Raw genomic sequence first — 72089 nt, 5'->3', positions numbered from 1 at the left:
CTGTTGCAAATCACCTTCTGGAGCGATAGAAGGATCTTTCTACTAGCATGTGGAGGAGCCCCGACCTAGTGTTGCTGTGGCCCTGGGGTCCTGTTTATGTCTTTCTGTAATGGTAACGCCCGCATTACCGATACCCGTTCACCATGTCCAAGCGAGGGGCTGTGGATTAAAAATAGAGACAAGAGACAGGGAGTCATTCGTCACAGCTGAATGCCAAATGTTGTTTATTGAAAGAGGGAGGAAACCTTAAATACAGGCTTGCAGCACAATGGAGGATCCCTGGACGGCAGAAGTTCGGTACATAATGTTCTACATTCTTGCATCTAAGCTGTTTACACCAAATGCAGGATACACAAACAAAGAACCTCTGGTGAGCTCTCCAGTGATCATTAGGTGAGAAGGAAACCACCTGGGAATCTGAATAGGGAGGACATTTGGTCAAGGTCGGCAAGCAAGGCGGCAGCCACTCACAGTCGGGGGCCGGGGCCTACAGGTTCCCCCCTTTTTACTAAAAAATGAGCTTCTGACTTAGGTTGCAGGGGCCGTCAGCAGGTCACCTTACCCATCATAGAGACACCTGCCCAGGCTACACAAGTGCTCTGTCTTAGGTTGATGACCGCCCTCCAAGAATTACCCGTCTCTGAATACTCATTACCATACAGACTCAACAACGGGACCTGGAGAGTAACTGCTGCCAAAGATCTCAAAGTGGCGCTGGGCTTGCAATCTGTGCAACACAGAAAAGACCAACAGAAGTCCTAACCAACCCCTAGCCAGGAGGCTAAAGACAATTGAACCATTCCCTTCTTAAACGAGCCTTACTGCAAATTGGAGTCCTTGTAAGGTGGTATCCCATAAGCAAATGGAACTTGAGTTTTAATAATTTTTACAACTTTCAAAGCCAATTTTAATGTATAATAGTGGAATTAAATTTATCATGCCCAATAAGATGAAAGATTAACTAAGTGTGGTAGCTACTTTTGCTGCCAGGGTCTCCATTGTGTAGTAACCAATTATGAAATAGCAATCCCAGAAGCAATAGCAGCAGTGGCCACCACCGCTATAACAGCAACAACAGCAACAGCGATGTCAGAGTCTCTTCTGGAGCATGTGAGCATCATCTGTGTCTAACTGCCATGGTCCACTGGCATGGACACAGCTCCAGGACCATGAACCACCAAGGCCCATTTTTCTTGATCCCAGCACTACTTAGGCTGGCAGATCTGCAAAAGAACAACTGAGAACCATAAAGAAAACAAAAAACAAAAACAGCAAACAAGGAGCAAAACTAATGGTCTCAATAATGGCTACATTCAGGCTCACAAATTTTAAGGTATCTTCAAAAAGGCTAGATAAATTTCAGGACGCCAATAAATATTGCACAGAGCCATTCCTGAAAAGTACTATACCAGCTTGAAGAGGGTTGCAAAATGTGAAAAGGCTTAGCTGGCATGCTATTGTTAGCAAATGAAGGTCATTGACCTTCAGAGTTATCCTTAATCTCCAAGGTGTGACACATTCTCAACATTTTTGAAAAAAGTTACCATACATTACCTTCTGAAGAATCCAACCACATGGCTACAGTTCCTAGGCTTACAATAATGTTTGCCAAGGCTGGCCGTATTGGACTCTCAATCCCCATTGGCATCAGAAGGGGAGAGTTTTTCATGAAGGTCCAATAGATCTATGCCATGTTGGGATTCAACAGCAGCCACAGGGCACACACAGTGTTCAGGAACCCAAAGAGGAACTTCATTGTCCTGTGGAAAGACACAAACAGATCCCCGAGCACACACCAACACCGGATCGGGTCCCCTCCAAGTGCCAGTAGAAAGATCCTTCCATCACACCAGAGGATGATTTGCAACAGGAGCCCTCCAGTGCTTATCTGTAGCAGATACTCCAGCAGAATCCACCGATAAAAAAATTTAAATATATAAAACAATGGAAAGAATACAATGTGGAGAAGAGAGATGAGCCCCTACCTCCCCCCTTTTTACTTTAGCAATATATGTTTTTAAGGTACGATGGCAGTGTTCTACTATAGCCTACCCTTGAGGATTATAAGGAATACTAGTCTTATTAACAATAGAAAAGTCTTGGCAGAATTTTGAAAATCTCATACTGCTGTAGGCGAGACCATTATCAGTCTTTATGCATTTTGGCACTCCCATGTAAGCAAAAGCATGAAGACAATGATTCTTTACATCCTTAACCTTTTCCTCTGAATGGGCAGAAACAAAAATTAGAGAAGAATATGTATCAATAGACACATGGATATATTGTAATTTTCCAAAGGAAGGCACGTGTGTGACGTCCATCTGCCACACATGATTAGGTAAAGGTCCTCGGGAATTAACTCCCAAATGAAGAACAGGTAAAAATTCCACACAAATAGGACATGATTTAACTATCTGGATGGCTTGTTCCCAGGTTATGCCTGTATGATGACAGAGAGATCCAGCATTAAGATGATAACGTTGATGCAACTGAGTAGCCTTATCAAAGGCAGAACAGACTAATGTGACAGCCATACGAGTAACAGCATCAGCCCTCTGATTACCTTCACTTAGAGGTCCAGGCAATTGAGTATGAGCTCTAATATGGCCCACATAAAGGTTATGTGATGATCATCTCATTAGATGCTGAAAAAGCCTTTGACAAAATCCAACACCCTTTCATGATAAAGGTCTTAGAAAGATCAGGAATACAAGGAACATTTCTAAACATAATAAAGGCAATGTATAGCAACCCAACAGCAAACATCAAATTAAATAGAGAGAAACTCAAAGCAATACCACTAAATTCAGGAACAAGACAAGGCTGTCCACTCTCCCCATATTTATTCAATATAGTACTAGAAGTTCTAGCAAGAGCAATAAGACAACAAAAGGAGATCAAAGGGATACAAATTTGCAAGGAAGAAGTCAAACTTTCACTATTTGCAGATGATATGATAATATACATAAGTGACCCCAAAAACTCTACCAGGGAACTCCTACAGCTGATAAACTCCTTCAGCAAAGTGGCAGGATACAAGATCAATTCAAAAAAATCAGTAGCCCTCCTATACACAAATGATAAAAGGGCTGAGAAAGAAGTCAGAGAAACATCACCCTTTACAATAGCCACAAATAATATAAAATACCTTGGGATAGCACTAACTAAACAAGTGAAGGACCTTTTTGATAAGAACTTTAAATCTCTAAAGAAAGAAATTGAAAAAGATGTCAGAAAATGGAAGGATCTCCCATGCTCATGGATAGGTGGGTAGGACTAACATAGTAAAAATGGCAATCTTACCAAAAGCAATCTACAGATTCAATGCAATCCCCATCAAAATCCCAACACAATTCTTCACAGACTTGGAAAAAAAATACTCAACTTCATATGGAAAAACAAAAGACCCAGGATAGCTAAAAGATTCCTATATGATAAAGCAACCTTTGGAGGCATCACCATCCCTGACCTCAAACTATACTATAGAGCTATAGTAATAAAAACAGCTTGGTACTGGTACAAAAACCGACACACGGACCAATGGGATCGAATTGAAGACCCTGACATTAATCCATGCACATATGAACACCTGGTTTTTGACAAAGGAGCCAAAACTATACAATGGAAAAAAGAAAGTATCTTCAACAAATGGTGCTGGCATAACTGGATGTCAATATGTATAAGATTACAAATAGATCCATATCTGTCACCATGCACAAAACTCAAGTCCAAGTGAATCAAAGACCTGAACATAAATCCAGTTACACTAAACTTAATAGAAAAGAAATTAGGAAGCACTCTTGAACGCATTGGCACCGGAGACCATTTCCTAAATAAAACACCAACAGCACAGACCTTGAGCACAACACTTAATAAATGGGACCTCTCGAAATTGAGAAGCTTTTGCAGAGCAAAAGACACAGTCAATAAGATAAAAAGACAGCCAACAGAATGGGAAAATATCTTCACCAATCCCACATCTGACAGAGGATTGATCTCCACAGTATATAAAGAACTCAAGAAACTAGACATCAAAATACAAAACAGTCCAATTAAAAAATGGGCTAAAGAGCTAAACAGAGAATTCACAAAACAAGAAACACAAATGGCTGAAAGACATTTAAAGAAATGCTCAACATCCTTAATCATCAGAGAAATGCAAATCAAAACGATTCTGAGAATGGCTACGACCAAAAACACCAATGACAGTCAATGTTGGAAAGGATGTGGAGCAAAGGGAACACTACTCCACTTATGGTGGGAATGTAAGCTTGTACAACCACTGTGGAAATCAGTATGGTGGTTTCTCAGAAAATTAGGAATCAAACTACCTCAAGACCCAGCCATCCCACTCTTGGGCATATACCCAAGGAATGCTGATTCATACCATAAAGATACATGCTCAGCTATGTTCATAGCAGCACTATTTGTAATAGCCAGAACCTGGAAACAACCTAGATGCCCATCAATGGAAGAATGGATGAAAAAAAATGTGGTACATATACACAATGGAGTACTACTCAGCAGAGAAAAACAATGAAAGCATGAAATTTGCAGGCAAATGGATGGAACTAGAAAAAATCATCCTGAGTGAGGTAACCCAAACCCAGAAAGACAGTCATGTTATGTACTCACTCATAAGTGGATTCTAGATATAAAATAAAGAACAATCAGACTACAACCCATAGAACCATGAAGGCTATATATATAACATGGAGGTCCCTAGGATGACTGTGGCTTATAATAAATTTTGGTTTTACTAAAAAAAAAATTATAAATTCACTCAAGAAAAAAGAAAATAAAAAGACTCCTGCTACAATAATGTTTATCTTGCCTCAAGACATGAAATTTTCCCTAGATTACATAGACAGAAAATGAGCAATTTACCAACTTGTGTAATTATTCTGAAAGTCTGGTAGTTAAACTTAAATTCATGCATTAAGTTTCAGAAGAGCATGAGTTACTCAAACATTGAATGTCAATGTCAAAGTCTATGCCCAATCGAATGTAGAGTACCCTAAGACTTTCATTCTCTCCACAGTTATAAATTAAAATTGTTTGCTTTGAAAAAAAAAAAAAAAAGGTTATGTGAGCGGGACCATATAAGTCCTTGCACTTGCAATAAATACTCATGAATGAGAGAAATGGATGGTATGTAGGCTGTTGTCTCCAAAGGCATAATGGCATGTGCCACATATTGACTATAAGTATAAATATTTACACTCTTACCAGAAAACATCCGTAAAGCAAGCAACAGTGCCTGTACCTCTGCCATCAGGGCAGAAGTGCCCTGGACTTTTATTCTCTTTACTATGTTACCAGAAACCACCACAGCAAAACCATGTGAAGTACCATCAGTAAATACCACATGGGCCTGAGGAATAGGAGTCATCTGTACTATCTTGGGAAATATAACAGGATGCAATTTAAAAAATTGACACACATCATTGGAGGGGTAGTGAGTATCAAACCAACCCTGCATGGAGCATGTCAATATGGTCCAATCATTATCATTAGCTTGCAACCATGCTATTTGAGACTGGGTGGATGGGGTCACCACAATATCTGGCTCCTTACCAAAAGTTTAAACACTGATCTTGATTCCCTTAAATATAATCTGAGCAACAGCCTGTGGATAAGGAGTGATGATTTTTGCTGGGGAAGCTGGGGGATGTACCCATAAAATAGGACCTGTTTGCCAAAACACTCCAGTAGTGAAACAAAATAAGATAAGTAAAACAAAATATCAAATACAATAAGAGAGAAGAAAGATCTATATACTGCACGTGAGCCTGTTCCAGGGCCTCTTGTACACGTTGTAGGGCTACACGTCCTTCAGCTGTTAATTTACGGGGAGATGAAGGGTCAGGGTCGCCCTTTAAGACATCATACAAAGGGCGAAGCTGACCTGTTGGAATTTTTAAAGTGGACCAAAGCCACTGAATATCCCCTAGAAAGGTTTGGAAATCATTAAGTGTGAGTAGCTGAGCCATATGCAGAGTAATCTTTTGTGGGGGTATGCCTGTGCATAACAATTCATGACCTAAATAATGACAGGGAAAAGATACCTGTACCTTTTCTGGGGCTATCTGTAAATTAGCCAGGCTAAGAACCTCTTGTAATTTAGAAAAGGCATCAAAAATAAGTTTTTTATCTTTAGCAGCCATTAATATATTATCTGTGTAGTGAATTATATAAACACCTGGAAAAGCTTTTCGAACTGGAGCTAGAGCCAAAGACACATAAATTTGACATATAGTAGGGCTATTGGCTATTCCTTGAGGCAATAACACCCACTGATATCTCTGATAAGGTTCCTTAAGATTTTCTGAAGGAACACTGAAAGGAAAACGAGGACTGTCTTCAGGATGCAAGGAATGGTGAAGAAACAATACCTCAAGTCAACCACAATTAAATGCCAATGCTTAGGAATTGCCACAGGGGCAGGCAAGCCAGGCTGTGTTGCTCCCAAGAGAAGCATGGTTTTATTTACAGCTCTAAGATCCTGTAATAGCCTCCATTTTCCTGACTTCATTTTAATAACAAATATAGGTGAGTTCCAAGGTGAAGTGGAAGGAATGATATGTCCAGCATTTAACTGCTCCTTAACCAATGCATACGCAGCCTCCAATTTTTCCTTAGTAAGGGCCCACTGCTCCACCCATACAGGGTCATCACTTTTCCAAGTGATTTTTATCGGTTGTATTATTGAAGGCTCCTGTGCAGTGACCCCTATGGAAAAGACCCTAATCCTCTAGTATCCCCAGGACCTCTAGTGACACAGTTTTTGTCTGCTACAGGGAGTGGGTCTCCTTGCAACATTTTCCCTAAGCCTCTGCCCAGGCAGTAGCCCTGACTCTTCAGCATCTGTTGTACAGGCTGTGTAGTAAGTACAGCTCCCATACCATCTAACACATCCCTTCCCCACAAGTTCACTGGAATGTCAGGTAGCACAAAGGGTTGAAAAGTTCCTGCATGACCTTCCTCATCCTTCCAATTTAAAAGTAGCCTGCTCTGCAATGGCGTCTGAGCTGTGCCAATATCTTGTAGGTTAGAGGTAGAATTTTTAAGGGGCCAAGCTTTGGGCCAATGAAGTATCAGCACCAGTATCTAAAAGACCCCGAAAATTGTGATCATTGACTTTTAAATTTAGCATGGGTCTTTGTTCTAAGGTGGAAACCCAGCATGCTAGAGGGCCCATAGAGCCAAATCCACCCTCACCTCTGTGTGGTTTAAGAAAAGGATTATTAGTATGAAAGCGGGCCATCAAAAGCAGTTGTGCTATGCGAGCACCCTGGAGAATAATTGTCACCCCTTTACCAGCCTTAATCATAATTCTAATTTCTCCTTCAGAGTCTTCATCTATCACTTCTGGAATTACTCTAATACTTTGCATAAGAGCACTACTCCTTCCCAGAATCAGTCCCAAAGACCCTGCAGGTAGTGGACCCATAACTCCAGTACCGAGAACCTGGGGACCCATCTGACATGTTAATACTGCTCTGGCCGAGGAGCAGAGGTCCAATCCTGCACTTCCAGGGGTGCCTCTGATAAGGTCTTGGACAGAAAGGGATTCCTTTGAGGAATGAACTGGATGGGATGGTGGGAAACCGGGGTTGGGACAGGTGTATCCAGGGCTCAGTACACCTGGCTTCAGGGGGTCCAGAGCAGACCTTGCTGCCCATTTCCCGACAGCGGTAACATATTTCCCTGAGCACCAACTTTAGATCGGCACTCATTACTCCAGTGATGGCCCTTTTTACATCGCAGGCAAAGTTCCGGTGTCTTTACCGTTGCTTGGGCTCCAGGACAATTTTTCTTAACATGACCTTGCTGGCCGCATCCAAAACAGGTTTTTGGGCAGTTTCCTCCAGAATTATTCCCCCTTATGGCTGAAGCCATTACCTGTCCCATGATGTGATGCCCATCTATATCTCTACATAGTTTAAGATAATCATTTAAGCTCTTATTTTTATGAGGTCTAATGGCCTCCTCGCAATATTTATTGGCATTTTCAAGGGCCAGTTGCTTTACTATGGGCATGGCTTGATTAACATCCCCAAATACTCTCTCTGTTAGTTGAAGCAGGTGATCTACAAATTCTGCAAATGGTTCTGACGGCCCTTGAATGACTTTAAATAGTTGTTCACCAGCAGCTTTATTAGGCATCCCTTTCCATGCTCTGGTAGCAGTTACACTAATTTGTGCATAAACTGCGGGATCATACAAAATTTGTGCTTGTAAAGTGGCATACTGCTCTGTACCCGTGAGCATCTCAAGATTATGTGCTGGGAAGCCTGCAGCAGCATTTCTACTAGCTGTAGTTTGACATTGTTCTTGAAACTCACTCCTCTAAATTAAATAATCCCCCCCCCCCAGAGAGAGCAGCGCAACACAACTGCATCCAATCGCTAGGGGCACAATTTAAGGCAGAAAAAGACTCAAGTATAGCAGTGGTAAAAGGAGCATGGGGCCCATATGACATTACAGGTTCCTTAAGCTGTTTAATGATTTTAAAATCTAGAGGATAGTGTTCCCTTTATCTCTGCCCTTGAGCATTTTGAGTCTCTATAACCGGGTAAGCAACTCCCCTGTCAACCCCTCTATGGATGCAGAAGGAAGAACCTCCATGTTGCAAAAGTCAAGGTTATGGGTTGGAGTTCTATCCTTGTGAGAAATCTGTGATTTCGCTCTTAGGCATCTAGCATCCTTTTCTGATCTGACTTCTACATCATCACCCTCTGAAGATGACTCTGCAGAATCAGAAGACGACTCTGCCGAATCAGAAACATCAGAAGTTTGAAGGGTTCTGAGAGCCTCCTCTATCTGAGACTCCTTCAACACAGCTTTAGCTTCAGTTAAATGTTCTTGGACTTCAATATCATCACTAAGCAATGCATCTTTAACCAAGTGCCACAAAGAAAAAGTAGCTAAGGATACGGAATCAGGCCCTTCTTTATGCAAATATTTTTGTAAGTCAACCTTGACCTGTTCCCGATCTGGTATATTAAATCTTCCGGAGACCAGAAACCAAGGACTAACATTCTGGAGGATTTGAACGAAATCTTGAGCCATCTTGCTCTTAATGATAGTGCCTTGCCACCTCAACAGTCCAATTAATTGTTCCACGATGAGTGACTGTGAGCTAGCTGCACCCATTTCAATTCACTCTTACCTTTTTCTTTTTATTCTTTAAAATGCCGGCCAGCCTTCCAAGAGTGTCCATCAGCTCGTTCCTTCTTTCTCAGATCTCGGTAGGAACCTCCATTTGTAACAGTAACGCCCGAGTTACAGATACCCATTCATTACGTCCGAGTGAGGGGCTGCAGATTAAAAATAGAGACAAGAGACAGTGAGTCATTCACCACAGCTGAATGCCAAATGCCGTTTATTGAAAGAGGGAGGAAACCTTAAATACAGGCTTGCAGCACAATGGAGGATCCCTGGAGGGCATGAATGTTCTACATTCTTGCATCTAAGTTGTTTACACCAAATGTAGGATACAGGAACAAAGAACCTCTGGTGAGCTCTACAGTGATCATTAGGTGAGAAGGAAACTGGCAGGGAATCTGAATAGGGAGGACTTCTGGTCAAGGTCAGCAAGCAAGGCGGCAGCCACTCACAGTCCGGGGCTGGGGCCCACATCTTTCCCCAGGACAATGAGGTTCCTCTTTGGATTCCTGAACACTGAACACGCCCTGTGGCTACTGCTGACCCCCAACATGACAGAGGCCTAATGGGTCTTCATGAAAAAAATATACCCTTCTGATGCCAATGGAGATTGAGAGCCCAATATGGCCAGCTTTGGCAAGCATTAATGTAAGCCTAGGAACTGTAGCCATAAGATTGGATTCTCCAAAAGAGCTGCCAGCTAAAGTCGTGCTGGGATCAAGAAAAACGGGCTTTGGAGGTTCGTGTTACTGGAGTTGTATCCATGCCAGTGGATGTCGACACAATCCAGAAGAGAATTTGACATTGCTGCTGCCACTGTTGCTGTTATAGCAATGGCACACATCACTGCTGCTGTTTCTGGGATTACTATTTCATAATTGCTTACTACAGCCAGCACAGGGGAGACCCTGGCAACAAAAGTAGCTACTACAGTTAGTTAATCTTTCATTCTATTGGGCATGATAAATTTAATTCAGTAGTTATATACATCTCGATTGGCTTTGAGAATTATAAATTTATAAACTCAAGTTCCAGTTGCTTTTAGGATACTATCTTACAAGGACTCCAATGTACAGTATGGCTCGTTAAGGAAGGGAATGGCTCAGTTGCCTTTAGCCTACCTCTGTTGGTCTTTTCTGGATGGAACACACAGATTGCAAGCCCAGTGCCACTTTGAGATCTTTGGCAGCAATTAACTATGCAGCTCACACACGATTGAGCCTGTATGATAATGAGTATTCAGAGATGGGTAATGCCTGGGGGGGCACTCACCAACCTAAGACAGAGCACCTGTGTGGCCTGGGCAGGTGTCTCCATGATGGGTAAGGTGACCTGCTGGTGTCCCACACAACCCAAGTCAGAAGCTCATTTTTTAATAAAAGGGGACCGGTAGGGCCCTGGTGTAGATGTAACCAACCATCTTACTAAAATAAGAAACACAGAACCAATGTAAAAGAGAAAGCGGAGAGGTCAGAGCTCAGAGCTAAAATCTTACCTCCTGCAGTGCTCCTAGCTTCCCTGAAAGAAAGCTACTTCCTGTGTGTTTGTCTTTAAATAGTCTTTCTGTTCTACCTTCCCATTGGTTGTAAACCCAAACACATGACTGCCTCATCACTGCCTGTAAGTACCGCCCTCCTGGTCTTAGAGGCGTATGTCTCCAATGCTGGCTATATCCCTGAACACACAGAAACCTACCTAGCTCTTCTACCAAGTGCTGGGATTAAAGGCATGTGCCGCCGCCGCCGCCGCCGCCGCCGCCGCCGCCGCCGCCGCCACCACCACCACCACCACCACCACCACCACCACCTCTTGCTGTGGCTCTAATAGCTCTGACCCCCGGGCAACTTTATTTATTAACATACAATTAAAATCACATTTCAGTACAAATAAAATACCACCATATTTCCCCTTTTCTATTTTAATAAAAAGAAAAAAGGCAAAAGGTTATAACTAACAAAAGAAAAACTATATACAAAAGTACAATAACTATATACAATATATACTAGTAACAAATACCTAAACAATGTCTAGTCCATTTGTATTTGACAAATCAGAGAAAATAATTCCATTATCTATCCTATTTTAGTAAGTCCAAAATGTATCTAATTCACTTTCTATCCTAATTAATCTTCCACTATAAGTAACTAATCTTCAACTCCCTCAGAGACCCAAGAAGGAAATAATATAAGCTAACAAAATTAAAAACAGGAAGTGCATGCAAGCAACTTCCAAAAAAAATTGTGAGTTAACAGAAACAGCCAGCTGCCTGGACAGTCACCTGAGGTTTCTCTGCAGTGTTGGGGCATCATCTTCAGCCTATAGGCTTAGCATATCTGGCAGACTCATTTGTGAAGTAGGATGTACATAAGGTCAACAGTTCAACCTCACATTGGGTGAGAGCAGTCCATGTACCAGAAACACCTGAATTCCACTAGCGTCATGTCATGATTCAGGATTTTTAATTCTGGAAATTGTTGACAGTTTTTGAATTCAGCTGTCCATTCTTCTTGGCTGTGCATATATGGCTTCATCTCACATCCCCTTCTTCTCCACATCCCTCTATTAAATGCCAGTTTACTATCGAGAGGTGTGAGCTTTCAGCTGCTGTTCCATTGCACAACAGAAGCCATCAGCCCACTGCCTGTTTGGTGGCCTTCGAAGAAAAGGGCACTGTACCTTTTCTGGATTGTGAAGGCCACTTCAGGGATGGTGCCATACCCTGGCCCCCTTTTTGGGTAACTGTTGCCTTGCTTATAGATCTTGACCTTGATATCCTCCCTATGCTAATTACCTGCCAGGTTTCACCCTCCTGAAGGCTTAAGGGAAGTTCCTTGTCTGTGTATCCTGAATAATGGGCGCTAACAGCTTAGATGCAAGATTGTAAAACATCAGTAGCAAACTTCTGCCCTCCAGGGTCCTCCCATTGTGCTGTAAGCCTGTATTTAAGACCTCCTCCCCCTTCAAGAAATGACATTAGGCATTTAAAATTAAAATAGGTATATAGATATATAGATATAATATATATAATTGAATGAATACTGCGAGTGTAATCTATGAATACCACAAATGTGATTAATATCATCAGTGTAATTAATGAATATCATGAGTGTAATTTAAAAATAAATAAATAAATAAGTCTTGGTGATATTTTAGTCTTTGTATATATATGTTAGCTGGCTCCTAAAATGATTTTCTTGTGTGCTTCTGTGAAGGCCTAGATTTAACTTCACAGGCTCAGGAATAACTTGATAACTTGAACGGATACAGAGCAGTATCCTCCTGCAGACATCCTGTCTGCTGTTTATACAGGAAAGGAAAGCGTAACAGGATCCTGTCTGTGATTTGTGGCCCTTGGAGATATCTAGATAATCCTGCTGAGCAGTCCAGATAATCCTGTTCAGTGGGTTGTGGTTGTGTGCCCAAAGTCTAGACCAATAGTTTCCAAAAATCACCTTGCCCCTTCTACCCAATCCCAAATTACCAATTCCTGGCTTGTGGTTTTTCCCTATAAAAGCCCTCTATACCTGGGCTCATGGTTGTTGCCACATTTCCTTCCATCTGCCATGTGGCAGCCCAGGTTGAGACTGAATAAAATGACCCTTCTGTGCTCGTATCGGAAACCGGCTCCTTGGTGGTCTCTGGGGGTTTCTCGAAACAGGTACAACACTTCCAAGAACTCCTAATAGTGTATTTATCTGAAATACCTATCGAGCATCCAAGGCCAAGTGATCTCCTGAACTAAGGTAACAGTGATCTCCTGAACTAAGGTAACACCCTTATGGAAACAACATCTGTCTCCTAGGTCAGGCAGATAGCTTTATTTCTTGTGCAATCTGAGGCTCTCCTTTTTTATTACTAACATTATAGACTCCTGATTTCTTATGTAACTACTTCTAGGAATGTAGACTGAGCACATAAATCCCCTTCCTGATATACAAACTGATAGCTCTCAGTTGACCTCCTCCTTTAACCACTCCATTTTCAAGTTGTAAAAGAAAGCCTGACGGTCACTGCCTGAGAAAAATCCTTACCTGTTTTTATGACCCTGTAGGAATTCAAGCCTGGCTGGAGGGGGAAGATTGCTATTGCTTAGGTTTATAACTGAATACCCTAGGGAACTTGAGAAGGAAGGACCGAGGGATATAAGGAGATTCAGAGGAGGAATTTGAGAGAGAGAACTTGAGGGCTAGACAGAGAAGTGAGAAGAGAATGGAAGAACTAGATGGGTAAGAACTGGAGAGGAATGAACTGAGATGGGGAAGAACTAGATTGGAAAGGCTAGAAGAGAATACTAGAGGAATGAGATGGAAGATGAGGAAGAGTCAGATGGGGAAGAACAAGATGAGAAAGAGGGAGATGAGAGAGGAGCTAAGATGGGAAAGAACTAGATGGATGAGAACATAGATGCGGCAGAACTAAGATGAGAGAATTAAGGTAGAACTTAGAGGACAGCAGATAAATGTAGAGAGAAATCAGGCAAGAAAGAAGCTAGGCATGAGACCAGAATAAAAGCAATGTAGAGAAACAACTGACTCAGAAGAATACAGTGTATGGACTAAAGAGTTTTGTGTATGTAGATTCATTTCATATCATCAAAAATTAAATTATCAGCTGGTTGTAGATGCTTCCCAGACCCTAGGAGGGGACTATCAAGGGGCTGAAACCCCATAGTTCCTGATACACAGTGACAGAAACATGAGGGATCAGTACTGGAAGAATCACTGGAATTTCAGGGTGAGGTAGAAACCTGGTGCAAGGGAAACCCCCAGGAGTCTACAAGGATGTCCCTAGCTAAGACTTCCAGCAATAATGGATGGTAGCATGAACTGGCCATCACTGCCCTGGCCTGCAGGGCTTTAATGGGTACTCAACCACCCTAAGGATGGAATGTAGGGACAGGAGATACAAAGAAAATACACCAAGTCAAGATTCTGATCAAGGTGCAATTTTATTTTTCTCCAGGAGGGTTTATATAGTTCCTACAGGGTGGGGGGAGCAAGAAGCTGTCATCTGCATAAGGTGGGGCAAGCTAATAGGATGTTTATGTAGGATGTTTACAGGGTGAAAGGGTCAAGGACTCTGACTCAATGTCCTGTTGCTAGGCAACCTGACTGTAAGATAATCTAGTTCCCTGTCTTATGGGGGTCTGTATTTTTCCTTGTCTCTGACACATCACCTCTGACCAACAAGACTTTCGGTGGAGGAATTGAGACACCAACCCAGCCACATAACCTTCAACCTACAGTCTGTCCTGCCTATGGGACTGGTGCAGAGATTGAGGGTGTGGCCAACCAATAACTGGTCTAGCCTCAGACCTATCCCATGAGGGAAAGACCATCCCTAATACCCTCAGGACCCGGACCCAGAGGCTAGATGGCCCAAAGACACAGAATAGAACCAAACACAACTGGAGAAAAAAATAAAATGTAATGATGCCTAATGATATTCTGTTATAGATTGGTGCCTATCCCAATTGTCATCAGAGAGGCTTCATCCAGCAACTGATGAAAATAGATGTAGAGACCCTAAGCCAAGCATTAGGCCAAGCTTGGATCTTCCTCAAGAGAGGGAAGAAGGATTGTGGAAGCCACCAGAGTCAGGGACATCACAAGAAAACTCACATAATCAACTAACCTGGGCTCATAGGAGCTCATAGAGTCTGAACTGACAACCAGAGAGCCTGCATGGGATTGACCTAGTCCCTCTTCCTATATGAGATAGTTGTGTGGCTTAATCTTCTTGTGGGACTCCTAGCAATGTGAGTAGGGGCTCTCCTGACTCTTTTTTCTGGTTTTTGGAAACCCATTGTTCATCCTTAGTACAATGGGAGGTGCTTAGTCTTAATGCAACTTGGTATGCCATGTTTGTAGCTTCCATGGAAGACCTGCCCTTTTATGACCAGAAACAGAGGAGTGGATTGGTGGGTGTGAGCAATGAGATGGGTTCTGTTGCCCTCTAAGTAGAGTGTAGTGTCTATGTTTTCCTTGATATGAAATACTTCCTGGATCTTGATAACTGTAACCACTGGGGGTTACAGGTAAAAATTTGTTTCTAAGTATTGGGAGTTGAAATGCATGAATGGAGAAGTACAAGAATGGGGGGCAGCTGAGGGAGTCCACTGAAGAGGGGAGAGCTGGGTATTCTGCTAGGATCTGCTCAATATCCTCAGAAACAGTGCAATAGTGAGGAGAATCCACAGCAGAAGACCTGCTACAGAGCTAGGCATTAGAATGGGGGATTGGACATGGAGAAATGAAGGTACATGTGAAGATCTGCTCTTATCTTACCTGTTTAGCTGGTCAAAATGGTCATCAGGTTCCCATAAAATGCCTGTTTTGTTGGGGTTGAGATAAAGTAATGAGTGGGACAAAAGAAGTTTGAAAGTGTAGATGTTCTTGAGCCAGTGATTTAGGGGTCAGAGAGGAAGAAGAGACCACAGCATGTGGTCTGCTGCAGGTCTGGGGATGAGACTGTGGAACTGGGTTTTTAAGAGTGGATAGAGAGGTGGAGATCTGCAGTTAACCTACTGACTTCCCATGATAATTGGCCTGTGATTTCCCTGGATAGGTCTGCTACTTTTGGTGCCTGGATAAAGCAATGAGTGGGAAAAGAACATTCTGGAGGTGAAGATCCATGTGGTTCAATGGAGATGGGGATAGATGGAAGAGGAAGCTGCAGCATTTAGTCTGCTAGAGAGCTGATGACACCGGGGCTTGGACTAGGAAGGACTGAGGGAGAGGCAAAGATATTCAGTTAGTATGCCTGCATCCCTGGCCTGAGTGGTCTATAGGTTTCTAGGGGATGCCTACTGGAGTTGGGACTGAAATAAAGCAATCAATGAAGGGAGGCTGGTTAGGATGTGAAGATCTGAGTGATCCACTGGAAATGAGCACAGGGAGATGGCAGAATGGAGGATGTTATTACTAAAAGAAATAAACTGTCCAACAAGGATCATTGACAGTCATAGGGTGCTGCCCATGCTGCCTCTTTAGGCTTTGTATTGCAGAGGGGAGCAATGTCAAGTTGAGGTGACCATGTGTTCTAATGGCAGCAGGTTTCTTTATGAGGACAGCTTGGAAACATCAGAAGCACAAAATGTTAAGTGTACCTTGGGTTCTTGGATTCCTGCGTGGCAGCATTGGGACACTAGCTCCTTTGGAGATATGCAGAACCCCCAACTGAAGGTTCCCCTGGGGCTATATGGCCCAGTGGATGATAGAGTCTGGAACAGCAATGACCATCCTCGAATGCACCTGAGGTATGGGCCCAGCAGGCAGCCTTTATCCCTGAGGCCCCCACTGCTTTGTCCTTCAGCACTCTTGGGTGAGTCCTGGCCATGGAACTGCACCTGCACAGATGTTAAAGAGCTGGCGGGTTGGTGATGCTGAGTCCAGACTGTGCTGAGAAGGGTCTTCTGTGTGCTGTGTGGTTTCCCTTCTCCTCCTCTTTTTCTGTTTGTGCTCCTGTGGATTGATTCCCCTCATCACCTATCATTTCCTTCCTCTCTCCTCTGCTCCCCTTCCCCAGCTGGTCTCCCTCAGAATTGAGTCCTGTGCCTCCTGGTGTTAGAGGAGTTTCCCACAGAGCTGTCTTTCCCCTTAACACCTCATCCAATGGGTTTTTACATTTTTTCTATTGCTTTATTTCTTTTTTTAAAAGATGATGTACAACAGTTTATTCATTTTCTCCTAAAAGCAGTTAGACAAAATTATCAGTCTGAAGAAAAACAGAAATGTAAATTTGCTTCACATTTTGTTTCTTTGCAGTGATTTGGGGAATGGACAAATTTAGGATTTTGCAAAGTACCTTTGCTGAATGTGAAAAGGGCTGGCAAGACTGGCAAAGGGCTTCAAGGGATTGGCGTTGGATTTTTTTTCACTACTCTATGTTTTGCTATAGACTAACTAAAGCAGAAAGGACTGGGAGTGGGAATTCTATAATTTCCAGGACTGCAATCTGGAAAAATGGCAAACATTTGATGCCTTTCCTTTAGCCTTCAGATAGGTGGTTTTGTAGGTAGTATAGTTTCTGACCACTGGGAAACCTTCAGAAAGTTCATGTGATGGAAAGACAAGTGTGCTTTCTATTTGGGGGAGAAAATGTGTTGTTGCTTTTTTTAAATTGACTTGAGTCTGCAGTATATTTAGAATATATGTATTAGTCTTCTGAGAAGTTACTTTGATTTTAATGCATGTTTAGTATTTAAATAATTATTATATTTTTATTGTTTTTGGTGGCAAGCTTTCTGTGTGTAGCCCTGGAATATGCTCTGTTGAGTAGGTTAGCTATGGAATTAGAGATCACCCTCCTCTGCCTCGTCTATTCTAGGATTAAATGTTTCCATGACCACACCCAATTTTTTGTTTTTGTTTTCCTTGTTATGTTTTTTAGGATGGTGACACTTGTGTTTCAGGCTGACTTGGAAATCACTGTAGAGCTGAGGAAAATCCTGAACCTTGATGCTCCAACAACTTCCTGTATTCTTTCTCACTTATGTTTTATAATTCCATTATATATATATATATATATATATATTCACCTCTCTGCTTGTATAACACATGTATTCTATCGCTGTGCCCATCCACTCCTCACCACCCACAGGTCTCATTGGTCCTCTCCTCTTTTTTCTCTGTTCTGCTCACTCCAGTTTTGAAGTAAATGGGTAGGAGATGAAGAGTGGAATCCAGGTATAAAAGAAACTGACAGTGTTTCTCTTTGTGGACTTAGGTTACCTGACTCAGTATAGTTATATTTCCAGTTACATCCATTGCTGCAAATTTCCTTTCAGTTTTCTTCATTGCTGAGTGGAAATCATTGTGTCTATGTGCTGCATCTCCATCATGTGGACATCAGCTGATGGGGATCCAGGCTGATTCTTTTTCTAGCTATTGGACTAGAGCAGCAATGACCATGTGTGTGCATGTATCTGTTTTAGTGTTTGGAGTGTTTTCGAATAAGCCCAGAGAGTTACATCTTGGTGAGATGGCATTTCTATTTTTTTTTAAACTGAGGCAAGCTCACGCAGATTTTCTTTGTAACTGTAGTGCCTTATACTCACACCAATTGTAAGTATTCACTTTTGCACACAGCCTCAAAGGTATTGGATATCTTCATTGTTGAATTTTAGGAAGTCTTTAACTTCCTTCCTTCCTTCCTTCCATCCTTCCATCCTTCCTTCCTTCCTTCCTTCCTTCCTTCCTTCCTTCCTTTCTTTCTTTCCTCCCTTCCTTCAGTGGTTATTCAGTAGAGAGTTGTTCATTTTCCATGAGTTTGTTAAGGATTCTGTTTGTGTTTGTTGTTGTTGATATCCAGCTTTTATCCATGGTGATCTGATAAGATACAAGGTGTTATTTCAATTTTCTTTTAATCTGCTAAGACTTGCTTTGTGGCCAAGTACATGATTAATTTTGGAGAAGATTCAATGCAGTGCTGAGAAGAACATTTATTATTTTGTGTTCATGTGAAATGTTCTGTAGATATCTGTTAAGTCCATTATGTACACATTAGCTGATGGACCTCCAGCCTGATTCTTTTTGTAGCTATTGGAACTAGAACAGCAATGAACATGAGTGTAGTCGAAAGTTTTTTCTGGTCTCTCTGGGGAGCTGAAGAATCACCCAGAAATGCTTTACCCATTAAATTGGGGCTTTTTCTAATTTGGTCAGATTGGACTGAAATGGGAAACTCAAAATTTGAAATATTAAATTTATTAAATATATGAAACAGTTTAAAGATTAAAGGGTCAGTAAAATTTGAAAAATAAAACACTGCAAATGTTTATTTGATGAATCCTATGAGTACAAACAGAATTTATATAAATGCAGGGGTAGAAATGATGCAAAAATTAAAAGCACTTACTGCTCTTTTCAGCATACTGGAGTTTGTATCTTAATATCATTCTCAGGCAGTTCACAACTGCTTCTAGTTCTTGGGCATCATACACTGTAGGAGAAAATGTAGGTTATGTCCCATCCAGCCCACCTGGCATACTGTCCTTCTAATTAAGAAGCATGGCACATGTTCCCCCTGACTATTCTCAGAAGTCAAAACAATGAATTCTGAAATATCATGAGTAGATCGTAGCGAGGCTACACACAAGACACTCTTCATGTCTCCTTTAATGTGCTTCTCCAGTATAGAGACTGGTGGTATGAGTGCTCACTGTCCAATCAGAGGTAATGTGCTAACCAATCAGAGTCCATAGGCTTCCACTATATATGCAGTTGTTTATGTACAATACAGCAGATGATGGTCCATAAAACTGTCTCTGGAGTAGTTTATCTCCATGCCCATTACTGACCCAAGGCACTGCTGTCTTGTGGGGGGACATCCTGGTAATGATGGCACTACAGCCTCTTCTGACCTCTGGCACTTGCACAAATGTGCAGGCAGGCACACACATACAAACTATAAATATTTATTGAAAATCTACAAAATGTTACACAGAAAATGTTTATTCACATATATGTAATTACCATGAAGCTAACAATATCAAACAAACAAAAATTAATTGTAAACAATATCAAAGCATGACAATTTTATGGAGGAAGTTGTTAGAAGACTTTAATTTTTATTACATTTTGTATACAGTATGATGTAACAGATTTTCATGCTGTATCAAAAATAATTTTAAGTGAAAACTTTTAAATAATTTAATTTTTATTAAATGTACTTTTAGTTTGACCATTTTGGTCTCCAGAGTAATTTTAGAAACACATAATTATGCTTGCATTTTTTAGCTATCATATTAACCAAAGTTTTTTTAATTTTTAAATTTCAATTTATTTGTACTTAATTTTTAAAAATTGATCACATCTATTTAAATTGTTATTTTAACAATTGTTATGCTATATAAAAATATAAATTTTAAAAATGAAGTCTTAGTAATGAAAGACAAGATATAGTTATTTATTTTGCTAATGCTGCTATTAAACTGATGAAGTTCCAGTTAGTTATCAATATCATCAGAGATCTGAGAAAGATAAATTAGAGCTGGAATTATAATTCCAGATTATTTTTTTTATTAATCATGAGTCATCTTAAGTGCTATATTTAGTATATTTTGGAGGATTTTGAGGATAATCTATTAAGTATGTCTGATTTTAAACAAACATTATTTGGTTTTAGTCACTTGCTTTAGGCTTAACCTTGAAGACATATACAGATGACTAAACAAAGATTCTGTTTATGAGTTACATTTATATAGCATGACTCTAAATATAGTTCTGAGCACATTAAATAATTGATCATTTATAAGATATATTAACTTGTATTTCTTAATTGTCTTCTACATTTTATGAGCTAGTAGCTTTTATAAGAAGAATTTGGTGATTTATATCCATTAAATTTGAGCCTTCAGTTTTGAATTGAAGATCAATTCTCATCACAATAAAACTTTAAATCATAAATAGAGCCACAAATACAGAAGTTAGACATACGTTTTGAAGTCAGTTTTTCTAGCCTGAATAGACCTTAGGAATTCAGACCTTGTTTATTAAATATTCCTTATTTATGAGACATGCTGGTTTTATTTAAAATTATCTAGAATACTTAGTGGAGATGTAAGTGGGTAGGTATATTGTTAGCAAAGACACAGTAGTTAGATGTACATATTTAAGCTAGTTTTTGTTAGCCTGAGTATGCCTTTATATCCTTAGGAATTTATCCTATAAAATTTCATTTTAATGCAAAATATGTTGCAGACCTGCTGTTGCCTCCTTCATCTAAAAAGAAGATACAATAAGCAGAGGGCTCAGCCCGACTAAGAAGTAATGTAGGTGCTGCCTCAGTTGCTTTACTCCAGCTGTCTTCTTAAGATGATGGTGAAGTTACCTAGCATATACTAAAGATGGCTGTTAGCCACGTGGTCTTTTCCATCCTGAGGAGGTCATCCGCCAAGACAGAGGCAAGCCTTGTGGTTGCTATTCAAAAACATCTATTTTCCTAAACAAGAGTTGAATTTAAGTTATGCATACACAGTATGCGTTAGGAGACCCATATTATTTAAACAAGCATGGACTCATATATGTAGTATATTGTGGCAAATTAAAATCACCATTGCATAGATTTAACTACCAGCCTTTTGTTACAAGTTTAAGCTAAATTTTTGTTATTTTGAATTTGTAAATCCTGAGATAAAGACTTTATACACACCCAAGAGATATCTCTATCCTTCATGTGATAGAGTAGAATATCAATGTAAGCTGCCAATTAACTATTGTGTGGAGAAATAATCAGCCTGAATTTCAATTAGTGGCACAATTAGTCATACAGGCTCTTTAGCACTGAGGGATTAAGTTTTATGAGCTATCACTTTAGTAGCAACATCATTTAATAAGCTAGTGATCCCCTTAGCTTCAGGTGATACATGTTTTTGTATAATTTAAATGGAGTCTCCAGAAAGTAACTTAAAGAGCAGAGACAAATATCCTTAGTTTTGATAAGCAAAGAAGAGCATATCCAATTGACCTAACTCAAAATTATATTGTGCTCTTTTAGGTCATTTACTATGAAAGTTAAGCATTCATTTACATATTTATTATACATGAAAAAAATTTCATCCATATCCTGAATGACTAAAACCTCAGGAAATTTTACTACATTGACCTAACTGCTTAATGTTCTAATTATAATTGTTACTGTATTAGAGGTTGGGCTTTTTTTTAGAATTTTTCTCATGAAGGGACCATGAACAATCTATATTTTGTTATTTCCACTATGCGGTAAAAACAAAAACAAAACAGAAAAATCAAGCAGGAAAACAATACAAAATAACCTAAGGTCTGGGGCAGCTCAGCTAGCCCATCATTAAGGAAGTGGATCACCACCAGCCATTTCTTGGAATTGTGTTTCAGTGGCCTCTCTTGGCATACTGGTAGCAAAAAAAGGCCAAGGGACAGAGGGCTTTGACCTCCAGTTAGACTGCGTGGGAGGACCTGGCTACACAGAATATTTGTCTGCCCTGCCCTGACCAGCTGAAATGTTTCCAGAAGACTTCCCCCCCCCCTCTCCCTCCTGCCTATCCTCTCCATATCTCAATTTAAGAAAATATTGACATGAATTTTAACTCTGCTTTCATGGTCTCTCTTTATATTAGTTCCCATGAGGATAAGGTTGCAGAATACTGTTAATCTGAGTATTTTACTCCTTTAGATCTTAAGATTTCAATAATTATACAGAATGCTTTGTCTCAAGATCAAGAAGAATCTACATTAATGTCTCAAACCTTTTCAGAGATGCTAAAGTTTATTTAATAGTAGCAGAAATATGACAATCTGTGATCTCTGAAATGGCAAGGGACACCAAGAAAGTCATGGCACATGTTTGTTGGTGAGACATGGCTTTCTAATTGTTTTCAGATGTCAGTGACAGGAGTGGGTGATGATCTGTTGGATCATGAAAACAAAACAAAACAAAAAAGTAGCTGGAGACTACATTTTAAAAATGTGGTGAGAAACTATCGGATGGTGGAAGAGATTAAAAGAGAGTTTGGAAATTTAACCATTGAGTACTGACAGCATTGGAAGAAAAATAAGAAAATCAGAGCATGAAAATGATGTGACTCATGATAGATTTAGGTAAACCCATCTAAAGGGATCAGTATAGAGCATATTTTGGCATTATACTTGGGATGGCTAAGATTGTCCTCTACAGAATGTTAATACATCTTACCCAGGACTCAATTGGTAGGAAGGAATGGTCAAGGCCTCAGTTATCATTTGTCCCTCTGGAAGTCCAGGATAGCTTTGTCTAATAGATAGCATTTTCATCTTTGGTTATACTTTCCTGATGTGGATGGCAAAAAATTAACTATCGCCATCATTATCATTGTTTTGACTTACTATTCTTACTTTTATAAGAATAGTGTTGTTATTAAAGCAGGTGATGTTAAGGCCAAATTAGACTCTATTCCTTGAGGTTTTGGTTGAGAGGAGTCACCATCTACTTTAACCTTTAACAGGGGTTTTGCCTTATGAGATGAGTCAGGGTCCTTGTGGATCATAGTACTTCTCTTGGGAACATTGATGGCATTTTCTCCCCATGTTGACTCTCCATTGCCCAGAGTATACATGGCTTAGATCCAATATCTGATTCTTCCTTCTCACAACCTCTCTGAACCAGAGTGAGGAGATTTATCAGAGTTGGAGGAAAAGTCAAGGTGTCCTGACATCCCACAGGACTTATAAGAACTAGAGATAGGGTCCAAAACATTATTCTTCTGGTCCTTGTCCACACTGATATAGGTTTCCAAGTATGGGTATCAAACACCCAGAAGGACAGTTGATCAAATATTTTAAAAACTCTGTTTGAGAGTTGAGTTGCTGTTGCTACAGTGATGGTGCAGGGTTAGGAGAACTTACTGTTCTTACAGAAGACAAAGGTTCAATCTCCAGCAATGACTTGGAGACTCACAATCAACCACAACTTCAGTTCCAAGGAATCTGGTCCCCTTTTCTGACTTACACAGGAATGAAGCATAGTGAGCATACATACATGTAGGCAAAACATTCTTACATATATAATAAAATACATACATCTAAGGGTTTTTTTTGTAAAGTAAAATGTTATTTGTCTAATATATAATACTTGGCTCAAGCTTGATAAGGAAAGACTTTTAAATAAACTTGACATAAGGTTCTATTTGTTAATTAGCATTCTGACATTTAATTGAAAACATAAACAAATACTCTGAAGAAACAGAGTACTTGGGGATATATTTTAACCATATTAATTACTTAGGAAACTGAAATTACGGGGCTAATTTATTTTCTCGGTCTTTACATTTTAGGAATGGTAAAGCCTAATGAACTCTTTCCAAGATGAGGATATTGTTCATAATAATTAAATTGAACCCTGGTATAGAAGGTCTTCTGTCCTGAGAGAAACAAGGGTATTTTAGACTTCTTATAAATGCAGAGCTGAGGTGATGATTAATCAAATGTCATGTTGGATCATGTTTAATTTACTTTTATTTACAAAAGGCTCTAATTACATTAAAAAATAAAAGAAATTTAGGCCAATTTGGAGGTTTTAATTAAAATACCTCTTAATTATAAGCCAAATTATACTACGGAAACAATATAAAAAAGAACATGCAAAAAATTCACACATGCATAGGTATCATGAAGATCATTTTAAAGGCAAAGATTTATTAATTTTCATTTTTCGATTACGCTGTAGGTTAGATCTTTGATCATATTTTACTAGCATTAACTATCCTTAATCTAAAGTCTGTCCTTTTAAAGATATGACTGTAATCTAAGAAACTTGGATGTCAATGACAGAGAGCCTAAACTAATTATTGATAAGACTTTAAGGAGGCTGAACAGACATCACCGTTTTGGTATTTAAATTAACTTTTTCTTTACATTAAATTGGACAAAATCAAACTTGGGAAAACAAATTATTAAAGAGGAAAGCACATGTAGACAGTTCATCAGTCTTACTTCTTAATGTTATAAGTTAAAATTTATCTTAGAAAGGAGGTACTATTGTTCTTTTAATACTTACCAGCATAGACAATTTTATTTGTATAGAATAAGCATTCTTAGATTTGAATGTGACTTTTGATTGGTATTTTATATCCTGTCAACCTAACAAAGAAAAATGAAATTTCACAGAAAAAGAGCCAAGTTGGCTTCCATGGGGACAAGGCATGCACATGAGGTACAAAGAAATATGCAGGCCAAATAGCCACAGGCATGAAAAATAAAATTAAAAAAATTTAGAAAAATACTTCTGGAAAGTAATTTATAGCAATTCATCCAACAAGGACTTACTATGTATATTATCCAGATTCATGCCAAGTGAAATAAAACAAATTTTTGACTTATTATTTTGGTTACTCATAAGGATCACCATAAAGTAAAATTAAAAAATTCTCAACATAAATGGTTGAAATTTCTGTGTTAACTCATACCTGAATGAAAACTATTTTTCATGATCAAAGTAATATTCATTTTATAGAAATAACTAACATTTTAAGATACTATAAAACAATCAATACCACCCTAAATATCATACTGACAGGTGTCAAAAGCTGCAAAGGTTGGAAACTCGTATCTCCTGCTTATTTGAGACCTGGTAAACATAGTAGTAGCTGAGGCAGTTTGAGTATTACAAATGGACTACAATGCAATAGAGCTATTACATTGGTTGATTCCAGTTAATTTGACTAGAACCAAGGCCTAAAGGCTCACTGAGGACTGGGATAGCATGGTTTCCACTGAAATCCAGCTTTAGTCATCCAGGCATAAGCTTCCCAGTCAGAAAGTAGGGATTCACAAGAGGCCTTAACTGTCACGGTTTAAACTTGAATTCTTTTTCTAAGACAAAATGTAATTTGTTTTAGCAGATAGGTCATTAATATTTTATTGAATCTGGAATTATTGGGGAAAATGTGATCATGGAGCCACAATATTTGGAAAAAAAGGTAAACGGTTTCCTTTAGAATCCCATGGTTATATTATGTGATGATGAGGTAATACCTTTCTGTTTGCTGTGGAAAAAACTGTTGCTCTGATTGGTTGATAAATAAAGCCATTTTGCCTATGGCAAGGCAGCTTAGAGGCAGGCAGAAAATCCAAACAGATAGAGAGGAGGAGAAAGACAGAGCAGAGGAGATGCTGCCAGCCACCGCCATGAGAAACAAAAGATGTAAAGATACCAGTAAGCCAAGAGCCACATATGCAAAGTCTAGATTTATAGAAATGGGTTAATTTAAGATATAAGAACTAGCTAGTGAGAAGCCTGAGCCATTAGGCCATATTATTTGTAAATAATATAAGCCTCTATGTGTTTACTTGGGTCTGAGCGGTTGCAGGACCAGGCGGGACACAGGAATTTTATAAGTGGCTGTGGGACCTTGGAGCCAGGTGAGCACAGGAAAACTTTCAGCTACAATGTGAAATGTCTGTAAAATAAAAGAACCTACTCTGGAGGGCTAGTATTCCCATGCGGAGACAGCATCATTAAATGGTTGAAAAATAATCTAAAAGTCTAATATAATCATAAAGATTAATATTTAGTTGTGATGGATAATTCTTTTAAACACTTAGATCACTAAGCAATTGTTATTTGATGCTGATTTTAAAGTTGGTATCAAGAGATGTCATGGCTCATGCAACCCCTAAAGGACATCCTTCAGACCTTACTTCTATCATGTTTACAGTTTTCCTTAAGTCACATGACTACATTTTGGTCAGTGTATGTCAGAGAATGGAACTGCCAGTCATCAGTATCACAACAAGGGGATTAATGTACATGCTTTCCTTGTCTTGGGCCTTGGTATTACATTCACTTAATCGATTCTTTCAATAAACAAAATTAAAAACTTTAACATAACATCAACAAATTTAGAGAAAATATGAGTTGAGGAGTAACTGGAAAGGAACTAAGACTGACAAGAAGCAGATACAACTTTTATTTAGTGATTATATCACTATAAAAATGGAGAGTATCCAAATCTACCACCCCCTTTCCTCAAAATGCAAGAGGAGAATAAAGCAAGGCTGGAATTGTCTGTTGGCTCTAGAGAGATTATTTACAGAAAGGTATGGGCTATACTTCTGTGAGTATAAAGATAAGTTTTAAGACTCAGGAATTATGCGGAGTCCTGGAAAATGGCAGAAGTAGGTTCTCTAAAATTCATGATCTCACTATCCTGATTCATTGGTATCACCACTAGTAACAGGCATGATTCCCCTCCTGTTGGGCAAGCCTTAAATATAAATATACAGTAGCTGGTTACCAACAAGACATGGATTGCACAATTACTGATATCTTGCCACGCTGATCACTGTTTGGCTTCATATGGTTCTTAGTAACTTTCCTATTGTTGCAAAGAGACCTCATGACCAAAACTTATGAAAGGAAACACTTCTTGGCACTCATGTTTCCAAAAGTTACAGCCCTTGATTATCATTACAGGTAACGTGGCAGCAGGCAGGCAAGCATAGTAATGGACACCAGCTAAGAGCTTACATCATGATGTAAAAGTTGGAGGCAGAGAGAAAGCTAACTTGGAACAGTGTCAGTACTGAAATCTTAAAGCAACCCCAGTAACTAACCCTCTGCAACTAGGCCACATCTTCTAATCCTTCCCAACAATCCCACCAACTGGTAACCAAGCATTAAAATATAGGAATCTAGCCGGGCGGTGGTTGCGCACGCCTTTAATCCCAGCACTCAGGAGGCAGAGCCAGGCGGATCTCCATGAGTTCGAGGCCAGCCTGGTCTCCAAAGCGAGTTCCAGGAAAGGCGCAAAGCTACACAGAGAAACCCTGTCTCAAAAAACAAACAAACAAACAAACAAAAAATATAGGAATCTAGGGCTGGAGAGATGGCTCAGAGGTTAAGAGCACTGGCTGTTCTTCCAGAGATCATGAGTTCAATTCCCAGCAACCACGTGGTGGCTCACAACCATCTCTAATGAGATCTGGTGCCCTCTTCTGACCTGCAAGTGTATATGCAGACAGAACACTATACATAATAAATAAATAAATCTTTTTTTAAAAAAATAGGAATCTACGGGGGGGGGGGCGGGGGTGGAGATTCTCATCTAAATCACAACAGAAGTCACAGCTGGGAGGCCTATTGGCTACTTCTCCCACTTGCCAAATTGCACTGTATCTATTACTATGACAGACTAATGAAAGTGGTTTTGGTGTTAGATCCAGGCTAACCCTTCCCAGTCCTACATCCAAAATGTGGGATGGTTTGGCAAATACGACTTACCTTCAACCTCTCAGATATGAACAAAGGAAAGAGTCATATGTTAAATTACTTGAGGAATTACATAGACTATCATGAAATACTCAAATGGAGATTCCTCATGCCTGGTACTATTGTTTTTATTAATGTAGGGTTCTTGGGGGTAAGGACTGTCAAGCCAAGTGACATAATCTCATTTAATATGTATCTGTGTTTATCCATGAGTGTACATAATCTTGTATTCACACCTTTATTATATATTATATATCATTATTATATTTTCTATAATAGATATATTTACTATTCACACTATGTATGGTATAAAATTTTGGGTGTTTACAAAATAACTACTTCTTAACCATTATCAAAAAACATTGGTATTTGTCCCTCATTTCTCTCCTGTATTGACTGGCTTCAATTCATCCCTAATTAGAAATCTCTTCCCTCCAAAGTTTTCACATGTGGCCCCTCATGTCAGCCACATCCAGGTATTCCCTTTACTATTCAGGCACACAGAATTCCTAAATCGAAAAACTGTTTGGTAGATGGAATCAAATAGAAAATGAGTGTGCTAACCCAGACTTAGAAAGATAAATCTCTCTTCTCTTCTTCTGTCTTTGTGCTTCCTAGCTCCAAATCTTCAGATGTGAGAAGATAACCTGGAGTAACCACAGAAACCATGTCTTGCCTTCCTAATAAAACAATTCAAAGTAAATCTCCTGTATAGGAATGAGCCAATAATAAAAATGTTCAAAATTTTAACGTACTTCTTTTAAATTTTTTTCCAGAAATCCCTGGAATAACTTCCAGAAAGTATTTATTTCTGATATAAGATTCAAGTATATGAAAAAGTTTCACAACTTTTATCTCATTTTAAATGACACCCAGCTTTTTCACAAGTTTGCAATAAATTTTTTTGACTGGAATTGGTTCTTCTTAAAGGCTCAAGGTGGTTGTCTTTTCTATAGCTGTGACACATCAGAAATAGTGAAGGAACTTTTAAAATGATTTGTCATATTGGGCTTATAATTGCAGAAGGTTAGAGGCTGTGATGGCGGAGCAGAGGCATGGTGGTGGGAACAAGTGAGAGCTCACATGATAATCCAAAACCAGGAGGCAGAGACAACACAAGGAGTGTCAATGTCTTTGGAAATCTCAAAAGCTGTCTAGATGACAGATATTCATCAGCAGGCCATACCTTCTAATCATCCTCAAACAGGTCCACCAATGGGAACACTTATTAGCCTACTGGGCCATTCTCAAGTATATAACCACTACAGCTGTTTTCAAAGCTGCTGCTGCCTTAGCCAGCTAAAGAAAAAAACAAAAACACCACCAAAAGAAGGTATTATTGCTCATACTGCAAGTGGTTTTCATACTATATATAGTAAAATATTGGGCGTTAAAATTACACTTTTGCAAGTCTCACAATCTGTTTCTTTTCACATTAAAATATTGTATTTGTTAGTTATGTCTCTGCTCTTATGAAAATGTCATTATTTCTTTACTCATTTCCATCTCTCACTCTCTGTTCATTAGGATGTGTGCACGTGATTCTCAGGAGACAACTTTTGGGAAGTGGGTCTCCATTTCCACCAGGTAAGATTCACGAAGGTAACTGAGATAATCACATTTTCTGGCGAGAACCATTACCAACTATTACATCTCATGGTTCAACCACATTCTTTTTGTCATACCTCACAACACAAGAATTTGACGAGTGCACTGTCACACAGTTAATAGTAGTAAGTAAGAGTTCTACACACTGCAGTTATCGCTGTGAGAACATTTTGGTTTGAACATGGATTTGAAACACAGAAATTCAGGAAGAGATTATTTAAAAAGACAAGGTTTCTAAAAACTTGACATATTTTGAACATTTACTCCAAACATAATGACTTTCACCAGTGGGGGTGGAAATGAGTATTTGAGCTTCTAAAGGATTTCCCACATGGTTATGCACATAAGGCCCGTCTTCAGGGTGAATTCTCAAGAACATCATGGCAACTGATGAAGGTTTTTGCACAATACTTAAATGCACACCCTCACTAGGCCTCTTTCAGATGTAAATTCTTGCATGAGGGGTTACAGGAACTGTAAGGGGTGAAGGCTTTCCCACACTGCTGAGGATGATAAGGTTCCTCAACAGTGTGAGATCTTTTATGCTGGATAAAATGACAAGAACAAAGAAACAGTTTTTCAAATGTTTACAAACAGAGGGTTTCTCTCCAGTGTGAATGTTTTTATTACTTTTGTGCCAACCGGAAATAGTGAAGGTTACCAGCATTAGGCTACCAACTAGTGTGAAGCTTAACAGACATGAACAACATTTCATGTCTGTTAAGATCACCAGAGCAACTGAAGCCTTTTCCACACCCTTACATGCATAAGGCTTGTCTTTTGAGTTAACTATTTCATGCTTGTTAAAATCACTGGACTGAATGAAGTTTCCCACGTTTTACACACAAAGGGTTTGGCTCCAGTGTGATTTTTTTCATGCAAGTTACACCAAGTAGAAGTATTGAAGGTTTTTCCACAATGTTTACATGCATTTGGCTTCTGTCCAGTGTGAATCATTTCATGAATGTTCGGATGACTGGAGTGGGTAAATGCTTTTCCACAATGCTTATATGCATAAGGTTTCGCTTCAGTGTGGACTATTTCAAGAGCCTTATACAAACAGAAATTGGTTTTTCAACAAGGCTTACATATCTAAGGTTTCTCTCCAGTGTGACGCCTTTCATGTCTGCAACAACTACTGGAGTCACTGAAAGCTTTTCTACAATGCTTACATGTATAAGGTTTGTCTTTTGAATGAACTCTTTCATGCTTCTTAAGATCACTAGACTGAATAAACAGTTTCCCACATGTTTTACAGACAAAGTCTTTCTCTCCAGTGTGAATTTTTTCATGCAAGTTTCGACAAGCAGTAGTTTTGAAGGTTTTTCCACAGTGTTGACATGCATAAGGCTTCTCTTCACTGTGAACCCTTTCATGAACATTCATCTGACTGAAGCAGGTAAATGCTTTTCCACAATGCTTACAGGCATAAGGCTTCTCTCCAGTGTGAATTCTTTCATGAACTTTACATGAAGTGAAATTGGTAAAAGTTTTTCCACAATGCTTACATGTATAGGGCTTCTCTCCAGTGTGAATCCTTTCATGTCTGTTCCGACGACTGGAGTCGCTGAAGGCTTTTTCACAATGCCTACATGCATAGGGATTCTCTCCAGTGTGACTCCGTTCATGTCTGTTACGACGACTTAAGTCACTGAAGGCTTTTTCGCAATGTCTACATGGATAAGGTTTTTCTCCACTGTGAATTCTTTCATGAATATTACGATGAGCAGAACTGGTGAAGGCTTTTCCACAATACTTACACACATAAGGCTTTTCCCCAGTATGAATTCTTTCATGAATGTTTCGGTAGGTGGAACTGGTGAATGCTTTCCCACAATGCTTGCATGCATAAGGCTTCTGTCTAATGTGACTGCTTTCATGACTATTATGATAACTGAACTGTGTGAAGGCTTTTCCAAAATGTTTATCAGCATAAGGCTTCTCTCCTTTGTGAATTACTTCATGGTTTTCAAAACATTTTGCATAATTAAATGTTTTGCCATGTTGCCTACAAATGTACCTTTTCTCTCCAATATGACTTTTTTCATGGTTAATAAGATCATTGGAATCAATGAAGGATTCTTCACAGAGTTTACATACAAAAGGTTTTACTTCTTTATGGATTCCTTCATTATTTTGGCCATATGTGTCTCTTGTTAAGTCACTCTCTTTGAGTTTCTCTCCAGTGTGAGTTCTCTTCTGAGGCTGATCAAAAGGGAGACTCCTAGAGGTTTCATGACATTTTTGGTTTTTATAGGGTTTCTGTTTAGGAGTTTCAAGTACCTGAAGTGATTCAAAATGACTGATATCTTTCCACTGTTTCTGATGCGGAAAAGCCTTTCTCATAGCTTCCTTATATAGAGATAGTATTCCTCTAGTTTGGTCTCTGAGATATCCATGTGAGGATGAATAACTAATGACATTTCTTACATGCAATGGGCTTTCATGAACTCTTACTCCAGGAGGTATATCTTTATTGACAATATTCTCTGGAATAGATTCCTGGTTTTTATCACAGTTACTATCACATTCATATTCACAGTCTTTCTCAATCACCCGAATTCTGAAAAAAAAAATGAGAAAAGCATTACTGTAGTCAAGGGAAATATTGGACACTGCTTCTGTGGGTTGCTACAACTATTCCATCTCAGGGGCAACAGAAGAATGCCACCCATTTTAAGGACAATGTGGACCACATGTAAAGACCCTGCCATGTGTAGAGTGATGACTTTAATTATGAAGGAGCTGTACCACAGGCTTTGAGGTTAAGAACAACTCTTGGTCCTTCAACAGACCAAAGTTTGATGACCAGCATTCATGTGGAGGGCTCATAAGTTCCTGTTACTTAATCTCAAGGATCTCTTGCTCCCTTCTGCCTTCCATAAATGTTTCTTTTCTGTCACAAGTGGTGTACACAAGTGCTGTGGATATCGCTCTGTATAAATAAACACTGATTGTCCAGTAGCCAGACAGGAAGTATAGGTGGGACTAACAGAGAGGAGAATGGAGGGAACAGGAAGGCGGAGGGAGAGACTGCTGGAGCCGCTGCCAGGACAAGGAAGATGTAAGGTACCAGTAAGCCACGAGCTGTGTGGCAAATTATAGATTAATAAAAATGGGCTAAATATAAGAGTAAGAGCTAGACAATGATAGGCCTGAGCTAATGGCCAAGCAGTTTAAATAATATAAGCGTCTGTACGCTTATTTTATAAGTGGGCTAAGGGACTGCCAGGGCTTGGCAGGACCCGGAGAGAAAACTCCAGCTACACACAAGAATACATAAACATACACACATATAAAATAATTGAGAGGCACAAAAGGAGTAAACATGAAGGCAAAAATCCTAATGAAGTAGACCAACATAACAATCACATAAAGTGGTTAAACACAGTGGCATTTTGGCATTCTAAATGCTAAGCCAGTGTTGGTTAGTTAGTTATCAACTAGATCCACCTAGGGTCATCTAAGACTAGAGATCTTCAATGGAGAAAATGGCTCAATGAGAATGGCCTAAAAACAAGTCTGTGGGAGCATTTCACATTCCTGATTGATGAAGGAGGGCTTAAAAAATATTGGGTAGTGTGCCCAAGGGCAGGAGGACAGCAGCTATGCAGGCAAGGTACTTGCTGGATGGTTTTGGTCAACTTGACACAAACTAGTCATACATCAGAGAAGAGGGAACCAAAAAGGAGAAAATGGCTTAATCACATTTAGACATGTCTATGGGGGCATTTTTTGATCACTGATTAATATGGAATGTTGGAGCCCACTGTGGGTGGTGTCCCCCTAGAGATGTGGGCCAGGGCTGAATAAGGCAGTTAGCTGAGTAAGGGATGAGGAGCATATCAGTAAACAGCATTTCTCCATCACCTCTGCTTCAGTTCCTGCCTCCAGGTTCCTGCCATGCTTGAGTTCCTGCCCTGGCTTGGCTTTATGATGAGACTGTGACAAGGAAGAGTAAATAAAAATGAGCTCGACCCCAGAGTTGCTTTTGTCACAGCAAAAGAAAGCAAACAAAACAGCATTTATGTTCAAAGCCTCAAAAGAATATATAGAAAGGGCCGGGCGGTGGTGGCGCATGCCTTTAATCCCAGCACTCGGGAGGCAGAGGCAGGCGGATCTCTGTGAGTTCGAGGACAGCCTGGTCTCCAAAGCGAGTTCCAGGAAAGGCGCAAAGCTACACAGAGAAACCCTGTCTTGAAAAACCAAAAAAAAAAAAAAAAAGAATATATAGAAAGGTAGTAAATACTTTTGGATATGATGAGAAGTTTTTGTGAAAAGCTCTTTAGAGCTTAATGTTATATGACACTTTGGTGATATTAATAGATTATACACATGAGATTCTCAAATATTTAAAGACACAATTCAATGCTCCATTATAGGAATCTGTGTAGTATCATTTTTCACTTAGGTGTACTTGGAACATTTGACAGGATCTCAGTTGTCCCATGATCCCCAAATCTTTGACATACATTATTTTCTATTTGAATATAAATTACCCCATATTTCTGCTGATATCTTTGTAGTCCTCTTCAGTCTTTTCTTCTAGTGCTTTCTCTAGAAGAAAATTCAGAATATTTTGTGACATATTAAACATAAAAAAATTATTACAACCTAGCTCTTATGACATGAATATTCATACTAAATTCACCCACATATTCCCTTCAAGAATCCAAATAATCACAACAGTACACATATAAGCAGAAAACAGTTGTTCTCTGACTGAATAAGCAATGGGAGCATGTTTGGTTTTTTTACCTATGGAGATCAGGTTCAAAAATGTTTCCTTCATCACAGTACTGTAGAGCTTCTTTTGACTAGAATCCAATAAAGCCCACTCTTCTAAGGTAAAGTTCACAGCCACATCCTCAAAGGTCACTGGCTCCTAAGAGTGCATACATTAGGATGGTTAGTTTTAACTGACAGACTGACAGGATACAGAATCATCTAGCATATATGTTTCTGAAAATAAATACCTCTAAATGATCAGTAAATAGGAGTTACCGAAGAGTATATCTGGGATGCTATCTTGATTACCTGATGTAATAAAGGAAGGCCCACTGTCTCAGTTACTATTCAACTGCCATGAGGAAACATTACCACCATGTAACTATTATAAAAGAAAGCATTTAATTGGAGCTTGCTTACACTTTTCAAGGGTTAGTCAATGATTATCATGGTGAAAAACAAGCACAGAGCTGGGACAGCGGGTGAATATTTTACTCCTTATCCAAAGGCAGCAGGCAAACAGACAGACACTGTACCTGACATGGTACTTTTAAAACCTCAAAAAGCATCGCCATTGACATACCTACAATAGGGCCATATATCCTAAAACGTTCCAAACAGTGCCAAGATTTCAAATATGTGAACCTATGGAGGCCAGTCACATTCAAAACAACACACACAGCAACTTGAGAGTCAGCGGTTTTTGAACTGTATAGGGATTAGTAGAAGGAGGAAGCTGAGACATGTGTAGAAAACTACACATTTCTCTATTCACAATTATGTTTCATTTGACCATCTTAATAGTTGTACATTTTATGAACTGTACCCTTCAATTCTCATTCTGCCTTGAGTTACTTTTCTCAGAGTCTTTTTTGACAGCCAGATAAAAAGCCTAATATAAGTAATATATTTAAGGGCTAGGAAGACGGCTCAGTGGTTAAGAGCACTGGCTGCTCTTCTAAGGTCCCCAGTTCAATTACCAGCAACCACCTATCTATTATGGAATCTTATTCCCTCTTTTTTCATACAAGCATACATGCAAATACAGAATCATATACAAAAGCAAATATATCTTTTAAAAAAATTTTAAAAGGTGGGACCTTTGTTGTAAGTAAACCTCAGTAGATTCTTTGTAGTAATATTTAACTTGCCTTGGAAGGGATGTGCAGAAATCAGCAATAAAATTTTCTTTAGAGAAGAAAAACAATTGAACACACTAAATACAAAGCTGAATGAGTCATTCTTGCAGATGCAACAGCTGGAAACTGAAGTTCAGATGTCAGCCCACCGGGAGGGAAATCCCTCATGGGTGAATCTCAGTAGGCAAGACCCTGGACCAGACTCCAGAATGTCTTTTGCTTCCTCTGTGCCTTTATATGTTTGCTGATGCCATCTTTCTCTGGTATGAATGGATGTGGGGAGATCCCTACTGCTTATAATGTAGTATGTTTATCTTATGGAATCAACCTGTTCTACTGGACACTTTTACCTGTGGATTATTATGAAGATGATTTCTTCCTAAGCCATACTATCTAATTGATGATAATAATCTTAGTTTAAATAGTTTTGATGAATAAAACTATAAACAAGGAAGTGTCACATAGCTAGACACAAGTTTCTGTTGAGGAGCCATATAGACTGTGGCTTAGGTTAATGAATAAGTGGGAGCCCATGAACTGTGGACTGGTGGCTGTGGAGCCCACATGGGACTGGACTAGGCTCTCTGGATACGGAAGACTGTTGTTTGACTCGAACTGTTTGGGGGGCACCCAGGCAGGGGGATCAGGATCTGTCCCTGGTCTATGCACAGGCTTCTGGAACCTGGTGCCTGTGGTGTGACACCTTGCACAGCCTTGGTGCAGTGGGAAGGGACTTGGATCTGCCTAGGCTCAGTGTGTTGGGCTCTGCTGACTCCCCATGAGAGACCTTGATTTGGGGGATGTGGGAATGCAGGGTGGCTTGGGAAAGAGGGCTGAGGGTGGGAGGAGGGAGGAGGGGGGAATCTGTGGATAGTATGTGGAGTGAGTAGAAAATTTCTTAATAAAGAAAAATGAAAGAAAAAAAGACAATGACAAAAATGGTATTCTCAAAGGATAATATTAGCTAATTTTTACATATTTGTTTCTTTATTTATGTATAAAAGTAATAAATAAAATTAACCATGAAAAAAAAAAGAAAGTATAAAGCTGAAAGAAAAAAAAAGAAAGAAAAACAATTGAGTCCCAATAGCCCAGCTAACTTAAATTCTATTAACCTTAATGTTGGAAGATGTGTTCACAGGTTTTAGAGACCATCATAGCTGAAACAAAGCTTTGAAAATAACTTAAAGTTAGACTAAGATATTTTTGTCAAATACCCAGGAAGACAATCTAGTATTAGAAATTTTTCTAGTATTAGAAAGGCACATAGTTAAATGAGGATTTCATTAAGGTCAGGGAACAAGAACAAAGCAGTCCAATTATCATTAGCTGACATGCCTTTCTTGCTAGGACTGATTGATGTCCAAAGGTGATGATTAATTCCTTATACCCATTTCTGCCCTCAACCTCCTGATATAAGAAACTATTGATGCCAGGTTGGCAGAGGACAGTCACACTGACCTGATGCAGGCCCACTCACATAGGGCCTCGCTTGCTTCCCAGCAAGTTAGAAGAAAGCTAGCCCGGGTCCTTGGGTGGGGTGTGTGGGCCCCCTCATTTTAAGGAAATAAGGGGTGGAGAATTGGGAGAGTCAGAGAATCAGACTCATACTCCATGAAAAGACATATAAAGGAAGAAAGTTGATGAAGAGGATTGGGCAGACATTGAAGGCCAGCTCACCACCTAGATCTGTGATGATGGTGGTGTGGAATAGACTGATGAGGAAGGTCTGCTTACCACCTGTGACCATTACAATGTCTGGATCAGGCTGCTACCAAGGGCAATGTGTGGGTCTCTGGTCCTCTAGTAGACAGAGTCTGTGTTGATATCCATGGCTTCTGTTGCCACTGAGTGCCATGTTGACTCCAGTGGGCTGGGCCACCTCCTGGGTCAGGATTGGGTGCACGAGTCATGCTGCCACTGGGGCCGTACTGATCCGGGTGGCCTCTGCTGTCACCTGGGGCCATGGCGACAACCAGGCCTAGGCTGATGCTGAGGACCACGTCTGTTCCCATGGTCCTATTTCAGCTGAGGTCTATGCTGATGCCCATGTCCCCACAGTGTCATCAAAGACCACATGAAACCTGGGGTCTAAGATGCATCCTATGGCCTTGTTGGTGTCCAGGGGCTCTGCCATCAGAGCCATCCTGATCTGAGTGCCTGGAGCTACTACTCGGAACAAGGATGTCAACCAGGCTAAGCTGGTGCATGAGGCCATGTCTGGGTCTGTGGCACAATTGCAGCCGGGGTCGGCATTGAACTCTGTGGCACAGGTTGCCACTAGGGCCCATACAGAGGCCCGGGCTCTGGGCTGAAGCCTGTGGCTTGGGTGGAGTCGGGAGGAGGGGGTGTCACGCAGCAGCAGGGGCCATATAGATATGGGTGGCCTGTGCTAACACCCAGGGCCAGGGTGTCATCTGGGCCCAGGCTGCCACCAAGGGCCATGTCTGGGTCCATGGCCCTGTAGCAGCCAAAGTCCAGATTGACATACATGGCTCAGGTTACCACCAAGCACCATAAAGAAGGCTGGGTTCGAACCAGCTACCTGAGTCCGGGTTTTTGTCTGAGGACCAGCAAGCATCCATGTCGGAGTGGCCTGTGCTGCTACTGAATAACATGGTGATGTCTGGGCCCAAGCTGCATGTGAGGGCCATGTCAGGGTCCATGGCCCCACTCCAGCCAGGGTCTATGCTGATGTTCCATGTTCTTGTTGCCATCAAAGGCCATGCAGACACCCAAGATCGAGAGCCAAGTTAGTATCTAGAGGACATGTCACCGCTGGGAGCAGTGGTGACATCCAGACCCAGTTGCTGCTAAGGACCATGTTGGGGTCCATGGTCCTACTGTGGCTGGGGTCTGACCTGAGGTCCAGGTCCTTCACTGTCACTCATGATCATGTAGAGGCCCAGGGTTGGGGCCACAACCTAAGGCCTTGGTGATGTCCAGTGACCATACAGCTGCCGGAACAATTCCCACCTGATGGGTGATGTTGTTCTGTATGCTGTGAATATGTGTGGCTCTGACTGGTTGATAAATAAAGCTGTGTGGCCAATGGTGAGGCAGAATAAGGTTAGGCAGGACATTTTAACTAGAGAGAGAAGAAGGAGAAAGACAGAGCAAGGAGACACTGGTAGCTGCCGCTAAGAGAAGCAAGGTGTAAAGATACTGGTAAGCCACAAGCCATGTGGCAAAATATAGATTTATAGAAATGGGTTAATTTAAGATATAAGAGCCAGACAGTAATAAACCTGAGCAAATGGCCAAGCAGTTATAATTAATATTAAGCCTCTGTGTGATTTTTTTTATAAAAGGCTACAGGACTGTGGGTGAGAGATTTGTCCTGACTATACCCACCTGGTTGGCCATTCCTTCCATGCAGAGCCAGGATGATGTCTGGGACTAAGTTGCTGCCAAGGACCATGTCTGGGTCCATGGTCCAGCTGCAGCTGGGGTTTGTGTTGGTGTCTATGGCCAGTGTCACCTCAGGAGGCCTTAGGAATGATGCAAGATGAAATCAGAGGACTATACTGAGCCAATCCCACCCTTCACTATCCTGGGAAAGCTGGCATAGCCTCCCATGGGCCACTACCACAAGAGGGGTGTCCCCTGAACTTGGGAGAAAGGGCTCCCACCCTTCCCTGCAGGTGAGGGTGAACCTATCCCGAGGGCATGCATGTAGGGAAGCTGACTCCTCCACTGCACCTGAGGTTCGATCTGACCTGCCTGGCTAACACGCAGACACTAACTGGGTCTTGTGTTGACCCACATAAGCATCTACCCCATTTAGGTCCTGCTGGAGCTCATGAAGGAACTGGTCCTGCAGAATACCTGCAAGATCTCCAAGACACTGGATACTCCAGGTGAGGATCCAGTGAGGCTGGTGTAACAAAAACCAGAGGCCTTCAACCACAGCAATGGCTCATTGCAATGAACAGTTGCCAGTCAAGTGGTGGTACAAAGGGGTATACTACATCACACACCGAAGCCTCCAATGCCATGAGGACGGATGAAGATGTGATAGAGAGTCAGGAGACAGGGAGAAGCAGAGATTTTTCTGTTTCTGGTGTGGCTTTTGTTCTGTTTTGATTTATTGTTCTTGCTTTTGTTTGCTTGCTTACTTTGTTTTGCTTTCTTTCATGGGGTGATGCAATAGGGATGAAGGGGGATATGGGGAGACTGGGAGGTGAGTAGAATTTGGGTGCATGATATGAAACTCCCAAAGATTCAATTAAAAAGTTAAAAGAAACTACTGATGAGTTGGTATGCACCCTAAAGATTTAAAGTGGAGTTGACTGATTCTTTTTCACATAAAGTTTAGATTTGTGATTCTTTTGAGATTTCTTATAAGATTACCTTTCAGCCGGGCGGTGGTGGCGCACGCCTTTAATCCCAGCACTTGGGAGGCAGAGCCAGGCGGATCGCTGTGAGTTCGAGGCCAGCCTGGGCTACCAAGTGAGCTCCAGGAAAGGCGCAAAACTACGCAGAGAAACCCTGTCTCGAAAAAAAAAAAAACCAAAAAAAAAAAAAAAAAGATTACCTTTCGAGATAAGTAATAAAGTGACTAGTCCTTTCTTTATGACTGTAAAATGCAGCCTACCAGTAAAAGAATACCTTACTTACTTACATTCTGTTAATCTATAACAAGTTGCTTGGGTATGAATATAAGTGGGCTCTTGGGATAATTTGTTTTTCACCTGTAACATGTAAACTGTTTAATCTTGTAAGGGATATGGAAAACATGCTGTTTTTTACTTGTATTCATTGTAATCATTCACTTGAAAAGCAGAAAATAACTACATTGTAATTTTTATATTGCCTGAAATATTTTGCTGGGGTATATAAGCTATAAGGGAAAGAATAAAGATAGAATTAAAATGAGTTCAAAGGAAAACATCAAGAATGAGAGAGTTAGAAGGAAAACATCAAGAATCAGAGAATTAGGAGGAAAACATTAAGAGAGTTAGAAGGAGTTTGAAGAAAAGCGTCAAGAATAAAGATAAAGTTAAAAGGAAAATATCAAGAGTAAGAGAAGGAAATCACCAGGAAAATAAAAAATAGAGAATATGAAAGAGTAAAGAAAAGGTCTGAAGGAAACCATCCAAGAGTGTGTGGTTTTTTGCCTCACCCCTTTAGATAAAAAAGTGTTAGTACACTTTTAGTACACTCTGTAAATTCTCTATGAGCCCTGGGCTGCTGGAGGCTGGTCCTCCAGGCAGCAAGAATTCTAGCAGATACTTCAGGCACAAAAATAGTAAAGAAATGCCTACAGAGGAGACATGGATCAGGAAGACTCAGTGGGAATAAGGACTCTGTCAGGAACTAGAGTAATGGCCATTTCTGTGCTATTATACTCAAGAACATAACTTTGTTCTGCCCTACACAGGAGAACTTGAAATGAACTTGAGAGGTAGCTGATAGAGTCACAACATGCCCCCATGGTTGGGCATATCCGGAGGACCTAGACACTTCCGCCTAGCCAGTTCCGGGTCAAAATAGCCATTTCTGGACCAAGGCGTTTCACAAGACCAGGACCCTGTGGCTTTGCATGGTTGTGTAAGAGTGGGCAACGCAATCATGTGATCTACTCGCATGTGTGGAGTAGCCACATCGACCTGTGTACGCATGTGTCACCCAGCCTTTATAAGCCGGCACCATATTCCCGGCTTTCTTCTTCTTCTCCACACACATGTCTCTTTAACAGGCCTGAGCACTCCTGTCCTTTTCTCTTATCTTAATAAAACTCTCGCTAGTGGATTCTGTCGTGTTTCGTGACATTTCCTTGCAGGGTAAGAGCGCCGCCAAATAACTAAGAGTAGCATATTGTGAACTCTATAGGGATTATATTAGTGGAAGGATGGAGCTGAGACACAGAAAACTACACATTACTCTCTTCCTGATTGTGTACACTGTGACTAGCAACTTCACAGTTCTGCATTTTATGAAAGATATCCTTCAATTGTGATATGAAATAAAATCCTTCTGCCTAAAGTCACTTATCTCAGAGTTATTTATGACAGCCAGATGAAAACCCTAATAAATGAATACATTTAAAGAGATGGCTCAGTGTTTAACAGTACTGGCTACTCTTCCAGATGTCCTGAGTTCAATTCCCAACAACTACATGGTGGCTCACAACCACCTACAACGGAGGCAGACATTTTCTGTCATGCAGGCAAACATGTAAATAGAGCCCTCATATAAAAAAACAAATACATGTTAAAAAAGAAAGGATTTAAAAATTGAGGCCACTGTTGTTGAGTAAACTTAAGCAGATTCTTCTTTGTAGACATTTTAAACTTGTTTTGGAAGGAATTTGCAGAAATTAGCAGGATAAGGTTTTTTACAGAAGAAAAACAATTGAACTCACTGAACACAAAGCTGAATGAGTCATTCTTGCACATGATTCAAAGACAAAAATGGTGAAACAAAGGCCTACAGAGTACACAAAGATTGGGGAGCTTCAATGAGAACAAGGACTCCGTAGGGAACTAGAGTAACAGCCATTAATGTGCCATTATGGTCAATAACATAATTTAGTTGTGCCCTACATCAGAGAACTTAAAATGACCTTGTATGTAAAGATTGCAGAGTACTTTGGTAGAGGTAAAGAATGTGAACAAGCTAAAAATTTTAAAAAGTTGGAATTGATAATAAGTTCGTAACTATGCACTAGGACAGCAGTGGATGAGGCAACATTGGGAAAACTAGGTGACCGGGGACTCTTCTTTGCTTGGGCTCTACACACAATCCTCTGTGAACCTAGTAATCTGTTTGTACACTTCTTGGAAAACCATCTTTAGTGGGCTGTATCTATATAGACTTTAAAAATACAAACAAGTTAGTTCCTTAAGTAACTCTTTAGTGTGTTCAAATGCCTCTTGGAAAACACATGGGAAATAGGCTGATTCTCAATGAAGTAGTTTCAGGTGCATGTGCAATAAGGCAAACTGTTCTCAAAATGAATGTTCTAGAAAAATAATAATTTTTTTTTCTTTTGTTACAATTTCATCTTTTAAGTAATTGGGTCTGCACATCTGTAAAACTGGGTCTAGCAAAGTCATGTGCAGTTAGTTAACTAGGCTTATGAAAAGTAATTCTGTCAGTCAAAACACTGACCTCTGTGCATGCTATATACTTTAAAAAACCAAATTCTCTTTCTTTCAAAGCCCCCCAGATAATAGATACCCTTGAGTACCCTTAGTCATGTGGCCTGCTGATACCTTTCACTGCATATTTCTGCCCTGCACTATGCCTTTGTTTTGAATAAAGTAGCTCTTCTCTAAATGGGAATACCCTTATTAGACCCTAACAACCAATTAACTACCTGATAAATGGTAGACAGAGGGAAGTAAAGAAAATTTCCGCTCTCATTACTAAAAATTTCCCTCACTAGTTTCTAACCCCGTTCCATTGTGATACCTTAGGCTTCAGTGGATAACCAAACATCTACTTTGTCAAAAAGAAACATTGACCTGAGGCTTCCATGTCACTACAATACACAGAGGATGAACTATCTCTGCCAGGTTGTTCAACAGGAATGGATTAAGAAATCAATAGGAGAGACAGGAAAAGTGGACTAATAGGGGACTCTGCTGAATCACGAACAATGCAGGACTTCTAAGTTTCAATTTGGGACAAGTTCTCTGCCCTGGGAATTCATGGGAAGTATTCATTTTTTTTCTGTCTTTTTCTTTTCTTCCTGTGTCATTCAGAACAATAACTTAGAAACAAATGATTTCTTATTGACTTAACACTGTATCTGTTACACAATAATAATTGTCTATACAAAATATGAACACTGTAGTTTCATAGAAAATCAATGGACAAACATACAAGGTAAGAAGAGTAGTCTTACTGAGATGACTCAATTTCACCAAAAATATTCTACAATGCATGTATCAAATTCTAAAATCCCCAAAGCACTTCAGATCACGGGTCAGCCAAATTTTGGACAGAATAAGATTGCCCCCAAGAAGGCCACCCCTAGCTAAGAAGGTATTGGCAGCTAACGGCTTTGGGAGGACACTTATTTTTCATCAGAAATGTGGCCACTAGTATGTTGCCATACCCTATGGATGGCCACACAAATTGGACAGCACTAGTTCAACTCAATGAGTAATAGAAAATAAGAACAAAAGACATAAACAAAAGATGTGTTGTAGGTATTAAAATGTATCAACTTATGTGCAGAAAATTCCCCAAAATAAACAGTATTTAAAAGGTTTGGCCTTTTTATTAACAAAATAATAAAACCAATGTATGTATGGCTAGGGCACAGGTAACCAGGTAAAAGCTTGCCATGCTATCCGAAAGACCACAAACCCTATTGAGGGTGTGTGGAAAAGTGAATATTTACTCACCATTAGTGGTAGATTAAACTGCTGCAATTACCAAGCAAATCTGTGTAAGGTTGCCTCAGAAGTAAAAATATCTCTCCACATATAATAAAGAGTCTACATACTACCAGAGATACATGCACACTCATACTCATTGCTGTTCTAGTCTCAATAGCTACAAAAAGAAACAGCCTGGAGGTCCATCAGCTAATGTCCACCATAATGGAAATGCAGCACACAAACACTGGAATCTGACTCTAAAATGAAAAATACTGAAATGAAATTTGCAAACAAATGTGTAAAACTAGAAATGTAATTATACTGAGGAGATGTCTGAAGCACAAAGTAAAATGTTGTCTCTTCTTACACATAAATTCTCTTCCTGTCTGTTTCAGAACTAGACTGAGTGTCCATAGCCAGCATGGAGAAGAAAGGTTCCATGAGATCTGTGGGGAGGTGGGGGTGGGTACAGGCACAGTAGCAGGCATGTGATGTGCAAGTAGAGAGGGGACACAGTAGGACTGAAAAGGACAAAACAAGTAAGGGACAGGAAAGAGAAGAGGGGATTGGACCGTCAAGGTTCAGGTTTATCCTCCGCCACACAATGATTCCAGGCCAGACCTCGGCTACACTAGTGTCCCTGCCTAAGTAAAACAACAAAACAAAACAAAACACAGGGATGGTGATGCAAGCCTTTAATCCCAGAATGAATGTTGCAGACAAGAGCATTCTCTGAGTCCAAGGCTAGCGTGGTCAAAACCACAAGTTCTGGGGTAATAAATAGATTGCGACTGCTCTACACATTCGCTCAAGTAGGCATTCAAATAAAACACATTTTCTCCACCAGGTAGAAAGCACACTCGTGTTTCTCTCAGATGAACTATCCAAAACTTTCCCAATAGTCAGAAATTACACTAACTACAAAACAACTATCTGAAGGCAAAAGGAAATGCATGAAATGTTAGAAAATTTTCCAAAGGTTACAATCCTGGAAATTACAGGTTAGAGAATTCACACTCCCAATCCCTTCTGCCTAAAGCAACCTACAGCAAAAGAACAGGAACGGAAAAAAAAAAAAAAAAAAAAAATCTAATGCCAATTCCATGAGGCTTTGCCAGTCTTGCTGGCCTTTTTCACATGCAGTAAAGTCATGAACACTTTCCAAAATCCCAATTTTGCCCACGCCCCAGATCACTGCAAAGACATAAAATGTGAAACAAATTTAAATTTCTTTGTTGAGACTGGTAATTTTGACCTACTGCAGTTAAGAGGACAAGAAAAACACTGTTGCACACGATCTGAAAGAGAGAGAGAGGGAGGGAGGAAAGAAAAAGGGAGGGAGATGGAGAAATAGAAAAATGCAAAAATCATATGGATGAGGTATTAAGGGTGGAGAGACAGCTCTGTGGGAAACTTCTCTGACACCAGGAGGCACAGGACTCAATTCTGAGGGAGACCAGCTGAGGGAGGGGAGCAGAGGAGAGAGGAAGGAAATCGTAGGTGATGAGGGGAATCAATTCACAGGAGCACAAACAGGAAAAGAGGAGGAGAAGGGAAACCGCATAGCACACGGAAGACCCTTCCCAGCACAGTCTGGACTCAGCGTCACCAACCCGCCAGCTCTTTAACATCTGTGCAGGTGCAGTTCCATGGCCAGGACTCACCCAAGAGTGCTGAAGGACAAAACAGTGGGGGCCTCAGGGATAAAGGCTGCCTGCTGGGCCCATACCTCAGGTGCACTCAAGGATGGCCATTGCTCTTCCAGACTCGATTTTCAACTGGGCCACATAGCACTTGGGGAACTTTCAGGTGGGGACTCTGTACATCTCTAAAACAGCGAGTGTCCCAGTGCCGCCACCCAGGAACCAAGAGCACAAGGAACACTCATCATTTTGTGCTTCTGGTGTGTCTAGCTGTACTCAAAGAAGCCTGCTGACCTCAGAACACACAGTCACCCAAGCCTGGACTTGGCATTGCTCTCCCCTGCAACACATAACCTAAAGCAGCAACACGCACAGCACTTGATGACTGTCGATGATGGTTGTTGGACAGTTTATTTCTTTTAGTAATAACGTCCTCCATTCTGCCACCCCCCTGTGCCCATTTCCAGTGGATCACTCAGATCTTCACATCCTAACCAGCCTCCCTTCCAGTCCTCAACTCCAGCAGGCATCCCTAGAAACCTATAGACCACTCAGGCCAAAGAAGTAGGCATACTAATTGGATATCTTTGCCTCTTCCTCAGCCATTCCAAGTCCAACCCCCAGTGTCATCTCCAACTCTTTAGCAGACCAAATGCTGCAGCCTCCCCTTCCCTCTACCCCTATCTTCGCTGGAACATATGGATTGTCACCTCCAAAATTTCCTTTCCCCACTCATTGCTTTATCTAGGCACCAAAAGTAGCAGGCCTACCCAGAGAAAACACAGGCCAATTATCCAGGGAAGCCAGTAGGCTAACTGCAGATCTCTACTTCTCCATCCACTCCCGAAAACCCAGTCGCACAGTCTCATCCCCAGACCTGCAGCAGACCACATGCTGTGGCCTCTCCTTCCTCTCTGACCCCTACCTATATCATTGGGTCACAAACTGCTGTTCTGCTCATTACTTTATCACAGTGCCCAACAGAAGCAGGCATTTCCTGGGAACCTGCAGATTATTTTGAGCAGCTAAGCACGGATAAGTGCAGATCTCCACATTTACCTTCATTGCTCCAAGTCCAATCCCCATTCTAATGCCCAGCTCTGTAGCAGACCTTTGGGGTGACCTCACCTCACTATCTGCACCATTTCTGAGGAAATTAAGCAGGCCCTGGTGGAACGCACACTCCCTCCTGTGGACTCTCTTGGCCATGCCCTGTTCTAGCACTTCTCTATACGTAAGTTCCAATCCAAATACCTAGAAACACATTTCCTCTGAATGCCCCAATGGCTACGCTTATCAAGGTCCCAGAAGCATTTCTGACCAGAGAAAACATCATCCGCATACTCAGCTAAGGCACAGAGAGGGCAACAGAAACCGAGTAACAACACACAAATCAAACACACACCAAACCTGATATTAGCACCCAGAATTACAACTGTCCCAAATCATGATGCCTAGACTCCAGCGGGGAAAAAACAATCAACAACAGCCAGGACAATATGTCTCCACTACAGCACAGCTATCCCACCACAGCAGGCCCTGACCACTGCTACATAGCTAAAGCACTAAAGACCATAAGATAACCCTCAAGAAGATGATGCAGGTCCTTAAACAGAAAATGGATAATGCCCTTAATGAAATCTATGAGAACAAAAATAAAAAAAACAGGGGAAGAAAATGAATAAAACAATTAAAGACATGAAAATGGAAATAGAATAAATAAATAAAATCCAAACAAAATTAAATAAGTAAATGAAAAATTTAGGAACTCAAACCTCACATCAGAAGCAAGCCTCACCAAGAGAATAGAATACCTAAGTCAAAAGAAATGTTAAATCTTAAAAATTCCTGACATAAAACATCCAAGAAATTTGTGACAGTATGAAAAGTCCAATGTAATAATAATAGGAATAGAGGAGGAAAAGAAACTCAGGTCAAAAGAATAGAAATAAGTAACACAATTACAAATTCAAAGAGATGAAAGAAAGTCATTTGATGAAATTCAACAACTGTCTTCATGATAAAATTCCAGGAGAGATTAGGGAGTCAATGATCATGTTTCAACATAATAAAGGCAGTTTATAGCAAGTCCATGTGTAATATAACATAAATGTGAGAAACTGAAATCAATTTCACAAGAATCAGGAACAAGACAAGGTTGTCCACTCTCTCCATACCTATTCAATGTGGTCCATTTTTTAATTGGGTTGTTTGAGTTCCTGATATTTTGTTTTTTAAATTGTTTTTAGATATTCCCAACACTAATCCCCTGTCAGGTGTAAAGCTGGTAAAGATTTTTCTCCCATTCTGTGGGCTGCCTTTGCATTCAGGTCTCTTCCCTTTGTTGCCCAGGAGCTTTAGATTCATGAAACCACATTTGTCTTACTTGTAAGTCTTACTTCTTGAGATCCTGGAATCCTATTTAGAAAAACTTTACCTGTGCTCATAAATTCAAGTACACCTCTAAATCTAGCAATTTATGGATATTATGTTGCACGCCAAGGACACTGAAGAATTCGGGGGTTAATTTTGTGCAAGGTGAGATTCTAGCTTCACTAGTCTGCAGCTACAAACTACATGAAGATTCTCTCTCTCTCTCCAGTCACAATGGCCTTCAAAAGGAATACAAAGAACAACAAACAGTGGTGTGGATGTGGGTCACAGGGAACCTTTGTTCACTGTTGGTGGAAATGTAAAGTAGTGTAGCCTTTCTGGAAATCAGTCAGTAGGCCTCTCCAGTCAAGTAGTTGTAGATGTAACCAACCATCTTATTAAATAAGAAACACAGAATCAATGTAAAAGAGAAAGCCAAGAGGTCAGAGGTCAGAGCTAAAACCTTACCCTTACTCCTGTGGTGCTCCTACTTCTCCGAAAGAGACCTACTTCCTGTGTGTTTGTCTTTAATATAGTCTTTCTGTTCTGCCTTCTCATTGGTTGTAAACCCAAACACATGACTGCCTCGTCACTGCCTGTAAGTACAGCCCTCCAGGTCTTAAAGGTGTATATCTCCAATGCTGGCTGTATCCCTGAACACACAGAGATCTACCTAGCTCTGTCTACCAAGTGCTGGGATTAAAGGCGTGCGCCGCCGCCGCTGCCGCCGCCGCCGCCGCCGCCGCCGCCGCCGCCGCCGCCGCCATGCTCTTGCTATGGCTCTAATAGCTCTGACCCCTGGGCAACTTTATTTATTAACATACAATTAAAATCACATTTCAGTACAAATAAAATACCACCATAAGTAGTGTAGTCTTTCTGGAAATCAGTCAGTAGGTCTCTCCAAGAACTAGAAATAGGGATGGTTCAAGAGGTAAAAGCACAGGCTACTCTTCCAGACCACCCAGGTTCTATTCCCAGTACACGCATGGCATCTCTCAACTATCTGTATCTCCAGTTCTACAGGATGCAACACTTACATCAGGCCTCCAGGAACACTACACATAAGAGACATGGGAATGTACGTGCAGGTAAAACACCCACACATATAAAACAAATTTTTTACAAACTTGAATTGTACTTGATATATGAGCTAGCTACACCACTTCTGGGCATCTATCCAGAGAACTCTATGTCTTACTGTTGAGATACTTGCAATTGATGTTCATTGCTTCTCTATGGACAATAGCTATAAAGAAGAATCAATCTAGTTACCCACCAACTTACAAACGGATAATGAAAATGTGATACACACACATGTATTACCGTACTGAAAAAAAAAATAAAGTTAAAGCATGACATTTTCAGGAAAAAGGATGAAACTAGAAAACATTCTACTTAGTGTGATCACCCATGACCAAAAAGAGAAACACTAAATGGCTTTTCTCGTATAAGATTCTTTGTTTCAAATTTTCTGTTTATGTGTGGTTTTAACACTAAGTATGGAGGAAAGGAGCTAGAAACAGGCTATGGATTGGGAGGATGTACAGGGGCATAGGAAGAATATGGGTAGAATGAAAGTGGAGAGTGGAATAATAAAGAGAGTAGAATAACAGAGTTTCAAGCAGGTAGTGCACTGGCAGTAATGGATAAAGCAGAGGCCAGAAGAAGACTGAAACAAAATGAAATGCTCATGAAGAAGTTATCTGGGAGCCAAGTGGCGGCGGCGGCGGCGGCGCATGCCTTTAATTCCAGCATTCAGGGGGTCGAGGGACATGGATCTCTGTGCATCTGAGGCCAGCCTGGTCTACAGAGAGAATTCCAGGAAAATCAAGGCTACACAGAGAAACCCTGTCTGGAAAAACCAAAAGGGAGAAGTTATTTGGGAAGCTATGATCCTGCAGTAAAGGATAAAAGTATATGCATATAAAAATAGGGGATAGTAGTGCTCAAGTGATATGCATGCAAGGAGAAAACACCAAAGCTCCACGTTTCAAAATGGACAGAGTGTAGAGGAAAGGAGGGTTAGGAAGTAGTTAACAACAGCTAATCATAAAAAAGTAACCCTTCATGAAACACCACAGTTTGGTTTTTATTTTTATTTTATTTTTTTTTTTATTTTTTCAGAGTCATAAAGAGCTTTATTAGAAAGAAATAGAGGATAGGAGGGAGGAGCCAGGCCTGGCGGGGGAGGGAAGCAGGGAGCAGAGCAGGGAGCAAAGCAGAGAACAGAGAAGAAACAGAAAGCAACACCACAAGTCTGTAAGCCACTTAAAAATACTTTTGGGCTGGAGAGATGGCTCAGCGGTTAAGAGAACTAACTGACTGCTCTTCCAGAGGTCCTGAGTTCAATTCCCAGCACCCACATGGTGGCTAACAACCATCTGTAATGAGATCTGGTGCCCTGTTCTGGCCTGAAGGACACATGCAGGCAGGACACTGTATACGTAATAAATAAATAAATCTTTAAAAAAAAAAAAAAACTTTTGTTGAGGGATGTCAGAGCATCACTGTGAAACCCTAGCTGGCCTGGAACTCTCTTTTGTAGTGCAAAGACCAAGATATAAACTCTTTATAGACCAGTCTAGCCAGAAATCCACAAAACTTGAACAAGCAGATATCACCACACATTAGTGAAGAAGATGCTCCCAGAATCCATGAATGACTAAATAAAATGTCAGTGGTTAGGTACAGGTAATTGGTCAGAGATGGTTCCAAGGCAGACAAAATGATAACAGCCTTCCATGGCTGTTGGTTGTCCACTAAAATTAGATGATAAAACCCTATTGCTAAAGTCACCAGAGACTTAGGTTCCAGGACACAGGGAAATGAGTCATTAACAGATAAGGAAAGTCCCAGGTGCATATCTTTCTTAGTGCTGAAAGGTATATAAAAGCAGGTGGGGAAGAAAAGGCATCAGTGGGCTATCCTGAGCTGAACCCTGAATGCTACAATACCGGTGTGCCAGACCAGATGTGCCTACTGAACAGACTGCTTATGGAACTAACCAACTTCTGCCAGCAAGATTTCAGAACCCTTCCATAAAAGAAGTCATGCCTCGAACTCTGCCAGGGTCAAAACTTGTAGCTATGGTTGTCATAGGTCCTAAGGGAGAACCTACTGATGGTGTTTTTCAAAGTGGTCATGTTGACACGCTGCTTTCTAAATATTTGTCTCCATTCATTTATTTCACTTGGTATCAATGTGAATCAGAGGAGGTTCTTACTCTAGCTGTGGTCATTTATATCGAGAAGAAATACTATTTAAATAATGAAAATAAGCAACTGAAATACTCAATCATAGATGGGACATGTCTATCATATCCCTAACACTCATGGCTAAGGAAAGACAGAAAAGGCAGCTGAAATGAGAATATAAGAGATAGAGGATAGGCAGGAGCACTGTGAAATGCTGTGCTCTCTACAGGACTTACGTGTTGACACAAGAATTCACAACTGCTCTGATTATGCTCCCAAGATCTGCATGAGATCCTGGTGGCAAACAATTCCACAATGGACTGAGGTGTTCTTTGAAGCCTCACCAAACTGAGAGCCTGGTTTTAATTTTGGCTTCTGGGGGAGAAAGTCACTTTTCTTTAGAAATGTGGCCACTAACAGGCACTAATTAGATTTACTCAGGTCTAAGGAAATTATTTAAAAAAAAATAGAACCTGTCTTCATATCTCTATGTATCTATCCCTACATTACTCTAAAAACAGTTATTCAGTTCTTTAGAAGGTATTTAATAGAAAGATTTTTCCCAGACCAAAATCATATGAAGTTTTCAAACATACATTAATTGTTGGCTCTGAGAGCTGAGGAAATTTAGCTGTACATTGCTGCATAACTATTCTTTCCTGTGGTTAAAAAGTGTAATTCGTCAATGATTTTCCACTGCTCAATACAATGTTCATCATATTAGACCACAGAAATCTTGAGTAGTCATTCCTCTTACGCCACAGATGTTTGTAGTTTGTGGTTTGTTCTGATTTATTTTTGAGACAGGACCCATAACAAAGCCTAGGTGGACTCAAAAGCACCATCAAGCCCAGAATTTCAGCAAAATGATAGCAATGCCATCTTGCAAGTGCTAGAAGACTGTATGAAGGAACAGAATGCCCTCATCTCAGGCTCAAAAGCCATCTTGTAGTAAAGATAAAGCAGATTCATTCCTGTTCACGATTAAACCTCTGTTTCTCAAGGACTGGGCTATGCCCCACCTGTAACCTTAACTACAAATGGTTCCATACTGCCCATTTCAGAAATGGCAAACATATCTTTATTTCAAAAATTTTATGACTGTCTTGAAACCCTAGGTTGGTTTCAAACTTTTTATGGCTACAGTGTCATGACTATCTGTTGTTAGAACCATGTTGCAATCATGTCTTTGTATCAGGAGGTCGTTATGACTAACTTGTTTTACTTATGTTCCTCTCCTGCAGAATCCCCATCCCTCCTTTTTTGTCTGCCAAATCCCCATTTGGAAAACCCCATGTTGAGCTCCATAAAAGCTTTGTCTTCCCCATATCCAATGGGGACCTCTTGAATGTCACACTGAGAAGAGGCAACTCATGTATACCAATTTTAAAAAAGCTAGGATTAATTAATTGCTTCCTTTAGTTCATATTGCCATGATGATTTAGCTTGGTGGTCCTTCTCCCATTTATGGGATTATTAACACATAGAGTTCCCCAGCAAGATCAAAGACCCAACCCAAATTCAGAAATTCAGAAGCCATAGCCTTCCCTCTGGCTCTCTGAGAATGAGGAGCTGCTCCCTATTGAGTATACTACACCTTGGGAAGATTTCAAGGTGTATAACTGAAGTATACACCTTCAGTTCAGTGGACTGCCTAAGCTAACTGCCACATCAAAAAAAGGGAAACAGAAAGCACTTTCACTTTTCATGGAGGCATCCTCTTGTAAGTCATGGAAGCTTTTTCGATTTTTCTGTGGCATCTGGCTTCCTGGTTCTCTTCTGGTTCTGTGGAAACCCAATCTGGGGATGTGGGTGGGAGATCTGATGATATCCAACATTCCCCCATCCAAAACAAATGGAGACTTCCCATGGCTCTCAGGGTTTTTCTGGTTAATTAGGAGTTCGTTTAGAGCTACCAGTTCTTTTTCTGACCTTCCTTGGGACCCTGAGGATGCCCTGCTGATACTGGGGGTCAAAAAATTGGACAGGACCAGCACTCTGCCTCAAAAAAAAAAGTATGTTTAGCCTCCTTGTCTGTGCTAACTTTGTTAACCTTATTATTTTGATAAATTGAGTCACACAAGAAATGAGGATATTCTGCAATGGTGTACTAAGAAAGGACAAGGAGAGTGAAGCTGCCAGTCTCCCTATGGACTGTATTTATAATTTAAATATTAATTTTGGTACTAAACAGCTTCAATTCAAGAACTGTAACTTTGTAAGGCTACACTTAACAAGGATAAAACTGTAGAATCCTAATCTTATACAAGCTACTAACTTGTTGTAAACTCTTAAAGATGATTGACATACAGATGAATAGTCACCTCATAAATGATCAAATCATTTACAGATCGAATTCATTTACAAGGACAAGCTTTATTTAGCCTCCTATATATGTTTTCAAGGTTAAACCTAGAACAAGTAACTAAAAACAAGTAAGGTTTATTTAAAATCAGGTATACTTAATAGACAGTGCTCAAAACGTGTCAGAGATCTTCTGAATATGGCATTTAAAATGTTTAATGGAAAAAAATGTTTAATGGAAAAAGATTACTATTAAAGATGGAGATCCCAAGATCCTAGTCCTAATGTAATAGGATTGTAATAATGCTAACCACTGGGGAAAAAACTGCCACATGCCAATCTTGCCACCAGGACCCTGCACAAACTGTGGGCATGGTTGGGTTGACTGCTCCAATCTATCTCATCAAGGTAAGTTCAGTCCCCCAGGTTCCTCTTCTACAGGAAAATCTCTCAGGCCTGGGTCTTGCAGCCAAAGGCCGATGCTATCCTGTGTGGTAGCTGAAGATTTACTGCTGTCTTCTATGACAGCCAAACACCTACAACCACTTCCCACACTGAAGCCACTGAAACAACACAAGCCTAGGGCAACCGTCTAAGTGGGTAAGTCTATTGTTTTAATTGATCAATAGGCCACTTGGATTATTTTCCCACTATAATTTATCCTTCTCAAATCTCTGATGGTGTTGATGACTCTAAGTTCAGCAATTTAGCAGCAGCTTCCTGGTCAATGCATTTCACATATAAAAATCAGGCTTTACTTTTCTAGAGCTATTAGGTCACCTGATTAAAAAAAGCAAACTCACAAACAGGTTTTTCATACTACAAGGCTTCATATTAAAGGAAAAACAAGTTTCAGGTGTAACTTTGACTATTTAAAAGAACTTGCTTTGCAAAGATTGCTCTTAGTAATTATCCACTTCTGTATATTTAATGATAAAAAACAGATTAAAAAGTTTAAGGTTTATATGAATTACAAAGGTCTAAAACTAATTTAAATTATAAACATCCAAGGATATAAAGTCTAAATAAATTATGAGGATCTAAGAAAATGAATTAAGGTACAAAATTACAAATAACTATATGCTACTATTATACTAAAAATTCAAAAGTTCAAAGCTTTAACATTAATCAATGGAGTTCTGATAAACTGGTAAAGAACTGACTACTATTATCAGTCACATGCTTAAGATTTTAACTTTCCTCTGGTTGTCTTCTAACTATAGACAACAGTCTATGTTTCCTTGCATACTCCTACTTCCTAAGGAGAAGCTACAAATATAAATGTTGCCTTTAAGTTCTTTTACTTTAACTTCTTTCCCTAGTCTGTATCTGTTCTAGCAAAGCTGTTCCACTCAGATGGTAGACACGATCCAGAAAATAAATTGTGAACTACAAACTGCTCCAAAGGTGAACTATACCATGCCAGACCCAGGTAGTTCTTCAAAACCATAAAACTGTGGACTTTCTGAAAGCTGATATAAAACAGTCCAGTCAATATGACTGTTCCATGTGTTTTCACCTGGGTCAGCAAACCAGCAGCTTCTGATAAATACCCAATTTCCCTAAAGTCTTCTGGCCTTTGGCTAATATTCCAGCCTTCATGGGACATGACAACAGCATCCTAATTTCAGCAGGAAGTAGTTACAGAAGAGAATATGTCATCCCCCGTCTTCCATAAATGAGTGGAATATTTGGCCCCAGGAAAGTCCCTGGCAAATGGGACAAAATGACTATTTATAGTACCTATTGGTATACCAAGATTACACGGCCTTAAAATATGTCTTATATCTATGCAAACCAAACAGTTGTAATTTAGGAATGAGCAATGCATCTATTGATGCATTACAAATTTTGTTTCTCACTAGATAATTAATGTTAAGATACTGTCACGGATTTGACAGGAATACATAAGACAAGGGGAGGGGGATGAAGAACCAACCCACCTCCATCTTAGGCTTAAAAAGTCATCTTATAGTAAAGATACACTAGGCTCATGCTTGTTTTTATTAAACCTCTATTTCTCAAGGACTGGGCTATATAACACCTGTAGCCTTAACTACAAATGGTTTTTCTACTGCCTATTTCAAGAAAGGCAATTATGTCTGTGTTGCAAAAAGTTAATAACTATCTTGCAACCCTATTTCAAAAGGCTTGCTATGGCTACCTTGTTGTTCTACCTGTTGTTCTTACCATTTTACAATCATATGTTTTTTCAGAAGGCCATTATGACTAACTCATTTTGCTTATGTTCTGCTCCTATGTGGTGGTTTGAATAAGTGCGGCCCATATGGAGTAGTACTCTAGAAGGTGTGGCCTTGTAGGAGTAGGTGTGGCCTTGTTGGAGGAAGTGTTTCAGTGTGAAGTGGGTTTTGAGGTCTTATACATTCAAGCTATGCCTAGTGTAGCACAGAGTTTCATTGTGCTGCCTGTGGATCAAGATGTAGAACTCTCAGCCCCCTTTCCAGTACCACGTCTGCTTGCACGATGCCATATTGCTTGATATGATTATAATGACTAAGCCTCTGAAACTTTAGTCTTGCATCAACTAAATGTTTTCCTTTATAAGAGTTCCCATGGTCATGCTGTCTCTTCACTGCAATAAAACCATAACTAAGCCGGGCGGTGGTGGCACACGCCTTTAATCCCAGCACTCGGGAGGCAGAGCCAGGCGGATCTCTGAGTTCGAGGCCAGCCTGGGCTACCAAGTGAGTTCCAGGAAAGGCGCAGCACTACACAGAGAAACCCTGTTTCAAAAAACAAAAAAACAAAAAAAAAAAAACCATAACTAAGACACAAGTTAGTACTAGAAGTAGGATATTGCTGTGATAGGTCAGACCATGTTTTTCTTTGTAGGAATATGGATTTGGGAAATATGGATTAGAAAAACAATTGAATGCTTGACTTAGGGCTTAATGATCCCTCCTACTATGGATATGCAAGAGAGTGATGCTGAGGGTGATCTGAACTGTGATGGCCTAGCTCAAGAAGTTTCAGATGAATAGAATATTATGTGTCCTAGAGACCAGTCTCCTGATATTTGATGAAAAATGTTGATGCTTTTCACTCTTGTCCTAAGCGTCCGCCTGAGACTAAAGTGAAGTGCTTTGCATTAATTACATTTGCAGAGGAGATTTCAAAACAACCTATTGTGGACTGTGTCATGTGGTTGTTAGTGGCCGTGCTTATAAAGATCTATAATATAAAGAAGCAAGCTGAGCAAGAAAAGATACAAAATGTACAACTTGAGGAGAAAATAGAGAGTAGGGAGTGGAATGGAGCTAAACCTACTGTTCAATAACATAAACAGATTAAAGAACAGACAGATGTTAAATGGAATAAAGGAAGTAGTGACCTCGGGGCAAGATCCCACCCACCCAAGTTTCCAACTTGTGAAAAGGAAATAAAGAAAAGCTCAGAGCCCAGTGTGGTAGTGGTGCACACCTTTAATCCCAGCATTCCAGAGAAAGAGACTGGCAGATCTTTGAGTTCAATGCCAGCCTTGTCCACAGAGTGAGTTTCAGGACAATGAAGCTTATGCAGTGAAGGAAACCATCAAAACAGAAAGCTAAGGAAGATGTAACTGAAAGAGAGGGACATGTTCCAGCCCCAGTAAGCAGCACAATTTGGCAGTTGAGCCACATGGTTCTGGCTTTAGAGCCAAGGACAGAAGAAAATGGTTATGGAATCTTCCTCCATGTCTAAGGAAATCTGCTGAGGACAAGTGTGTTTAAGGGATGACCCTGAATGGAGGCCTAGAGAGGCCACGGTGTAAAGCTGTGAAACTGAAGCCTGGATTGCCTTGCAGATACCAAGATGTTGGAGATGCCAGAGCCATGGGATACCTGCCAAGAAGTGCTGCTAACAGGGAGTGAAACCAGCCCAAGAGACAACAGTGTGTTGCAGACAACAAAGATGAAAGTAGTTGGAGATCCGAAGAGCATTTTGACATCAGACATGAGGATGTGGGAGTCTGAAGTTTGCCCAGCTGGCTTTTGATCTTGCTTTGGTCCAGTATTTCCTCACTATGCTCCCTTCCCAACCTTTTGGAACAGTAATGTATATCCTGTGCCATTATATGTTGGAAATATGTGATGTATTTTTTTGATCTGGATTTTATGCGAATCTCAGAAGAGATTTTGGACTTCTAAACACCGTTGAGACTTTGACAGTCTATGGGGACTTTTGAAGTTGGAATAAATGCATTTTGCATTATGTTATGGCTACAAGCCTATGGGGGGCAGGGAGTGAAATGCCGTGGTTTGAGTAAGTATGGCCCCATAGACTGATGTGTTTAAGTGCTTGGCCCACAGCGAGTGGCGTTAGTAGGACGTGTGGACTTGTTGAAGGAAGTTTGTCAGGGTGGAGAGCCGCCTTGAGGTCTTTTATGCTCAAGCTATGCCCACCATGGCACACAGTCACCTTCTGCTGCCGGCAGATCAAGATGTAAAAGTCTAAGCTCTGCCTCCAGCACCATGTCTGCCCACAAGCTGCCATGTTTCTGACCATGGCAACAGTGAACTAAACCTCTGACACTGTAAGCTATCCCCCAATTAAATGCTTTCCTTTGTAAGAGGGGCCATGGTCATGGTGTCCCTTCCCAGCAATAAAATCCCAACAAAAACATCCAGTTGTAGCAGGCCTTCTCTTGGGCCACCAACCAACTCCCAAATCATGACATGGAGATTATTATTAGGTATGAATGTGTGGCCTTAACTTATGCTTGTCCCACTAGTTCTTATAACTTATTTTAACCTGTTTCTCTTCATCTACATTTTGCCTCGGGGCTTTCCACCTTTCTTTCATACTTTATGTCCTACTTTCACTGCTTCCTCTGTGTCTGGTGGGCTGGCGGCTGCCTGGCTAGCTCACCCTGGGCATCTCCTCTTTCTCCCCCATTCTCTTCTCTCTTGAGCCTAGATTTCTCTTCCTACTTATCCTCGCTGCCCCCCAGCCCTGCCAATCCCTCTACTGCCTAGCTACTGGCCGTTTGGCTTTTTATTAGACCAATTAGGTGCTTTAGGCAGGCAAAACAACACATCTTTACATCGTTAAACAGGTGCAGCATAAACAAATATAACACATCTTTACACAGTTAAAGCAGTATTCCAAAACAAATGTAACACATCTTTACATGGTTAAAGTAATGTTCCACAATGTCCAGTAACCCTACCTATTTTGTCTACCAAATCTCCATTTGGAAAGATTCTATCCCTGAGTTCTATAAAAGCTTTGTCTTCTTCATATCCAATGATGACCTCTTGAATGTCCCCTTAAGGAGAAGCAGCCCATGTATACAAATAAAAAGCTTGCTTTAATTAAGTTGGTGTTGGTGACTTGGGTAAGTGGTCTCTCTCCTCTCATCATTGAGATTAACAGGTAGAAAGCACAATCGTCTTTCTCTCATATGAACTTATTACAGATTTACCAATAGTTAGAAATTATATTACATACAAAACCCAACTATCTGGAGGATAAAACAAAGAGATGAAATGTTAGTATTTTTTCAAAGATTACAATCCTAGAAATTACTGATTATAAAATTACATTCCCAAAATCTTCTGTTCAAAGCAGCCTACAACAAAACAAGGGGCAGGGAAAAAACATAATGTCAATCCCTGGAAGCCTTTGCCAGCCTCATTGACCTTTGCACATTCAGCAAAGTTACAATACTTTTCCAAATTCCAATTAGGGCCTCAAAAAGATCACTGCAAACAAATAAAACATAAAGCAAATTTAAATTCTTCCTTCAGAGAGTTAATTTTGAACAAGTACATTCAGGGTAAAAAGAAAAAAATATTGCAACTATCCTTTAAAAACAAGAAAATGATAAATGGAAAAATATTATTGAATGAGGTGTCAGGGGAAGAGACACTGCTCTGGGGGAAAGTTTGCTAACATAAGGAGGCATAGGGTACAATTCTGAGGGAGAACAGAGAGGAAGGAGAGAAGAGGATTGAGAATGGAAACTGTCTTAGGGTTTTTTGTTTTGTTTTGTTTTTGTGGTTTTGCTATGAAGAAGAACAATGAACATGGCAACTGTTATATAAAGGAAAACATTTAGTTGGGGCTGGTTTACCTTTCAGATATTTAGTCCATTATCATCATGGAAGAAAACAGGGCAGCATGCAGGCAGACATAGTGCTGGAGAAGAAACTGAGTTCTACATCTTGATCAGTGGGCAGCAGAAGGAGACAGTAACATTGGGCAGGGCCTGAGCATACATCAGACCTCAAAACCTGGCTCCACAGTGACACACTACATCCAACAAGGTTACACCTTGCAATAAGGCCATACTACCTAAGAGTGCCAATCCCTATGGCAAAGCATTCAAACACATGAGTCTATGGGGGCAATTCTGATTCAAATCTCCGCAGAAACCAAAGATGAGGAGGTAAACAATATGAATCAGAACACACAGAGGTCAAAGAGGACAAAGGAAACTGCACAGACCATTCAAGTCCCTTCACAATCCACTCTGAGCTCAGCATCACCAGCATGGCAGCTCTAAATCAGTGTAGGAACAGGTTCACTGCAAGCTGTTAATGCAAGCACTCTTGAGGAAGGCAGACTTCTGTGAATTCAAATCCATTTGGGGCTACATGGTGAGACTCTGGCTCAAACCCAAACAAACAAGCCTGGTATAGTAACATGCATTTTTAATTCAAGAACTCCTGAAGCAGAGGCAAGAACACTGAGTTGCAGGCTAGCCTGTTTTAGAGAATGAGTTCCAGGACCGCCAAGACTACCCAAAGTAACCCTGTCTCAAAACAAAACAAAACAAACAAGGAACCAAAACAACAACAACAAAAAAAAATGCAAAAACATTTTTTAAAAAAATAACTTACCCTTGGACTCCAGTAAAAATCTACTTCAATTTGAGATTTCATTGCACTGGAAGACAACATGTTCAGGGATTTTAGGTATACCCACTCCCTTCCTTATAGACCCAGTACTCACCACCTGCCTTGTCAAAAAAGATACTGCTTTTTAAGTTTGCTCTGTACCACAAACACAGTGTCTTAAGTTTGCTCTGTAAATTCTAAACTCAGGCCCCAAAAGGAAAAAAAACAGGCCTTTAGGGTTGGGCCAGGCCCCATGGGGGTTCAAACACAGAAACTTAATATAGGGCATGAGTAGAAACTTCAAGGGTTGGGGATGAGGCAAAAGTCTATTATATCTGTTTTGTGAATTCATCTTGCACAAGTCAGAATATCCTAAGAAATGAAATGATAATAAAGTTTGTCTTGGGTCTAGAGAGATGGCTCTGTAGTCAAGAGTGTTTGCTGCTCCTAAACCAAGTCATCTGGCTCCCAAGTGCCTGTGACTCCAGCCTCAAGGGATCTGACACTTTTCTTGGGCCTCCATTGGAAAAAACAATCACAGGCTGACAAAGAGATAGTTAAAAACAAAATACATCTTTTCACAATAACCCAAATGTCTGTTTTTTCTCTTTCCATTTTCTCCTCCTTCTTGTATTGTCATGTGTGTAGGAGTTACAAAGTGTCACTGCCTCCAAATTTCTCTGTGAGTTTCTGGATGCAAACAGATGAGTAAAAGGAGAAAGAGAAAAGAAACACACTTTGTGCACACCAATTACAAGAAGCACTTGCAAGGTGTAATGTCCATTGCCACGTGAAATCCATGGGAGGTGAGGGTGGAAAAAGGCTCTGCTCATGGACCTCAAGCCTGGGGAACACCAAGCTACCCTTTTCAAGGAATAATTGTGCTCCACCCATCTTCAGAATGTAAGCCCCTGCTTGGGGAATATTTACTCCTTAGCTTTTGTATGACTACTCCTTTTCTCTTTAAAACTTTTGCTGTCTGCGCACAACATTATACAGTTAAGAGTCAGTAGGGTATCGGCCCACGTTAGCATGACCAGGTCACTAATTGGGAAATGAGACTTCCCAGAGTAAGACAAACCATCGTCAATATTTGTCGGTCTAAAACGAGTAACTTTTGTTGTGTGGTATTTGATCACACGGTGAACCCCGAGACTGTGTGAATTAAATAAAAACCTGAGGTTAGGAGGCAGAGCCAGCAGCTAGTTGACAGGAAGTAGTCACAGAGAGTAAAGAGGGAGGCAGGAAGATGGATAGAGAAACACACAGGAAGTATAAGAGAGGGACAGACTCTGTTTGGCAGTTCCTTTTGGATTGGAACGGTAGAAAAAGCTCTTCTCTTTCTGAGATGCTGGCTAAGGAAGAAAGTCAACTAGTTGCTCCTCAACCTCTCAGAGCTATAGGGTTTTCACCCCAGCCTCAAACAGAATCCAACACTTCTAGATAACACAAGTCAGATCCCATACAGATCTACCAAGCCCTGTAGCACAAGGTAATGATGAAACTGACCAGTTACTGTTAGGCATTGTGCTAGAATTCTCAGAATTTCATAAGAAATACTATGGTAATAGTAAAAGTCTGAAGAAACATTTTTCTATCACTTGGCATCAAGCCAAGAAAATTATAAGGAAATGTCATACTTGTTTTTGTATAACCAAACTCCATTACCTGCAGGAAGGAACCCAAAAGGTATCCAAATAAATGAAATTGGGTGACTGGATGTGTTTCATTTTCCAGAGTTTGGAAAATTGAAATATGTGCATCATACCATAGATACACATTCAGGATTTCAATAAGCAATTGTTTTAAGTTCAGAAAAGGCTGAATCTGTCATTACACATTTATTAAAAATTGGGACCATTACAAGGACACCTGTAGAAATTAAGACTGACAATGCTCCAGCATATGTCTCTAGTAAAATGAAGCGGTTGGTTTTCTGCATATTACAACATAAAGCATATTACAGGTATACCACACAATCCTACAGGACAAGCAGTTATAGAAAGATCTAATCACACTTTAAAAGATATGCTTATAAATGGAAAATAAAGACCCCGCTCAGAGATTACACAGTGTTTTACTAACATTAAATTTTTAAATGCTAATGAGAAAGGAATGACAGCTGTAGAGAGACACTGGTTAGTAGAAAAAACTGCTGAATTAAATCACCCTGTATATTTTAAGGATGTGTTGACTTCAGAAGGGAAAGCAGGGTATGTGTTACATTGGGGAAGAGGTTTTGCTTTTGTTTCCACTGGAGAAGAAAAGCTGTGGATACCATCAAGATTAATAAGGATTAGATACAAACAGGAGAGACCTCTTGAACTTAGAAAGACTAACAAATGCCTTTCATTTAATCAGGTATGAAAAAATAAACTAAAGAAATAGTATTTTCAAATGGTAATTTACCAAAGGCACACTTGCCATGTTAGCCTAAAATGAAATATGAGATTTCTTTTTCTTTCTTTCTTTCTTTCTTTCTCTCTCTCTCTCTTTCTTTCTTTCTTTCTTTCTTTCTTTCTTTCTTTCTTTCTTTGTTTTGTTTTGTTTTGTTTTGTTTTGTTTTGTTTTGTTTTGTTTTGTTTTGTTTTGTTTTTGAGTCAGGGTTTCTCTGTGTAGCTTTGGAGACTTTCCTGGAACTCACAGAGATCCACCTGCCTCTGCCTCCCTGGAATTAAAGGTGTGTGCCACCAGCGCCTGGCTAAATGAGTTTTCTTAAACCACATGTTTTAGTTCCATCTTAGAATGTTAGACATCTTGGTCACCAGGTTTCAAGTTTTCTCTTATTAAATAAAAAGGATATTTTTTGTTGTTTGGTATGAAAAATCCAGCTAAGAGATTTAAAATATTTTAAGTAAATTCAAAGAGATACTACATTTCAAGAATGTTTTCTAAACATCTAAATTCCTAAAAAACTGATGTGGAGAGGAGATAAAATATTAGAGCAGAGCCTTGGTATTCCTTTTATCCCAACAGAGACAAATGGATCTCTATAAGTCAGTTGTTTTCTAAATTCTAGTTACAATGAACAAGGTGGTGATGAATGCCTTTGATCCCACCACCCAGAGACAAAATTCAGATACAGCTCCTAAATGGTACGTTTGCATACTAGAAAACTCATATACAATGTTTATAAATTATTATAAAACCTCCCTACATGATTACTAGAAAGGCAGGCTGAATTTCAAAATAAATGTCCTTTGTGATATAAATATAATACACTTAAACCTTGAATTTGTATATAAAAAGAAAGGGGAACATAGGTACATTATTCACACATACTAAGGTATCTTTAGTTTCAATTTTTCAAATTTTTTTTCCAAATTTTCAATTTTTTAAGTTAAAAGACAATACTTTTTCTGTTGCCAAAAATCATTTTGCCTTAACAAAGATATAACCTGCCCCCAAAAAATAGGAACTCCCCAAAGTTAGGGTTATGGTGGGGTTTTGTTTTTGTCTTTTTAGAAGAGTGAAAGCATCCAACTAAAGAATCAGGAAACTACTGGACAAGTGAGACATCTGAAGAAGCAGCACAAAATCACCAGGAGAAAATGTCCCAAGAGAAAGAGTAAATTGGCCTAACGGTAGAGCTCATCTCCAACAGGGCAGAATTTCCTAAATCTTCCCACATGCTTCTTTCTGCTGCTCTCTACAAACAGAAAAAGCAAATGGTCCTTCTGTGATCCCAGTTCATTTAAAAATTAGAGTTGGCTTTGGTTGGAGTTGGAGCTTGGCTCTCTCCTTCTCTAAACTCACGCATGTTTGTTAAAGGAAAATCCAAAATCTCAGTCTCATGTCAAAAGACCCACCTGGTATGAGACAGAAGAAAACAGAATTAAGGTACTATTCTATTGCCACTAATCTCATCATCCTCTGGTTTTCATTGACTCTTTAAAACCTTTCTTAAGGTATAAGTATTATGTCAAAATCTATAGGATTATTATGTATATATAAACTTTCTGTTGCGATATTGGTGGTCATATAGAATACTAAATGATTCTAGAAATGAGCTTCATCTAGCTTCCTATACATGTTTTCAGGTTTGAGTTTGAAACAGGTAAATAGAAACTTATTTTGTGTTCCCTGAATGTATTAACAGATTGTGGTCCTTTAACCTCTCAGAGATCTGCTGCATATAAAATTTAAAATGTTGAAGTTTTCAGCAGTAAACTATGACCATTCCTATCAATAACCTTTGAAGTCTCCAAGAAGCCTGCAATGATGAATCAACCTAGATTGTGGTAATACCAACAAGATGACAACCACCACCCAAAGATCAGCTTCAGACTACCAACTGCACAGGACAACTTCAAAGTGGTTAGCTAAGATGGTCAGCCTCAAATACTATTGCAGCTATAATTTCAGATAAGCCTGGCACTTTCCCATCACACAGAGACTAGATAACAAAGATACAGCTAGCTCTCTCAGGACTGGACCATAATTCCAAATTTTCAGAGTCCCCTAAAGATGTCATCACACACACAACACAAAGTAATTTTAAGAACATGATGTCTACTTTCATGAGAGGTTGGGGGGTTGTTTTTGGTTGTTTGGTGGGTTTTGGATGTTTGCATTGTTTGGGGTGGAGGGTTAATTGAAGTTGATATATGTCATGGTCAGGGAGGAAACTAAACAAAGGAGGTTAGATTAAGGGATTTCTTTCTTTTCCTCTAGACTTTCTTATGTAAAAAAAAAAAATGGTGCGCGCTTAAAAGAAATGATACGATAAAAGAGTAGATTGTTGAATCTACACTTAAACTAGGAAGCAACTACTAGTCTCAAATATCTACCCCCTAACTCCTGCAGGCATTCTCTGCTAACCCACAGACCTCTTCTGTCCAGAAAGCAGGTAGACTGTCTATAGATCTTCCTCTCTCCTGTTCCTCAAGATCTAAACCCCAAGTCCCATCCCTAGTGCTAGAGCACAGCCTCTGGGGTAACCTCTCTTCATTGTCTCCCCCTATTCCAAGGAGACAGATATGCAGATCCTGGTTGAACACTCTGCTCTCCTCCTTCCTGAGAACCCCTTCAGATCCCTCACTTATCCCCCCATTCCTAAGCATCAGCCCCAACACCCAGAAACACATTTTACCTGGAATCCCCAGTGGCCACAACTATCAGGTCCAAAGAAAATTTCCCCAGGCAACACACAGCCATCAGACTCTACAAAATTCCAGAGGGGAATCATACACCAAGGAACAAAACACCCACCCAACAAAGACAAATTCATAAATCAGTGCCTAGACCTATAATATATCCCAAACTTAAATGCCTAGACACCAGAATAAAAACATAATCATTAACAGGAAGGGCAATATGTCTCCATTACAGCCCAGCTATCCTACCTCAGCAGGCCCTGAATATCCCAACATAGCTGAAGAAAAAGACTTTAAAATTGTCTATATAAAGACGATAGAGGTCCTTAAAATGGAAATGAATAAATCCCTTAAATAAATCCAAGAAAACACAAATAGTGGAATGAAATGAATTACTGTCCAAGACTTGAAAATGAAAATAGAAGCAATAAAGAAAACACAAACTGAGGGAATTCTGGGAATGAAAAAAAAAAGCTGAAAAATTTAGGAATTGGAACAAGAATTACAGAGGAATTTGAAGACACGATAGAAGAAATGGATATATCCATCAAAGAAAAATGTTGAATCTTAAAAACTCCTGACATGAAAAATCCAGAAAATCTGAGACACTATGAAAGAAATCAAACCTAAGAATAATAAAAATAGAGGGAGAAAAATAGTCCCACCTCAAAGGCACAGAAAATATTTTTAAAAAAATCATAGAAAAAAATTATCTTAACTTAAATAAGGCCATGCCTATAAGGGTACAAGAAGCATACAAAACACCAAATAGATTGAAACAGAAAAGAAAGTCCCTCACCACATAATAATCAAAACATTAAACATATTGAATAAAGAAAGACTATTAAAATGACTGATTTCTCAATGGAAACTCTAAAGCCAAAAGAGCCTGGACAGATGTGCTGTAGACTCTAAGAGACCACAGATGATAGCGCAGAATATTATATCCAGAAAAAACTGTTAAATACCATAGATGGAGAAAAGAAAATATTCCTTGATAAAGCCACCATCAACAATACTGATCTACAAACACAGCTATACAGAAGGTCTAGGAGGAAAACTCCAAACTATAGAGGTTAACTATACCCAGGAAAACACAGGGAATAAATCTCAGACCAGCAAAATCAAAAGTAGGGAAGCACACACACAGACACACCACCAACAACAACAACAAAATAACAAGAATCAACAACCATTGGTCGTTGACATTTCTCAATGTCAATGGTCTCAAGATCCCAATAAAGAGACACAGACTAACAAAATAGGTGCAAAAACAGGATCCATCCTTTTGTTGCATCCAAGAAACACACCTCAATATCAAGCACTGACAACACCTCAGGATAAAGGGTTGGAAAAAGAAATTCCAAGTGAAAGGACCTAAGAAGCAAGCTGGTGTAGCCATTTTAGTATATAATAAAATAGACTTCAAACCTAAACTAATCAAAAGAGATAGGGAAGGAAACTTCATACTCATCAAAGGAAAAAAATCTAACAAGATGACATTTCAATTCTTAATATCTATGTCCCAAACACAAGGGTATCAAAGTTTGTAAAAAGAAACATTTCTACAGCTTAAATCACCCATTGACTCTCACACACTGATAGTGGGAGACTTCAATACCCCGTTCTTACCAATAGGCAGGTCACTCAGGCAAAAACTAAACTGAGAAATACTGGAGCTAATAGACATTATAAACCAAATGGGCCTAACAGATATTTACAGGGCATTTCACCCTAACACAAAAGAATAAAACTTCTTCTCTGCACCTCAGGAAACATTCTCTAAAATTGACCACATACTTCTACACAAAGCAAGACTCAACAGACACAAAATAACTCCTTGAATCCTATCCCACCAACATAGCTGGATGTCAACAACAACAAAACAGCAGAAAGCCTAAAACTAATGAAAACTCAACAACTCTCTACTAGATGAAAAACAGGTCAAGACAGAAGTAAAGAAAGAAATAAAAGACATTCGAGAGTTCAATGAAAATGAATACATGGCATACCCAAACTTACAGGGCACAATGAAAGCAACTCTGAGAGGTTAATTATAGCACTAGGTGCCTATATAAAAATACTGGAAGATCTCATACTACCAACTTGTCAGCACATATGAAAGCTCTAGTACAAATAGAAACAAACACACTCAAGAGAAGTACACAACAGGAAATAATCAAATTGTGAGCTGAAATCAATAAAACAGAAACAAAGAGAACAACACAAAGAATCAATGAAACACAGAGTTGGTTGAGAAAAATCAACAAGACAAACCTTATCTAAACTAACTAAAAGGCAGAGATAGAATATCCAAATTAACAAAACCAGAAATAAAAAGGAGGCATAACAAACACCAAGGAAATCCAGAGACTCATAAGGACATACTTTAAAAACCTGTAGTCACCAAACTGGAAAATCTAAAAGATACAGAGAGTTTTCTCAATAGCTACTTTACCAAAGTTAAACCAAGATCAGATAAACAATGTATGTAGACCTAAAACCCCTCGAGAAATAGGAGTCATTAAATGTCTACCAACCGACAAAAAAAAAAAAAAAAAAAAAAGCCCAAGGCCAAAGGGTTTTAATGCAGAATTCTACCAGACTTCCAAAGAAGAGTTAATGACAATACTCCTCAAATTATTCCACAAAAGAGAAAAAGGAATCCTGCCCAATTCATTTTATTAGGACACAGTTCCCGTGATAGACAGACCGCATAAGACCCAACAAAGAAAGAATTACAGAGCAATTTCACTTTTACATGAATGCAAAAATACTCAATAAAGGGGCTGGGGATTTAGCTCAGTGGTACAGTGCTTGTCTACAAGTGCAAGGCCCTGGGTTTGGTCCTCAGCTCCGGAAAAAAAAAAAAAAAAAAAAAAAAAAACTCAATAAAATACTTGCAAACCGAATCCAAGAACACATCAAAAAAAGAGCATCCACCATGATCAAGTAGGCTTCATCCCAAAGATGCATGGATGATTCAACACACAAAATAAATGTACTCCATCATGTAAAGAAATGAAAGGGAAAAAAGAAACAGATGATCATCTCATTACATGCAGAAAAGTCCCTATGACAAAATCCAACCCCCCTTCATGGTAAAAGTCCAGGAGTAAATAGGTATACAAGGGGCATAACTAAACATAATAAAGGCAGTTTACAGTGGAAGACCCTAGCCCTTCAGGCTTACACCCCCAAGCCTCAGGAAAAGAGAAGCTTCAAGCACCAGGAAATGAGAAACTAAAAATCTAGTTCCAAGGGCAACCTGACTTAGCCATTGTTCAATCTCCCCTGCAACCATATAACAATGTAAAGAGATTTCTGTTAAGAGATGTGCTCAACTGTGACTGGGATAGTTGCAAATGTCCCAGGAAGGACCACCATGACCTGTGTGTAAACTCCACTCCTGCCCTGATACCCCCCTTGAGGTTTCAGGAAGAATGTACCTGTTGACATAACTGTACCCACTCTGTGATCACTCTGATCAGAGCATGATCTTGTGAAACGAAACTGTATGGGAATTGTAATCTTGTGGGTTTTGTGGGTTTTTCCTTTAAAAGCCCTCATGGGGCTGCAGTAAGATGCGACTCTTGCCCTTGGGAGCAGAGGAGCCCTTCTGTACAGAAGCTTAATAAATCCTCCTGCTCTTGCATCAACTGGACTGGAGTCTGAGTTCTTGGGGCGCCCACTTGAGACCCTAAACTTTGGGGTTCAATAACAGCAAGCCTATAACCAACATCACATTAAATGGAAGGAAACATACAGCAATTCCACTAAAATCAGGAACAAGACAAGGTTGTCCACTCTCTCCATATGTATTTAATATAGTACTTGCAGACCTAGCTAGAGCAATAAGACAACTAAAAGAGATCAAAGGGATACAAACTGGAAAGGAAGAAGTCAAAGTATCTTTATTTGCTGATGACATCATAGTATACATAAGTGACCCTAAAAATTCCACTGGGGAACTTCTATAACTGATAAATACTTTCAGAAAAAGTAGCTGGATATTAAATTAACTCAAAATAATCAGTAGCTCTCCTATATAAGAATGACTAATGGACTGAGGGGGAAAAATCAGAAAAACAACACTTCCACAATAGTCTCAAATAATATAAAATATCTTGAGGTAACTAACCAAGCAAGTGAAAGACACTGTATGATAAAAACTTCAAGTCTTTAAAGAAAGAAATTGAAAATGATATCAGAAAATGGAAAGCTCTCTTGTGCTCATGGATCAGTAGTATTAACATAGTAAAAATGGCCATCCTTCCAAAAGCAATCTATAGATTCAATGCAATCTCCATCAAAATTCCAAAACTCAGACCTGGAAAGGACAAATTTGCAACTTCATCTGGGAAAAAACAAACAAACAAACACTCAGGATAGCTAAAACATTTCTAAACAATAAAAGAACTGCTGAGGGGGGGGGGGTCCTCAATATTCCTAATTTCAAGTTGTACTACAAAGGTATCCTAGTGAAAACTGCATGATGTTGCCCTAAAAACTGACTAGCTAACCAATGGAATAAAATTGAAGACCAAGACAAAAATCCACACACCTATGGACACCCAATTTTTGATAAAGAAGCTAGAAACACCCACTGGAAAAAAGAACAACATCTTCAACAAATGGTGCTGGTCAAACTGGATGTCTGTGTGTAGAAGAATGCAAACAGTTCATAGTTACCACCCTTCACAAAACTGTAGTTTTTGTGATTAAAAAAAAAGTAGATCAAAGTCCTCAAAAGATGCAAGATACACTGAACCTGATAGAGGAGAAAGTAGGGAATAGTCTTGAACACATCAGCACAGGAGACAACTTCCTAAACAGAACCTATAGCACAGGCACTAAGATCAACAATTAATAAATGGGGCCCCATGAAACTTAAAAACTTCTGTATGGCAAAGTACACCATCATTCAAAGAATCGTTCTATAGAATGGGAAAAGATTTTTACCAGCTCCATATCCGATGTAAGACTAATACCCAAAATACATAAAGAACTCAAGAAACTAGATATTAAAAAAAATAAATAATCCAATTTAAAAATGGGGATCAGATCTGAAAAGAGAATTGTCAATAGAGGAAACTCAAGTGACTGAGAAAAACCTCCTTAGCCATCATGGAAACACAAATCAAAAGTACTGTGAGACTCCATCTTGCACCTGTCAGAATAGCTAAAATGAGTAACACAAGTAATAGTTCACATCAGCGAGGATGTGGAATAAGGGGAACACTCATCCTTTGCTAGAGGGAGTGCAAACTTATACAGCCACTACAGAAATCAATATGGCAGTTCCTCAGAAAGTTGGGACTTGATGTACCTAAAATCCAGCTATACCACTCTTGGGCATAAACCCAAAGGATGCTTCATCATACCACAAGGACACTTACTCAACAATATTCATTGCTGCTCTATCATAACAGCCAGAAACTGGAAACAGCATAGATGTCCTTCAACAGAAGAATGAATAAAGAAAATGTAGTATAGTTACACAATGGAGTACTATTCAGCTGTTTAAAAAATGACATCATGAAATCTGCAGGCAATTAGATGGAACAACTGCAGTCAGGAGAAAAAGAAAAAACTCTCACACAGTATCATTTTGTAAAACTAAAGCAAGAAGGGGGGCTAGAGAGGTGGCTCGGTGGTTAAGAGCACTTGTACGGTTCCTATCACCCACAAGGTGGTTCTCATCCATCTGAAATTCCAGTTCCATGGGATCCAAAGACACCACCAAGCATGCGCATGATATAGACATATATGCAAGCAAAACACACACACAAAATAAAACGAATACATTGAAAATAATTTTTTTAAAAACTAAAACAAACAAACAAGAAAACAAAGGGGAAAATGCAAAAACCATATTGAATGAGGTGTTAAGGAGTAGACATACAGCTCTGTGGGAAACTTCTTGAACACCACGAAGCATGGGGGAACTATTCTGAGGCAGACCAGATGAGGGGCGGGGGAGGAAGACAGAAATGAAATCCGACGTGATAATGGGGGAAAAATCAGCGCAAACAGAAGTCCAACAGAAGGTAAACTGCACAGAACACCCACGTCTCTACAGAGCACAGGTTGGACTCAGCAATACCAACCCGCCAGTACTGCAGGTCTGTGTAGGCGCAGGTAAACAGGGCTGGGGACTGCGAGGAAGCAGCTTCACCAGGAGAGAAAAGTGGGCTACTTGGGGCGCAAGGCTGCCTGTGGGGTGCACACTTCAAGAGCACGTAGGCGTGGGCATAGGCACGGCTGGCCCAGTTTCCAATTTCCACTGGACTGCAAGCACCAGGAGAAACGCCAGGTGCTGGCGACGCAAAGGAGCTGGTGTGCCAACCCCGACACCCAAGATTGCAGGAGCCCAAGGCACACTCACCATTCCTGGCTTCTGATGTGTTTGGGTTTCCTTCCAAAGATGCCTGTAGTCGGCAGAACACAAAGTCTCCCCAAACAGGTCCTCACAAGGATCCCGGTTACTAAGCAAAGCATTAAAAAGACTTCCGGGACGCACGCTGCGACTATCCGTGCTCCCGATTGGACAGTTCATTCCTTTTAGTACTATGGTCCCTGATTGGAGAACTCTACTGACTCAGCGATAAGTATCAAAACATTTTAGGAAAGTTCAGGTGCAACCCGTGACTGCCCACACTCTAGAAAGCGAACTTCTGTGAAAGCCATTCAGGGCTACATGGTGAGACCCTGACCCAAAACGAAACAAAGACCCGCGGCATGGTGGCAGGCATTTTTAATCGTGATCACTAAGTAGAAGTCAGCCTGTTCCAGAGAACTAGCTCCAGGACAGATAATAGTACCCAAAGAAACCCTGTTTCAAAAACCAAAACAAACAAGGAAGCAAAATAAACATCAACAACAAATTTAAAAACAAAGACTCTTAACATATCCATACTCTCTGGAAT

The 72089-nt window shown here is 40.0% G+C and overlaps 1 protein-coding gene across 2 annotated transcripts; it reads right to left on the bottom strand.

Annotated features, from left to right (window-relative positions):
• Positions 1-30075: 30075 nt before the first annotated feature.
• On the bottom strand, positions 30076-71740 carry LOC102919436 (uncharacterized). 2 transcript variants are annotated; one of them, XM_076559610.1, is made up of 5 exons: positions 71549-71740; positions 34261-34387; positions 34002-34059; positions 33373-33444; positions 30076-32065 (listed from the first exon to the last, which is right to left on the bottom strand). In XM_076559610.1, the coding sequence occupies exons 1-5, from the start codon at positions 71717-71719 to the stop codon at positions 30595-30597; spliced, it is 1899 nt and encodes a 632-aa protein (XP_076415725.1). In that variant the 5' UTR covers positions 71720-71740; the 3' UTR covers positions 30076-30594. The 2 variants fall into 2 exon arrangements, with proteins under 2 accessions (XP_076415725.1, XP_015865043.2); XM_016009557.3 differs by lacking the exon at positions 33373-33444 and having other exon boundaries at positions 71549-71734.
• Between the last annotated feature and the right edge of the window lie 349 nt (positions 71741-72089).

This window comes from Peromyscus maniculatus, chromosome 22 (genome assembly GCF_049852395.1).
Source record: "Peromyscus maniculatus bairdii isolate BWxNUB_F1_BW_parent chromosome 22, HU_Pman_BW_mat_3.1, whole genome shotgun sequence".
Classification (NCBI taxonomy): Eukaryota; Metazoa; Chordata; class Mammalia; order Rodentia; family Cricetidae; genus Peromyscus; species Peromyscus maniculatus.
This window is presented reverse-complemented; position numbering and strand designations above follow the sequence as displayed.

What these genes read in the sequence shown, in the direction of transcription:
- LOC102919436 (XM_076559610.1), bottom strand. Translation starts at nt 71,719, where the DNA reads ATGAACTGTCCAATCGGGAGCACGGATAGTCGCAGCGTGCGTCCCGGA. An exon ending in GATATCAGCAGAAATATGGG is followed by an intron (nt 33,445 to 34,001) that starts GTAATTTATATT and finishes TCCTTGTCACAG; the next exon opens with TCTCATCATAAAGCCAAGCC. An exon ending in AGGCAGGAACTGAAGCAGAG is followed by an intron (nt 32,066 to 33,372) that starts GTGATGGAGAAA and finishes TTTTTTTTTCAG; the next exon opens with AATTCGGGTGATTGAGAAAG.